General features: G+C 38.5%; 3 protein-coding genes across 4 annotated transcripts; all 3 read left to right on the top strand.

Moving 5' to 3' along the window:
- Positions 1-15,955: 15,955 nt before the first annotated feature.
- gsx2 (GS homeobox 2) lies at positions 15,956-17,520 on the top strand. Its single transcript, XM_051645159.1, has 2 exons — positions 15,956-16,407; positions 16,695-17,520. Exons 1-2 carry the CDS (start codon positions 16,020-16,022, stop codon positions 17,033-17,035), a joined length of 729 nt encoding a protein of 242 aa, XP_051501119.1. The 5' UTR covers positions 15,956-16,019; the 3' UTR covers positions 17,036-17,520.
- A 5,370-nt stretch (positions 17,521-22,890) lies between these two features.
- LOC127409946 (pancreas/duodenum homeobox protein 1-like) lies at positions 22,891-23,694 on the top strand. The gene is made up of 2 exons (XM_051644938.1): positions 22,891-23,242; positions 23,417-23,694. Exons 1-2 carry the CDS (start codon positions 22,891-22,893, stop codon positions 23,692-23,694), a joined length of 630 nt encoding a protein of 209 aa, XP_051500898.1.
- Positions 23,695-30,973: 7,279 nt separating this feature from the next.
- pdgfra (platelet-derived growth factor receptor, alpha polypeptide) lies at positions 30,974-65,071 on the top strand. 2 transcript variants are annotated; one of them, XM_051645333.1, is made up of 27 exons: positions 30,974-31,161; positions 33,972-34,050; positions 35,134-35,273; positions 37,080-37,242; positions 37,429-37,615; positions 37,780-37,895; positions 38,031-38,321; positions 39,927-40,193; positions 40,366-40,496; positions 40,764-40,932; positions 42,621-42,810; positions 43,228-43,343; positions 43,629-43,755; positions 43,920-44,113; positions 44,969-45,063; positions 46,500-46,632; positions 46,995-47,099; positions 47,658-47,768; positions 48,009-48,162; positions 49,525-49,685; positions 55,287-55,402; positions 56,138-56,260; positions 56,529-56,640; positions 58,502-58,601; positions 58,708-58,813; positions 60,007-60,245; positions 63,537-65,071. In XM_051645333.1, exons 2-27 carry the CDS (start codon positions 33,993-33,995, stop codon positions 63,679-63,681), a joined length of 3,849 nt encoding a protein of 1,282 aa, XP_051501293.1. In that variant the 5' UTR covers positions 30,974-31,161; positions 33,972-33,992; the 3' UTR covers positions 63,682-65,071. The 2 variants fall into 2 exon arrangements, with proteins under 2 accessions (XP_051501293.1, XP_051501292.1); XM_051645332.1 differs by having other exon boundaries at positions 35,104-35,273.
- Positions 65,072-72,089: the final 7,018 nt, after the last annotated feature.

Genomic DNA, 72,089 nt, shown 5'->3' with positions numbered 1-72,089 from the left:
ATTATTTTTCTGTGTGTACTGTAAATACCCTCTAGTTTTGTTCAGTCATTTTGTCAGTCCTTGAAGTGTTACGTTGAGTTATTGAAGTGATACGTTGTGTTGATGAAGTGTTTCCTTGTTTTGCTATTTTGTGATGTTAGCTCTATCGTTTGTTCCACTCCAGCGTTTGTTCCACTCCAGCGTTTATAATGAAAGGATTGAAAGAATCTACTCCTGTGTCTCTTCCTCTCCCACTCCTAGACACCAACGTTACAGAAAGACTGACCAACAAAGGATACGGATATACTTACCTGCTCTTCCAAAAGTCTTCCTCTACTCCAACGATCCCACTAATCCTCCTCTCCTACAAAGCCTGACCTCGAGGAGCACATAACTTAGCATGGAGCCATCAGAGTTATTCTTGGAGCTGTTCAGGCAGGATCTTCCCTTCTTGGAATAAACAACCAAGTTCCTTCACCTTGCTGCTTCGACATCAATACCGGATATATACCTCAAGCCCATTTATGGAATGGGATTAAACTTCCACAGACCCACAGCACTTCCGGAGGCGGAAGATCTTCCCTTGGCGAATTACATCCTAACCACCCTGAATATCCATTACCCTTCATTCTCTTCACGTTTGATACAGGAGTTGACTTCTTCCACGGCCCCTGTCTCCGTGCCTTCCACGCCCTTTATCTCCAAGGTAACTCCTCTCCATACAATTCCCCTAAAGAATTGTTTTGGAGGGACTCATCCTCTCCAGGTTCCGGTGGTCGATTCCCTGCCACAGTCAGCGGTAGCGACCACGGAAGTTGCATTTATACCATATGCTGTGAATTATGGCGGGTACCCTGGGCCACAACTTGTGCCCATGCCTGCCATGGTTAACGAGCCAGTGCCCATACCTGCCACACTTAACGAGCCAGAGCCAGTACCTGTAGCCTCGACCGTCCCAGAGCCAGGGCCTGTAGCCTCGACCGTCCCTGTAACCATGCTCCCTGCTGGCCGAAAGAGGAAGAGAAGGGAAAAGGACACCACGGAGGTCGTTCCCCAGTCTCTGCCTATGCTCACGACCATGGAGGTCGTTCCCCAGTCTCTGCCTATGCTCACAACCATGGAGGTCGTTCCCCTGTCTCTGCCCGTGCTCTCGACCGCAGAGGTCGATCCCTAATCTCAGCCTGTACTCTTCCATGGCTCTCAGCCCCGAGCCTTCCACTGATTCTTCCCTCGATCCTCTCATAACTCCGCATTCCATGGCTCTGTCCCTCAAGCCTCCCATGGCTCCGCCTTCCATGTCTCCTTTTCCTTGCAAAAAAGAGATCTTAGAACAACTACGATCAAGAACTGTTGCTTTGCATATATCTGGAAAGGGAACCTAGGTATTCATCTGTCCACAGTTGGACAAATTGTCTGTAAATGGAGACGATTTAGTACCGTGTTTACTCTCCCTAGAAGTGGCCGACAGAGCCAAGATGACTCAAAGGGCACACCGCAGAATGCTCAATGAGGTACAAAAAGAACCCTAGAGTGACAGCTAAAGACTTGAAGGAATCATTGGAACTCAACATTGGAAGGAATCATTGGTTCTCTGTTAATAAGTCTACTATACAGAAAACATTAAACAGTCATGGTGTCTGTGGCAGGACATCACGAATGAAGCCACTGCTTTCCATCAAAAACATTGCTGCATGTCTGAAGTTTGCATGTCATAAGGAGATGGCAGCTTGAGAACGAACTGCTCCTGATAGTGTGGCAAAAAGGCCCTTAACAATTATCGCTACACGATTGAAACTTCTCAAAATAATTAGAAAAAGAATTGGGCCATGATAAAAGACAGGCAAAATAAATCTAAAAACAAGAAAAGCATACAAATCATAGAAAATGTGCCCGAGGCTAATAACGCTGACGCCCCGCTAGCTAATCACAGCGAAGATGAGGAAGAAATGGAGGTTGATTTGAAAACTATATTTAGAGAAATAAAAGAGTTTTGCCAAGACAACAAGAAACAATTTCAAGAACTCAAGGAGGACATAAACAGGACTAATAAGAGACACGGTGAAGCCGAAGAGCAGATAACAACTATGGAGGAACGACTACAATCAATGGAAGAAGCAATTATGGAGGTAAAAAAACATCAAGTTCAACTCAAAGCTAAACAAATCGACCAGGTAGGATGTAACAGGCGAAATAATCTCCAAATCTACTCTGTACCTAAGGGATCAGAGAAAGATTTTCCATCCATGATAGCTTTTTTTGAGCACCTGCTAACAGGAAATCTACAACTCCCTGCCGATATGAGCCTACATATTGAGAGAGCCACAGGGATCTCACTCCTTAACCACCTGCAAGATCTTCCCTGTGATCCATAATTGTGAGATTTCTGAAGAGGAGAGTATCAAAACCGCATGGCAAAAGAGGGGATTTGTCTGGAAGGGAAAACAAATTAACTTTGATCATGATTATGCGTCAGGTGTTTTAAAAAAGCGACAAGAATATGCAGAAACAAAATAGATCCTGAAAGGGGGATACATTTCCAGACTCCTTTCCCGGCTAAATTGCGGGTCTTCTACAAGGATGGAACTCAGATTTATATACACAGTGGCAAATGCAACAAGAGATATGGCTGAGAGAGGATTACCTGTGAGCATCATTAAACTGCTGGAAATGCTGTTGAAGAGGATCCGGGGGATGTCATGGATGTCCAGTGACCAGAGTGGGCGAGGCTGAGGTGGGGAACAGGGACACGAGCCGGATCGACCGTTGTAAATAAACTCCAATAATTCAGACGGGAGCCCATGCAAGAGGATTAATCAGTCAAAATTTTGAAACAAACTCTGAGAAATATAGCGGGGCTAATTTTGTGATGATGAAAAGCCTAAACTTAAACTCTGATAAATATATCGGGAGCGCGATATGATACTCCTGCCACAAGGTATGCATGATTTTGCATGAATTATTTTTACTGTAATGCAGTATTGGAGGGCCCTCCTATGGGAAAGACAGGTCTACTCTCCTTAAAGTGGTCTTTTTAGACATAATTAGTTTTATTTTGAGAACTCCACTTTTGGAAGTCTTTAAGATTTTGGTTAAGATTAATGTTATGTATCGTGTTGCAGTCCTTTTATTATTTTAGTTCAGATGTATATTATTATATGGCTGCTGTTCAATGCAGTCAGGAGTATGTTGCGCAGACAACTAGCACTGGAAAGAAACAAGATGATATTAATTTACATAGGCCTATGTGATGGAGACTAAAAGCAGAGTGTAAAAGCCATCTCTTTCAATGTTAATGGGGTGCTTAACCCTCAAAAAAGAACTAAAATAATCAACAAATTAAAGAAAGAAAAGACACATATAGCCCTCCTACAAAAGACACATTTAAGGAAACAGAACAATTAAAATTTAAACAAGGGGATTCAAATATTTATTTTTCTCCTACAAAAGCTGGATATAGAAGAGGGGTAACGATTCTTATATCAAAGCATACTAGCTATGAACATTTGTTGGAGAAGAAGGATAAAGAATGTAGATTTGTTTTTATCAAAGGGAGGATAAATGGGTCCTTGGTTACTATATTTAATATACAGTAAATGCCCCCCCCCCCCCAGGCAGCAAGTGGTCCTTTTAAAAACAAGACACAAGACAACATTCGATGCACATTACATATTCTATGGCATATACAACAGCATAAGACAGAAGCTATAGGGTTCATAGGGTTGGATGCAGAAAAGGCATTTGATTCAGTTAGGTGGTCATATCTTTATAAAGTACTACTAAAATTTGGTTTCCACAAAGCAATCATCACTGCCTTCCAAGCATTATACAATAAACCAACAGCAAGTATTAAAGTTAATGGCAATCTCTCACACTCATTTATCCAAGAAAGATCATGCAGACAGGGTTGCCCCTGCTCCCCTCTCAGTTTCTCCTTATTTATAGAGCCTCTAATCAGTATATAAGACAAAATAATGGTATCAAGGGAACAGAAATTATCTTTATTTGCAGAATTTTTTTTTTTTTCAGCCAACCATCCAAGTCACTACCGGCTCTGATGGACACGTTAGAGCATTTTGGTCAGTTATAAGGTTATAAATTAAATATACAAAAAAAAAAAAAAAAAAAAAAAGGTTTTAACTTTCAATTTTGAACCACCTGAGGATTTTAAAGATACATTTTAATTTAGCTGGGGAGAGGACTTATTGAAATACCTGGGGGTTTATATACCTAAAAACATCATATAATTATATGATGTTAACTATAAACCACTGCAATTTAAAAAAAAAAGTTTAATAAAGAAATAAAGTACAAAATAACATGGAAAACACTAGAACTAGGCAGAACTAAAACAAACATTACATCCATGCTGGGAACTGATACAGGAACAGGAGGAAAAACACAACAACTCACAAAGACTGGGTAGAAATCAGGGCATTATATACACAGGGGTAAATGAGGAAATGAAACACAGGTGAGAACAATAGGGAACAGCTGGCAGTGATGAGGGCAGGGAATTAGGGAAGTGTAGTCCGGGGTAAACAGATGACGGGCAAAACACAAATAACAGTGAATCATGACACCCACCCTCTCCAATGGGCGACTGCTGATGCCCAACGAAGGCTGGTAAGGGAGGCAGGGCCAAGATGGAGCCGGAGACTAAAGAGGCCAGAGAAGATCAAGCGGAGGGCCGGAAAGGGAAGGGAATTTGGTGATCTCTGAGGAAGATTGGGAGACCATTTACAAATCACAGTGGAAATCAAAATATTCCTTGACTTGGAGAGAATTTGGATGTAAAAATATTGTTAGATTTTTTTTTTATCACTCAAAAAATACCAAAGCAAGAGAGCAAGTTGTTGGAGATTGTGTGGCTCGGAAGAAGCCAACCACTACCATGTATTTTGGGAGTGTCCAAAAATTTTATCATAATATTGGCAAGAAATCCACAAGTGTTTGGAGAGTGTATTCAAAGTTCCTGTGCCCTTCAATATTTTACATTTATATCTAGGCATTTCAGTACCTAACCTAGAAAATCATTCAGATAAACATTTAATGAGAATTTTGCTGATAGCTTGTAAAAAATCTATCACTAGAAAATGGTTACAATCAGAATCACCAGAAATCAATATGACTGGTTAAGAATTGTATATGAGATTTGTATGATGAGAGGCTGACAATGTCCCTTAGATTGCAATCAGAAAAATTATCTTATTTATGGGAAAAATGGATAGAGTAAATCCTTCCACTGAGGCCTGACTTAATATGGAAGGGGTGAAGTTGTGGCGAAATAGGCAGACAATTCAGCCTAACAAGATGAACACCAAGAATGAAATGGGATTTAAACAGAGGTCTAGTGTGACATCCTCATGTTCATGTGTGCATAGTTGTAAATATAAGTGAAGGTAAAGAGCAGTTTTAAAATAAGATTGGGATTAAAAAAAAAAGATAGAGGTACAATTGTCAGATATTTTATTAACATTATGATTCTATATTATTATTCTTATCACTGCCATTATGGTTATCTTTACTAATATTACTATTATTATTAGGGGTCAAGCCCTGAAAGGGCAAAGACCCCTATTGTAACACTGTGTAACAATTTTTTTTTTTTTTTTTTTGTTCTGGGTAGTAAGTGTTATTTCCTAATTGCTTATGCCTCAAAAGTATAGAAAGTGGCTATTATTCTCCACAAACTTTGCTTTTGTGACCAGGACAGTGATATTTTGAAATGTACCTTTTTCCAATGAGAGAACGAGTGAATTTGTGTCTTTTCGTTCACATAAAGTCAGAAAAAAACAACATTTGAATCCAAATTAACATGTATTTATATTAAAGTAATATTCAAAGCCGTGATGGTCCATAATAATAACAAGTACCTGTCTCTTCCCCTGGTTCACTCGGTGCACCTCCAAGAGGATTACAACAGCATCAAGACCTTGCTGAACGCCTTGAAGTATGATGAGTGCGGCTGGGAGAGACTTCAAAATGGTGGCATTCCTGATGGGTCTCCAAGGTGGTTGTACCAAGTTTACCTGCTATCTTTGCCTTTGGACAGCAGGGACACCAAGGCGCACTACCACAGGCGGGACTGGCCACAACGGACCGAGTTCTCTGTGGGGAAGAACAACGTCAAGTGGGAGCCACTGGTGAACCCCCGGAAGGTGCTGATGCCACCACTGCACATCAAATTGGGCCTTATGAAACAATTTGTCAGAGCTCTAGATAAGGAGTCGGCAGCCTTCAAGTACCTTCAAGACTTCTTCCCTAAGCTGTCTGAGGCAAAGTTCAAAGCCAGTGTCTTCGTTGGACCACAGATAAAGAAGGATTTTGGATTCATATGTTGTTTTTTCTGACTTTATGTGAACGAAAAGACACAAATTCGCCTGTTTTCTCATTGGAAAAAATATCACTGTCCTGGTCACAAAAGCAAAGTTTGTGGGGAATAATAACCATTTTCTATACTTTTGAGGCATAAGCAATTAGGAAATAACACTTACTACCCAGGAACAAAAATTTTGTTACATAGTGAATCGTTAGTGTTCTTATTATTCTTTTTTTTTTTCTGCCATGGGAGTCTATGGCAGCCCATAGAACCGTTCGCAGGAAAGTTATGACATTTTGCACACAAATTTGAAATCTGTAACTCAAACCCTTTAGCGCCACCAACAGGTAAAATTTGACTCATGTTTATGCTAATAACTTTTGAACTGTAAGTCCTAGAGACCAAATTCTTTTTTCCCCGATTCCTGGGCTCACACCCAGTCGATTTCGATTTCCTAACTAGATTTTCCGCCATTTTGAATTTTAAGGAAACACGTTTTGCGCTACTCCTCCTACAATTTTTGTCTGATTTCCACCAAAATTGTTTTAAAGCGATCGTGAGACTGAGATTTTTGAAATTGTTCCTGAGAAATGGCTTCATGAAGTTGATGGCAAGCATGCCAAAATGGACTTCATGCTGTGTCTCCGCAACACTTTGACAGATTGTGACAAAACTTGGTATGTGTCATCGCCATCATGCCTTGAGGTCACCTGCAGCGTTTCACCACACTACCCCCCACTGGTCAGGAGATAGCAAAAATGGCTATTTTGGCTTATAACTCTTGAACGCTTTGGCCAAAAATGATAAAAACTGGTCTCTTTAGATTCAGTGAAACATACTGAGTCAAATGATTCCCAATTTTCCCATGTCGGCCATTTTGGCCGTCGGCCATTTTGAATTTTGTCGCAAAATGCTGTATTTTATGAATGCATTGGTGTATCGTTACGAAACTTTGTATGTGTCATCAGGACCATGCCCTGAAGGTGCCTGAGAAATTTGGGTCCGGCACCACCTAGTGGTGGAAAAATGAATTTTTTTTTTACTTTGTGAGCTTATAACTGTTAGTGCTCTTTATGTTCGGGAGGACTTGCCGAGCACAACAATACCATATTTGCTATGGTTTGCCTTATGGCCTGTTGCCACTTTGAAAATAGTTCCGAAACTACTTTAGCGAATTGCTTCAAAGCCGTTCATCTGATCAGAACAAAACCACCAAACTAAGAAGCGTCATTAGTTAATTTTTTAAGATTTAAGAGAACATGGCAAAATTTTGCTCGTTAATGCAAAAAACAGGCCGATTAATTTTAAAAGTGGTCTCTCCTTTTATGTAAATTGATATAACTCTTATGTGAAATGAGATATTTTCACCAAACTTGAAACATTTATATAAGGGCTCAACCTGAGAACACACAGGAAAAGTTGTGGGGTTTGGCCATTTGGTGGCGCAGTAACAGGGAACTCTGAAAGTGGCTCTAAATATAGAAACATTGGTCTGATTAATTTCAAAATTTGCATGCAGTGTCTTTGCATTCAGTGTCTTTGTGGGAGTTGCCATCATTGATCATGAGGACAGTTGCATATATTGAGAAACATGGCAGCCATTGTTTGACATTGAGCAAACCAAAATGGACTTGTGTCTGAATGTTTGCTTTTTGTGAGACTGGTCTTGTTAGATTGTGTGGGTCATGCAGAGAACAATGATACCATGGTTGGCCATGATTTGATTTTATGTCAACCTTTTGTTGTTGCTATTACTCCTATAACATTTGTCCAATCAACATGAAACTGAAATCTGCTGATTATTTGCAGACCATGCCTGAAAATATTAGCAAATAGATTTTTGTTGTTTAGGATTGTTTCACAAACAATTTGAAAGTACCATATTTATAAAAAAATTTAAAAAAAATACCAAAGAGGAATTAAGGCTGTTGCATTTGCTTAGTAAAATGAAAATATTTTAGGACCTTGCCCTGGGGGGTCATTGTGAATTCTGGATGCCCTGCAGTAAACAATGGCTAAATGTGCTAGCTTGAAATATTTCAATCAATTAGACAAATTATTTTTATCAATGTACTAATAGCCAATGTGCAACTAGTACATGCAAATAGAACAGTAGTGTATCCTGAGAAACATGACCATAGATGTTTTTGTTTTTTGTTTTTTTTTTAGTCTTTAACTCCTACAGCATTCATCAGAATTCTAACTTAAAATGTGTCACGATGCTTCTTTCGCTGCTCATACTGCCGATAATTGGCTTGACCCCGGTATTGCTGCTTGCAGCTATATTTATTATTATAACTGTTATTATTGCTTACATTATATTCATTGCATACCTGTATATTTGTTTTTTTATTATTTTGGTTTCATACGATTATACTATATATATATATTTACCTTTTACTGTATTTGCTTATTGGCCGCAATCAAAACAAAAATGTAACCATGGCAACAGCGGACATTTTTTTTCTTATTGTAAGCTGTACTTGATTATATACCGATAAAAATGCAATATATATATATATAAAATAAGAAAACATCATCCCAATGTTGAAGTACAGTGGAGGGAGCATCATGATTTGGGGCTGCTTTTCTGCTTTGGGGCCTGGACCACTTACCATCATTGAGGGAGAAATTAATTGAAAAGTTTATTAAGATTTTCTATAGGATAATGTCAGGATGGCTGTGCGCAGTTGAAGCTCAGTAGAAGTTGGTTGAAGTAGCAGGACAATGACCCTAAACATCGAAGTAAATCCACTACAGAATGGCTTCAGAAAAAGAAAATTCACCTTTTGGAGTGGCCCAGGCCTTAAACCAATAGAGATTCTGTGGAATGACCTCAAGAGAGCCATTCACACCAGACATCCTAAGAATATGGCTGAGCTGAAGTCGTTCTTTAAGGAAGAATGATCCAAAATTCCTTCTGAACGATGTGCAGGTCTAATCCACAGCTACAGAAATGCTTGGCTGAAGATTGAAGAGACTGAATCTACTGTATTTGACAACATACTAATATCTCTGTCCTGAAACATGATCATTTACTATGAAGTATTTGTATTTTTCATGCATGTTCATAGAATGTCTGTGGTTAGGATAGAAATGTGCTTTCCCAAGCACAAGTACAGGGGATTTGAGGGGGTTTTGGTGGTCCCAGTAATACACAGAGTGCAGAACATTATAACAGCCCAAAAAAATTTACATAAACAACAAGAAAATAATAACAGTTATTGAGAAAGATTGAAAAGTTAATCTTAATCGCCCGAAATGGTAGTATAATGTTGATTACCATAAAAATTTATTTCAACTTGTCCCTCATTTTCTTTAAAAAAAAAAAAAAAAAAAAAGCAAAAATGTTGGTAACAGTGAGGCACTTACTGGAAGTGAAGGGGACTAATCCGTAAAATCCGTAATACTTACTGTTTCAAAAGTATAGCCACAAGACGTTAAAAAAAAAAATATGAATGTTAACATGATTTTGGTGTGATAAAAATGCTTACGTTTTCTGTGTAAAGTTATGTCCAATCATAAACCTTACATTTCTGCTTGAAACCCTCCAAAATTGGCCCCATTTACTTCCATTGTAAGTGCCTCATGAGTTGAAATTGTTTTTTGTGGTAATCAACATTATGCCACAATTGTTGTCAGTTGAGCTTAACTTGAATTGAACCCTAAAGATTCATTTACAATGTGTCCCTAAGATTGACCAAATGGACTCTGAATGGCCGGATCCCAATTTAGAGCACAACCCTGACACATACACTCTCTGCCCATCTTCTCTCTCAAAAAATATCTAAAAAACATTTTCAGCCCCTGCTTTTAGAATAGATTTAACTATGATAGTAGGAGAACATAGCAGATGATATCCTAAAATGCCAACAAAACCACAATTATAACATGCTCATCCTGAAAGAAATCGATGGAGGGAAAAAAAAGAGTGCAGTATGGGAGGGAATAGTTAACACAGTCATTAAAGTCAAACAATGCTTAGTAAGAGGGCGATCTGGAGAAAGTGGTGTGTGTTTGTGTGTAAAAGTGTATAACAATGATGTGCAGTAATGAGCCATGATAAACATTTCTGTAATTGACAGAATAACAACACACTCACATAACATCATGATAGAGCCAGTCAATAAATTGTGCATCTGCTCACAAGAGTGAAGAGAGGAAACTCTCATCAGAATAATGCAACACAAATGAACATCAGTGTCTTCTAAATCTGTGTTCTGTAAACTTTCACAATTCTAGTAGTTAGGGTAATCCCTGACAATTGGAACATTGTGAGGTTCTTTCTGATGTGGACTCTGAAACAATTCAACCAACTTTCCAGTGACATTTTGAGTGCTGCTTACATTGTTCGCTTACTTTGTTCTGTTTTACACATTTTCATTTTGGTTTAAAAAAAAAAAAAAAAAAAAAAAAAAATGTTAGAACATTTTACTAAAGGAAATTATACTGTGCATTGTATAGCTATATTACAAATGAATAAATTATTTCCCCATTATAGCTGGGATGAAGATTTCCATAACCCAGTGAGAAAACATTATTGTTATTCTGTAGATTATCTCTTTTGGACTAACTGTGATATTAATGTGAATTGATTAGTGGATCACTCTACTTAGGAAAAACTTCATGTCACATGACCACATGCATTAGACCAAGGTGAATAAAATTATGAATGCCTCATCATTTTCTAATGACTAATTTACCTATTGCTTTTATTGAACTGATGTATTTTTATAACTCATGAGAACTTCACTATAAATAAATGGTAACCTGCCATTGTTACTTAAGGAGGTTTTTTTTTTTTTTACTTGATTTAACCATTTAAACACTTTGGTTGGTGTAATGCATTCGGGTCAGTTTAGACATGTTAATTATTTATTTATTTATTTATTTATCTTTTTTTCTTTTCTTTTTTTTTGTTTTTTTTTTTTTTACTTGTATCAAACCAGTTAATTTAGATGTAACCACATAAAGCACCATTTTAGGTTAAAAAAAAAAATGTCACTGTATATTTAACGTAATAACTCCAGTCTCTCAGTAGTGTAACATTTTCTTTTAACTATACAAGATATTTTGAATTAAACACATTTTGTTAATGTAGGCATACGTATGATGTAAAAATGTGTGTAATATTTGTAATATTATGAAATTTATTTTCTGTTTTGATGATTTCAGATAACTCTTCAGATAATCTCTTGTACACTTTAGTGACAAATGGAAACAAACAATTAAATGTCAATTTAATGATAAGCTAATTATCACATGAGGACAATATATATGTATATATATGCAAATAAAAAAAAATAAAAAAAACTTGCTTGTAGCCTACAATGTAAAATTGAATAAAATGACAAAGTTATATTAACAAATTAATCCTAGTTGTGTCATTTAACACAATAAATGTTAACAAACAGTTATCTGATTATTTTAATATGGCCATGACTTTATCTCGAACCAGTAAACCTCTGTTGTGCCTAATTTACAGCACCAGACCTCCCAAATACATACATTTTATAAGGCAACATCTGAAATAACTCTGCAGCTTTCTATGGCCCTTTGATTAAGAGCCTTACATATTTACTTGATTTTATTTCAGCATGTCAAGCGCAACACAATCGGTATAAGGGCTATTTGGTCCTGCCTCTCGCCTGTTGTGGTTTAGTCATGAATGTTTGTCTAGTCATTTGGAAAGAACTGTTGGCTATTAGGAAGAGTTGGGCGCTCTAATAAGGTGATGAAAGTGAGGATTTTTTAATGAGGTTAGTGGAGGTTCTGGAGAACGAAAGGCAGAAACATTAAATGTAATCACTGAGTTCAGCATCACTGAATCTGTCTGCATTTGTCTCGTTTTCTGGCCTCTCCTAATTGCGCTGTGTTTATGCGGCTTCTCTTTCACTCATACTCATTGTGCATTGAGAAATACACTCTCTTATTCACTTCTTCATTTATAGACACACTCTTGCAAAAGTGAAGAATGAGCAACAGTTATTTTGCTGTAGAAATTCCTATGTGTGTGGCTCGGTCTCCTTTTCATAAAAATCGAACCCGTCATTAAGACATAAATTAGATTTTGACACACACGGGCAATTGAATTTAAGCCCCCCCACTCAGCCCCCCCAAAACGATGAAATGAAGAGCAGACCCTGCAGCTGCTATTCAGATGAAGGAGATAATTGGCAATGAAAAGTCACTGCGCTGCATTATGTTGTCTGCGGGATCATTGTTCATTTTCCCCTTGCTATTGAAGACTATATTGAAAACCCGAGTGTTTCTTTTCAGTTTTCAGTATTCACCGTGTGTTGCTTAGTTACTGGAACTGGGGGGAATCGCCCACTGTATCAGGGATGGGCCGCAGGCTGGCCCCTTGTGCCACAATGCAACTTTTGTCAGGAGGAGTTGACACAAATTAATGACACTTATTCCAATAAGGCAGTTATGGACCTCTTATAGTGCAACATTGCACTGAAGGTGACTACTGTTCAACTAGGTTACTTTACATCAGGGTTACCCTATGTTACACATATCAAACATAATTGTATATATAATGTAGACCTATATGCAATTAATAATTGTCTACTTGTAGCAACAATGTTAACTGTGTATTAATAAGCAGTATCTATTTATAGTTAGGCTACAAATTAAAGGAATATTCAGAATTCAATACAAGCTTAATCGACAGCATTTGAGGCATAATATTGATTACCACAAAAAATTATTTTGGCTGGTCCCTCCTTTTTATTTAAAAAAAAAAAAAAAGAAAGAAAATATTGAGGTTACAGTGAGGCACTTACAGTGGAAGTAAATGGACCAATTTGTGGAGGGTTTAAAGGCAGAAATGTGAAGCTTGTAATTTTATAAAAGCTCTTACATTAATTCTTCTGATAAAACTCATGTGCTATTTGAGCAGTAAAGTTGTTTAAATCCTCATTTTACAGTTATTTTGGGGTTTGTTTAAATTACATCATCATGGCGACGAAGTTGTAAAATTGGCTATAACTTTACACAGAAAAGGTAAGATATTTTATCACACTAATATCATGTTAGTATGCATATTGGCTATACTTTTGAAACGGTGTGTATTATAACATTTACGGATTGGCCCTATTCACTTCCATTGTAAGTGCTTGCCTCCATGTAACCCAGATTTTTGCTTTTTTTTTTTTTTTTAAGAAAACGAGGGGCAAGTCAAAAAAAAAATGTTGTTGTATTTAATAATATGCCACAAATGCTGTCGATTGAGCTTAACTTTTATTAAACCCGGAATATTCCTTTAAGCAGTTGTCCATCTCTATTACTCAGCTCTTGTAGGCTAATTGTAATTAGAGCTTGAATTTAAAAGTCAGAACCCCAGACTTAATTTAGGCCCAACTATACAAAAGTATAACAAAGAATAGAAAAAGAATGCAGGTTAAAAATACAAATAGGCCTACTGGCATTATAGGTGCAAAATTGGCATTACATCATTACTACTACAGTTTATCTTAGAAACAGGCACTTTGAAACACAGTTGTTAGGAGATGTATTCCTGTCACCTAGAGCAGAAGGAAATTAATCAAAGGATTTTTTTTTTTTTTCTCTCTCTCTCTCTCTTCTTAAATGGGCTAATTTTCCCGTTGAATTATGAAAGTAATAGGTAGGTAACACTCTGTGCAAGTACCCGACGGCTTAAATCCTAAATCCTTCCACGTGGCCCGGCTAGTCGTGGCAATTAGAGCTAATTACAGACTCATAAAGACTCTCATTTGTGGCATTACTTAATAGACAATGAAATTTTTATAGTGAAGAATTATGGGGAAAAAATAGGCCTAATATTGAAGACTGGACGGTATGATGCGGGCGCGCGCCTCGAATCACTCTGCATGGTCGGTCTCTCTCTCTCTCTCTCTCTCTCTCTCTCTCTCTCTCTCTCTCTCTCTCTTTATCATGCCTCATTCGCCGCGTTTCCTCCATTACAACAATTACAGCCAGGATGACAGATGTGTTTGTTTTTTTCGCCTCTCTATTCAGCCCAATTTAAAGTCATATTTTACCTCGTTTAGAAATAAGACATGCCGCTGATTTTAGCAATTAAATGATATTGAAAGCAAAGCACACAGTGGCATTAGCACTAACTGCTGATATGAAATCGTCATTACGGCGCTTGACCTTTGCCCTCAATCATCATTAGTACTTTCAGTTCTATCATACATCCATAAAAGCCGCACCGAATGAGGGCTCGTTTTACTGTTGCATGTTATTCATAAGCTCAGGTGTCGGGTCTGTAAATGAATGTGAGCAGAGATAATTGCAGCCTACATGCACAGGCCGTATGGTTCTTTCAGACTGACAGCATTACTTTCACTGAGGTCTGTAGACAAGCTTTGACGAGGTTAAGTCTGGGTAGAGGGTAAAATAGGGTCCGATGCCATACCTACCGTTCTGGGGAGACTTGACCTCGCCCGCGCCACTGGCCTCCACGCGCTGTGTCTTGAGGTCTGAAGGTATTCGCGCACAGATGAAAGCGGAAGCTCAACCCGCTGCTGACCCGCCGAGAGATCAAACCCGCTTATTATTGTCACAAGATGAGGGATTAACGCATTTCTGAAATAGCTGGCTGTTTATTCACTCCAAGACCTCCACAATAAACACTTTCTAATTGAATCCTAATCGCTATCAAATTGCAAGCGCCCTGGCTCCACTGAGATTCATAAATCTTTAATTCCCGGCCGTTAGATGTTGTCCACATAGACCCAAGTGAACCAAGATGAGTTTATTCGATTTTACACAAAGTTTCAGTTTCACTTTTTGTCTAAATGAAAAAGTTTTTATTATTATTATTATTATTATTATTATTATTATTATTATTTTTTTTTTTTTTTTTTTTTTTTTTTTTTACAAACAATCGGCCTACTTGGCAAAAAAAAATAAAATAAAAAAAATAAAAAAAATAAGTAAGTTAACTGCAGTCACATCGTACAAGCATAGCCCGTTAATTGTTATATTCTCCACTGGTAAACACTGATTTCCATTGCGGATATTTGAAAGTTCTTAAATGCATTCAAATAACCGTTTAAGTTATTTGCAGCTTTATTTTGGAATCCTTTTGGAATATAGATGGATACACATCTTTTAAGATGTTTAGGATACATAGTTGCTATTAAGTTTAAAGTTATAGGTTTATATAATGAAAGATTTTCTTGATAAATACACAAGGGCATCAGTCAATGATATATACAATAATCATTGTGATTTCAAGTAAGATTGACCGTTTACCACGCCGTGAAGTACGTGCGTAAGCAATTTGAGAAATATACCTTTCTTCAATATCATAAGAATATGAATCTTTATCAGACTTGCGGTATATAATAGCAGGAAGGTGTTTGGCGTAACTGTTGATATCTCAGTTGCCAGTAGCTCTCCAGTACTTAATAGAGCTGTTTGCCTGCCTATGTTGAGGAGCGGATCTGGGAGCAAACCGGACTAGATGGGCAAAGATTTGATTGGAGGCACGCATGGGCATCACGTGTCTCGGGACACTAGAGGTACTAAAGCCCCTAGGCCGTGAGCGCACGTGGGTGACGTTAAGGCCGGCCCTCTCCGGGGTCTCTTTTGTTGAACTATCAAACATAAGCCAGCTCCCGTGGGCTTTAGAACAGTGTTAAGACCACTGTGTACTGCGCAACCCCATCAGTGTGGTATCTCTGCTGGTCAGCATCAGCATCTTGTGTAGCCAGGAGCAATCATGTCGAGGTCTTTCTACGTAGACTCTTTGATTATCAAGGATCCTGTGCGCCCTGCTCTGAGCGAGCATACGAGTCAAGATTTTCTCATCCCTATCAGCATGCACTCTCCCGGCGTGATGAGCGTGACTGCACCTGTTTGCCCGTCCCGGAAGACCGGCACTTTCTGTGTCTGCCCGCTCTGCGTCACCTCGCATATCCACTCTCACCGGGGCGGAATCCCACTACTGAAGGGACAGGGCTTCTCCGCCGGTGACGTGACTTTCTGTCAGAGGGTAGCACACCAACAGAGCACCGCGTTAGCTCACCCGGGACATGGACACGCGCCTGTCTGCACGCCCACAAGCTACAGCGTCACTGACCCTCGGAGGTATCACTGTCTCTCTCTAGGTGAGTGAGTGCGCACGCATACACCTTTTCCTCCTTATCACGAGGCGCGTGAACTTTGACTATTTGACGCTGAAAACCAATTATGAACAGTGCAAAAAAAAAAAAAAAAAAAAAAAAAAAAAATCATAAACATATTGACCAGCAGTTTACAGCACACTGACATCTCCATATTAGAAATATTTTAATCACTACAAAAGTGAACTGGTGTATTAACAGCATTAATGAAATCCTTCAGCAAAATGTATACACTTTTTGTTTAAACAGTTTTTGTCTCTCTTTGTCTTTAGGTGCGTCTGATAACAGTCACATACAGAACGGCAAACGGATGCGCACCGCCTTCACCAGCACTCAGCTTCTTGAGTTGGAGCGCGAATTCTCATCTAACATGTACCTGTCGCGCTTACGCAGGATCGAAATCGCAACGTATTTAAACTTGTCAGAGAAACAGGTAAAAATATGGTTCCAAAACCGCCGCGTTAAACACAAGAAAGAAGGCAAAGGTACGCAGCGAAGTGCGCATGCAGGATGCAAATGCTCAGGAAATCACACACACTATCCGCGCTCAGAAGACGAAGAATCCCTGTCACCTGTCTCAGTCACAGAGGAGAAGGAGACTTCGCCCGTTTAGGGCCGACAGGAACATCACTTACTTAAATTTGATACCACACATTGCACATTTCAACGACTGAATTTAAGGGACGATGTCTTTCCATCTTTCCATTACCCAGAAAGTATGGATGTTTACTGTCAATTCATCCATGTTTGCTCTCAAAAAATCGTTTTACTGCGACCCTTACCTGTCAATTGTTTAAATATTCTTATCTTGCTGCATTATGTGACAGATTGTAAAATGATAATTAAGTGAAATAACGATTTACAGTCTATTTGAAGTAAAAATGCTGTTGAAATTGTTCAAAATGACCACTGGCAAGCTGTCACCCCTGTTCTTTTAAGGGTAGGCCTTTGTTGGACATATTCAGTGTTGGAGATGAGAAAATATTTCCTGTGTGATATATTGTAAATATGCAGACTGTTAATCTGTTCTAGACTACTGAGTTTGTTTTCACCTGAATTTGATGTGCATATTAAATAAAATGTGTATATTTGTATTTATTTAAAAATAAATAAAATGTCATGTGTAACCTACATGCGTTCTGGATCTTATTGATTACCATACACACTGGAACTAAAATAAACCTGTTCAAATTGGCAGAAAATAAAACCATTCCAATACACAATTCTTCATGTAAGCTACATATCAAATACAAGTTGTTACGTGCATTTTACGTAAGTAGATATTTAAATATAGTAAAGTGTGGATCACATGAAATGAATATTTAATTGACAGCTTTCCCCTGATTAAGACTGAGTTGGGCGTTGCATTATAAAGTTTGTCAATACGGAGGTGACAAGTGGAGAAAAAGTGTGTGCCATGTTTAAGGCGACTTTCTGAATAGGCCTTATCACATGTCTGTAACACACACTGGAATTCAAGATCATCAATTTATTGGCGCAATTAATATTCGATATGCATAGAGAACTTTTTGTGAGACAGAATACAACATTTTAAGTTTTTTATTTTTTGTGTTAACAAGTGAGCAATTTTAAAGGTGTATTAACAAGACGCCAAACAGAATTTTACCAACAAGAACATTTCTTTTCATATAAAACACCACAAAGCCTTCTGGCACATCGAACAGTTTTCAAAGACGACACAAGAGCACTCCGTTAAAAGGTTCCTTAAACGTTCCGCATATAACTAGTCATTTACAGCCTAAATTTCAGTTCACGTTGGCATTTCTGTTGTTTTATTATTGTGAAAACCTTGAGAATTTTGTTCAAAGTCATAAGGGCAAATAACAAGTCATTACCAAAGTCTGTATTTTAGGCCTGCTTTTTAAGTTTTGCAGCAAAGTGTGAAAACTGAATTAAAGTCGAACTGACGACAGGTTCAAACTTCAAAGTGAAAACCCCAATGCGTTCATTGCACTCATTTGATTGAGTAAGCCAAACAAGTTCCCCCAATTCCATTGAGAACTGTTTAATTCAATCTCAACCTTGTACGTACAGTAGGCTATCACTAATGCATTAGAAGATATATCTTCAATTATTTTCCACACTCAAAAATTATTTTAGCCTATTTTTATAACAGTATATCATTTTTCATATCAAAATTCCATCAAATTGTATTGTGTAATGTTTGATTAAATTACTACACTTAAAATATCCTATTTATTTTATTTTATTTTATTTTATTAAAGATTACTCAGTTAAATTTGTCGGAATTTTGTTATGAAATTGAAATGTGTAAATCTTTTTTTTGTTTTTTTTTTGAGTGCAGTGTTCTTCTCATATATTCGCTACAAAAGGCTTAAAGAGGAGAATTTGTATCTCACAGGCCAGGTGATAGGCTACTCAGTTATGCGTCGCCTGATCTCCAGGCCCCTATTCTGTGTCTTTTCAAGAAACCGTTGTCCCCCTGTTAAGTAAATCCGAAAAGAAGTTTAATTGCACTTTTTTGTCCCACGTTGGTTGCTTATGTAGCAATTCCTTCAATGCGACAGAGGAAAGAAAGCTACGCAGAGCTGGCCAAAGGCTTTGACAGGTTAGATTGTCCTGCCAGGAACCCGCATTTAGCCGGCGGACCCCCGACGGCGTCGAGCTCAAGGCCTTTCACGAGACGTCTACAGGGTTCCTCCGCGCGCGAGAAAACGATTTAGTCACTGTTTCATTAGGCACTATTTGAACGTTTCAACTTGGGGCAAATTGAAGGGGCATGCTGAATATTGAGGGATTACGTAGGAGGGGTGATAGGAAATTAGCGAACGCTTAATTTAACTCGTGTTCCGTCAGAGTTTGGGATAGATTCCTAATTGAGAGGGAAAGCAGGTGAAAATTTGGTCCCACGCAGGTCCTTTCAGAGGGGGAATAAATGGCCTCCTTTCACGTCTCGCTTCACGATCATATATTATCGAGGGAAGGCACCTAATGAATATATATTGAATTTCTTATTAATCGAATTAGACTTTACCCCTCGCAGGTGTGTGAGAGAAAGACCGCCCGACAAAAGAGTTTGCAGCCGGTTCGGGACTGACTCCCGTTTTTCACACATGGCACGGCTGACCCCGGACACTTGTCACTTTACTAATATCAGACTAATATCAAGTCTGGAGTTTGCTCATGATGATAACCACAAAATCTTCATTTTACTACTAACAATCTTAAACTAAAGGCCATTCTACAACTGTAAATGAAAATATTTATCTAAAAAAATAAAATAAATAGTAGACACAACTTAAGCTTTAGTTTTTTACTAGTCTTACTAGTTTTAATTAAGTTACCATTACTCTCTAAACCCCAAAGTTGTAATTAATAAAAAAACAAACAAGTGGCCTTAATTAAACAGTACCTGAAATGTCACATTTTGGAATCATAACTCAAATATTCTTTAAACTTTCAAGCTCCGAGTACTGCTAACTCAAAATTATCAAGTACAATATTGTGGCCATGTGGGTACCCATAAGTCCTTGTGCTTGAATTAATTATGTATTTTTGGTCAAGACAAGGGAACTTATGTAGAAATATACTAACAACTGTTATTAAAAATTGTTATATAGTTTTAATTCTAATGACTATTGTTGTTGTTTTGTTTTAGCTGGTTGATAGTTGTGATTTTTGTGAAGTCACCATGAGGGTGATTAGTGTTACCTCTGGTGAACTTGGAGTCTGTTTAATGTAAGACATTCTTCTTAACTCAAGTGTACTTTACAAAAGAGCAGATTTATGTGCACCTTAGAAGTCCTGAGGAGAATCCAATGTGCCATATGGCTAACAGAGATTCCAGTCATAATTTCCCATATACTGTATAAGACGTGCTGTAAATCAATTTAAATAAAAACAACAACATTTTAATCACAGATGAGTTGTTTACTTGTAACTAGTAAACTGTACTTAAATAATTAAGTTAAATGTACTTGAGTCAATTAAGTATGTTTACTTAGAAAAAAGTATGCAAACAGATTGCTTAAAAAATCTAAGTAAGGTCACCTAATTCAATTTTACAGCTGGCCTGGCATAACTTGCAAAATGCTTCTATTTATTATTTAGTTAGTTAGCTCTGTAGGCTAAGGAAAAGTGCATTATCTTATAATGTAGCCTATTTGTGATGTGAGGCAAGGTAAAACAATAAAGCAAGCTTTTAGTTTGTGTAATGGTATTTAATTGGTCTATCACTTGTACAGGTGGTGCAATTGAGTACTAGATGTATTAGAGAATCCGATGCCGAAAACCAAATATTAAATAGAAACTAAGTACAAATCAGCTCTCCACAGATTACGCATTGTCGCAAAATGTGCAATTACGCATGACAAAGAGCAATTAATAGTAGCCCCTTTAAAGCGCTTGCAGCTGCTTTCGCCTTGAGAGAAGTGGGGCACTCGGGCAATGAATGCCTCCCAAATCTGTTTTGTCTTCATTAGCGGAAAGCGCTTCTTTAATAGTTTAACTGCAATTTACAATGTTGAAAAACGTGGTTGATGTGACACCCTCACAGGGCTTTTCAGCATGGTTTGGGCTCGAGGACAGGCAGGGGTTCTCTGAGTGCCCGTCCAAAACCGATTGTTTCAAAGATGATGAAACTGGGAATTCTAGACACGTGTCCCATCAGTGCTGTCCATGGTGACTTAATTTAGTGGGAACTTGGTCAGCACACAATATGTCCCAAAAGCTTTTGTAAGGCTCTCTAGAATGGGCCCTTTCTGAGACGTGTCAGCTCCTCTTTAATGCGTCCCATTGTTGTACTCCTGAGCGTGCCCACTATATTATCAAGTGTGCTTAGTGGCTTTCTAAAAAGAGGTCAGCTTTGAATGAGATAATATATGATTATATTATGTCCGTCAGACAATGTTAGAGGAGAGAAGAGAATATTATTCATTACTTCGGCAAACTTATTCAGGTGGAAATCAGGGGAATCAGGGCCTCGTATAAGTGGTCCAATCGCAGTTTGATGTGGACCCCATGACAAAGTCATAAGGGCAAATAACAAGCCATTACCAAAGTCTGTATTTTAGGCCTGCTTTTTAAGTTTTGCAGCAAAAAAATTTGAAAACTGACCTAAAATAAATTAAAGTCAAACTGACGACAGGTTCAAGCTTCAAACTGAAAACCCCAATAAGTTCATTGCACTCATTTGATTGAGTAAACACGTTCCCTCATTTCCAATGAGAAATGGGATCTCCCAAAACTTGAGTATTTCAGTTCGATTAACTTGGTGTTCAAGTAGAGTGAATTTAACAGTTTAAGTTGAGTTAACTTGATGAAAGGACACTTAACTCAGATTTGCTATTTAAATTGTGTTGTTTCTACTGTCGTTAATACTTTTTATTAAATTGATTCCATTTTAGATCAAACAATAGCACAGCTGAAATAAAGATCACAACTGATTCTAGGTCAGTCATGAAATACATTTAATTATCCACAGAAATGCATATACTTACCTGCACTTCATTTGTCCATGCGCAAGCAGAACTGAAATAGGATTAATAGGGTCCAACTTGACCACAGATCACCCTAATAGTGACATCACACGAAACAACTATTTGCAACAAAACAACATATATAATACTATAAAAGAGTAAAAACATCTATGAATTCTTAATAGCAACTATTTAAATGCCCCCATATGTTCCCATATGTTTTTTAAGTCTATGGATTTAAAAAAAAAAAAAAAAAAAAAAAAAAAAAAAAAAAGATAAATAAGTTCAATGAACTTAAATATTTGAGTTATGAGCCCAAAACATGTCATTTCAAGTAATACTTAATTAAGACAACTTGATATTTCCAGTAGGCTCATGACAACTTTAGGATTTACAGTCGTTTAGCTTGAAACAACTGAATTATAGGCTGACGAAAACATTAACCTCTGTCACATGCGGGGGAGGAGAAGGAGACTGATATCTGTAATCATTAATAAGTGGCCCATAAACCACAGTGTAGCGTATATCTTGAAAACGAGCAGTTGATATTTTAACTTCACGTAGTTGTATACTCTCTCCACCAACGTCATTTTGATTGACAGCTTTATATATTAACACCCTCAATCAATCTGTCCCTGTCAGCCATAGTACTGATTAGAATATGCGGGTGAGGTGTTCCTGTACCCGTGTCATCTTGCATTGAACAAAGTGTGACACTGAACCAAACATTCGAGATATAAACGAGCTGCTGTCTTCACTGCAAAACTTCTAGATGAACAGAGTTTACAATGGGCAGACAGACGAGGCCATCACCTTGCTCTGTTGAGTCAATAAGAAAGTTGGCATTATGAATAATGGACTTTTTATCCATACTGTAACATCCACGTGACTGGCACCAGGAAAACACCTGAGGTTGCGGCCCTTAAAGGCATGTTTACGTGCACGCACACTTTAGAAGACTGTGTGAAGATCGCTTGGGTATTCGGACAGGTGTAGAGTCAAGTCCAAGATGGATTCTCTTGATATGTTATACAACGAAAACGTCGAATCTCAGACACAAGACATCTATGATCCGAACCCACCTGCGTATTGGTATTTACGAAGCACAGAGCAGGGGACGTATTATGGACCGCCAAACGCTTCACTAGACAACCGTGAGAGAGGAGTCGACGTACCCTATGAGCTGTCGACGTGTCAACACACGTTCACTGGACATTGGCATTCAACAAGCTATATCCCGGGTAAAGACCTACGCATCGACGACTGCCGTTTGACCAATGAGCCGGGCCGTGGTGTTGAGGAACCTTGGGAACAGGCCTTTCCATGGATGAGAGTTTCAAGATCTCAACCACTGTCTAAAGGTGTGTGATTTCCTAAACTGAATTCTATGTAATTATTTGGAGTGTAAATAAATAAAATCTCCCTTTGTTTCCTCTGCTGATTGTTTTAAATTAATTAGTGGGGCTGGGGCCTGTGAGAAATAATCGGAACGAATGCAGAAACACTTCACTATTCTTCCAACACATACATTTTAGGAAACTACTTCTGCAAGGACTCAGAAGGTCACAAGAGGAACCGGACCGCGTACAGCAGGGCTCAGCTTCTGGAACTGGAGAAGGAGTTTCTGTTAAACAAGTACATTTCCAGGATCCGAAGGTATGAACTGGCCACGATACTTAACCTGACGGAACGGCATATTAAAATCTGGTTCCAGAACCGGCGAATGAAGTGGAAAAAGGATGTGTCAAAGAAACACAGAGTGTTGGAAAATCAAGAAAAAGACCACAACGCCGGTTCAACGTCAAAAACATGACTTACCTAAATGTATATAACTACAAACTGTGATAAGAATGGAACCACGAACCAGAATTTGAAATCTTTTATAAATCTTTTTTTACACACAGTATAGTAATAATTGTTGAGTTGGCATTAGAATGACCGTTGATGATATATGCAGCTGGCTATTTATCTTATCTAAATTTCATATGAAATGCCCTGTAGACCTGACAATGTTCTGAATCAAAAGGTCAGTGCATTCCATTATGATTTTTATCTTATGTCTACTTCAAAATTATTATGTTGATATCTGTGTCATGAAGATTATTTTGTTTATATATCAATACACAGCCGTTTAATTTTATGTCTAAATCTATTACACATACAGCAGAAACCAAGAATATTTAAAACAGCTAATATGTGAAGTAACATTTGTAGTTTAGGGAATTCATGGTGTTTGTGTTTCTATGTATTATATCTTGTAATGTAATTTTTGATCAAATATGTTTATGATCATTTTGCATGCACATGGGATTTTAGGGTAAGATCCAACATAGTGTTATGAGAATTCGTCACAATACTAGGTGGTGGCGAATTCATACCGATTCGTACGACTCCTGCAAAAACGTACGACTTCATTCATTCAAAAACAAACGATTTATGCATAAAAAGGAACTTTTGACTTTATTCTCTACCAAAAAATTAAATAGCAACAAAACCTACCACAGTAGTTCCCTAAACACCTGTTTATCACTATGCACTGCAAAATATTCCTGATCCATGAGATCATTGGATGCAATGTCCAAAGTTTGATTTGATCTAATATTTAATCATTGTTATAAATCTTGCCACTTTATGTAGGCTAGCCAATGAAAATCCCTGACATTATCACATTTATTTTGAGGCAAAATATTTATCTGTTATTTTCAGTATTGTTCGAGGTGATTAAATCAAAAGTTTTTTTTAATAACTGTCTGAAGTGAAAGGATAGTATTTGGGCCCCTCAGTTTACGAACCGTGTCCCCAGTGTGTGTGTGTGTGTGTGTGTGTGTGTGTGTGTGTGTGTGTGTGTGTGTGTGTGTGTGTGTGTTGTGTGTGTTTGTGTTTTAAGACGCCCCGGTCTGAGCGCATTTGCTGACGCAGTTCTAGTTTGGATCCAAGGGCAGCCTTTATTTAGTATTTTGTTTTTCCTATGCGCACAGAGCAGACCCGCCTCCACCCTCTCCCATAAATATATTGCTTATATGAAAACTTTGAAACCTTCAGTATGGGATGACAGCGGGTTCCACTGTCCACACAGTCCTTGCGACCACGAGCTTCAGCACGCTGGACAGCGCGTGTTGTGAAAAGAGCGCGTCAATGTCCTCAGTAGTCTCGAAAACTGACCATTATTAGAGTATGCCTGATTACTTAACACTACTAGCTACTGCTCACCGTATCTGTTTTTAACCAATTCACATAAACAAATAGTGAGGGGTTTTTACTGTAGCTTCTGAAATGTTCTAATGTTATTTAGAAGTATTCGAGCAGTAGGGCTATATAGGCTTTACTGTATATGTGATGGTATTTGTACGGAGCCTCTACTGAAATCTATAATTTGCTAAAATGTTTACAGCAGAGCCCATTTTCTTTCACATTTTTCACAGTAGGTCATTTCTGATGTTTTATATGTTTTGTTATTGGACCCCTAGTTTAAATTTACTTCAGATGTTTCACTTGTTTACCTTTGGGATGAGTCAATCAACCACACTAACACCTATGTAGCAATTTTCCAATTACCCTGCGACTGTAAAGGCTACCAATAGGGTTGGCAAGTTATTTAAGTTCAGGCCTACTGTAAAAGAATAATGGAAATGAAATTAAAATAATTATTTTAGTGTTTGAATTTAGTGTTATTTTGTATTTCACTTTGCTATTGATTAATTGTTTCACTTGACTGTAGGTGGTGATATTGATTTATGAACGGCATTTGTTGCTTGATGTTTTTCAGATCGCCATTTATTTGTGTCAGATATGTGTTGATGATGTGTTCATGATTATATTATGGTTCATATACTGTGATAAAATGGACTGTATGTTTACATCTCATATTATTGTATTAATGTGTACTCAGTCCTATCTGGTGAACTCTTTATGTATGTGATTCTAGTTGGTGATATGGACCTATGAAAGGCACTAGTTGCTTGACATATTGGACCACTTCACACATGCACTAAGATGTCCTGTCAAATTAATGAGCTTGTTAAGTAATTCATGAGAGAATCATGTTTGTTGAGTGTTCCAATTAACTGTGATTAAAAGTTAATGTCCACACCAGGAAACCATCAGACTTTTAAATGGCAAGTAGGCCAGCATCACATATGCTGTGCCAAAGGAATAGCCACAAACTTCCACCAAATGTAATCTCTCTCTCTCTCTCTCTCTCTCTCTCTCTCTCTCTCTCTCTCTCTCTCTCTCTCTCTCTCTCTCTCTCTCTAACTCTGTCACTTACATTTCTGTTAACCTAACAAAAATGTGCTTCATGTGGTAACATCTAAATTAACTGGTCTCATTTATGTCAAAAAATATTATCTAAAATCACTGAATCAAACTTAATGCATTAGGTTACACCAACAAAACTCATTTTAAGGGTTAGATCCAACATAGACACGAGAATTCGTCACAATACTACAATGTGGCATTACACTATGTAACACAATTTTTGTTCCTGGGTAGTAAGTGTTATTTCCTAATTGCTTATGCTTCAAAAGTATAGAAAATGGCTATTATTCCCCACAAACTTTGCTTTTGTGACCAGGACAGTGATATTTTGAAATGAGAAAACGGGTGAATTTGTGTCTTTTTGTTCACAAAATTTCAGAAAAAAACAACATATGAATCCAAATTAACATAAATAAAGTAATACAAAAATGACTACAAAAGATTTAGAAGTGAGTAGTTTTTCGAGATTTACGATTATACTGTAAATCACTTTCACGAATCAGCCCCCAAATGTACTCATTATACTTCAAGGCAACCAGCAAAGTCTTGATGCTGTTGTAATCCTCTTTAAGGTGCACAGAGTGAGCCAGGGGAAGAGATGGGTACTTGTTACTATTATGGAGCAGCATGGCTTTGAGGCTCCTGGATGAGCTGTCAATGAAGAGGCGCCACTCATTCTGGTTACAGGCGATTCCGATTGCCTCGAACAGACTGGTTACACTGTGGCAGAAGCAGAGCCCATCTTGACGGGTGAAGAAGCTGGAGAAAGGTTGGTGACGCTTCCACTGATCTGCGACTTGCACACTTTCATCCAACAAGTTCCACTGCTTGAGCTCAGACGTCAAAAGCTCGGCACTGGACTTGGTGAGACCAAGATCTCTAATCTAATCAAGTTGTTGAGGTCTTTTTGGTTGGAGTAGTATGGGTTTCTCTCCTCAGCTCCACATCTGAAATTGTCATCTGGATCTACAACGTCTTCCTTGCTCTCTGACTTGCTGCTCTCTTCTAAAGACGGCTGCTCTCTCTCCGGAGGAGTGGGTACAGGGAGCTTATGGCAGTGTGGCACCGGGCGATAGATGAAGGAAGGTCCGGATACGTGATAGCAGGTGCATTCTTGCCAGTCCGACATCTGAAAGGGTTCGCCATGCAGAAGTAGCAGTTGCTGAGTGGTCAGTGGGTTCTTGCAAAACCTTGGGATAGCGAACTTCATGGCTCTTTTTTCCTCTCTGTACCATCCTACAAAAATACATTTATTTCACCCATGACTAATGTGTAAGAGATTCTCACAACATTTTTCATATATGATATAATTTTTCAATAACATTGAAAATTGTAAAATATTTTAAAATTAAAAACTTTTACTATTGTAAAATTAACACATTTTATAACATAAAATTCCAAGCAACAATTGTCCGTGAGTTTTTTTGCAGTGCTCGCAGGTGAAATGAGGTGCCCAGGGTTTGTCTTGATCCCCGACAGGCATGCCGAAATATGCCTTGTAGGCCTCACACATCTTAGCAGATGCTTCCACGGAGTACTTTTTCCCTCTTATCTTGATAAATTGGCCGCAGACATAGCAAAATGCATCTGCCGGATGCTTGCAGCCTCTTGATGCCATCTCAGAAAAATGCAGATATGTATCCACTTAGGCAGCTAGAACTAAACTGAACTGGTGGGCTTAAGGCCCCTGTATTTATACACTATTTATATTACTGGAAAATTCTAGAAAGTTCTAGAAGTTACTCCAATTTTACTCAGCACTGAATCTATTTGGAATGTTCTGGAAAATAGGTAAATTTCAAAATTTCAATTTCCTGGTCACAAAAGCAAAGTTTGTGGGGAATAATAGCCATTTTCTATACTTCTGAGGCATAAGCAATTAGGAAATAACACTTACTAACCAGCAACCAAAAAAAAAAACATTTGTTACACAGTGTTATCACATTTATTTTGAGACAAAATACTTATTTGTTATTTTCAGTTTTGTTTGAGGTGATTAAATCAGTTCTTTTTTAATAACTGTCCAATAAGTAAAATGACAGTATTTGGGGTAAAAAGCCCCCGTATTTATTCTTAAGTGTGGGAGAGATTTGTTATAAAAAATATTCAAATTGGGCTCGCATTGACTGATCCAATCACAATGGAGATTATTTTGTTTATAGAGTACTTGTGATGTTATGAAATGCCAAATGTGATTAAAATTATCAGGAAATGGTGCACCCTTTTCTAGTTATTCTGAATAAGCATTATCTTAATTGGTTACCAAAAAAAGCATCTTGCTCTCTCAAAACTATTTGCCTAAGTTGACAAATTTGCACTATAACAATTGTCCCTATATCTACACAATATCGCCAATACCTTCCTTTTACCCCAAGTGTGGGGGCCTTTTAAAAAAATTATTAGAATAATTTTAATCAATACAACCTTATTATTTTTCTTTTCAAACAATTTATGTTGCTCCATCCTTATTCCATAAAGTTACATTTATTTGTTCAATCTTGATACACTTAGTGACCAGAAAAAATAAAATTTTCCTTAAGGTGTGCCTTTAGCCCTGTTGTACCCTTCAATAACACACGTTTGGAACCCAGAAGTGTCGCAAAATTCAGTATTACTACTCAGGCCTTTTAACATTAATATCATGGTTATGTTTATGCTCAGGGTAGGGTAAGGTGTTAAACTCAGATCAGGTAGAAATAGCTCCTTAGGGTAACAATGCAAGGTTACTTTTACAGTGTACACACACATACACCATACACACACACACACACAACGCCCAATGTCAAAATGTCAAACCTCAAATCATTGTTGTTATTACACACTTTATAAGCAGCAATTCATGTTAATAAAGTTAAATTAATTTGTTCTAATGTGGTTTATACTTTGAGTCCATTTTTATCACTCCTAGGGGAGCCTAAATTATCTTTCTCTCGCATACTGAATAAACTAGAGTTGAAAGGAAAGACTGATGTATATCTACTGCACCGATGGACAAATACGCCACCATGTGGTTGTATCTTTGAATGCTTCCTCTTGGCGTCAAACACTGAGAGAGGGGGTAGTCTGAAGTGCTGATGTCCCATCACTGACACAAAGATTATTGCTCATGCTCACGCACTCGTCCCATATCGGACATTCTCCTCAATTTAAATGAGAAATTCTGAACAATCGTCTTTAAGTGAAATAATATGGAATAAAAACAGTCACCTTCACCAACTCGTCTTCTGAATTATTATTGAGAACGAACAAAAGTTTGTCGATCGATTTGTTAATGATGGATTATTAATACAATTCACCATTTTAAAAAAGCACCCTACAGTTATACATTAAACTTTGAGGCAGTCATATGCAGTTATTCTGAATAATTAACAAACTGTGGATATGTCTATATGCCTGTGAAATACCTTAAAAGTCACATAGCGTAGAAATCTTAAGAAAAAAGAACTTCCAGTCGAATTAGAGCTGCATAATTGCGCGTATTGAGACATTTGTTTGCTCACTTAAATGCTTTTAAATTGTTCCAAGCTAAAGCACCGATCAAGGCATGCTATTTCTGAAGGCTTCGACCAATTTTAGTCTCAGAGATTAGAGTCCTTTGTTTCAAGAACAAGGGACTCTGTTCTTTTGAGCGCCCTGGCGGCACAAACATGTGGAAATAATTGTACCGAGCGACTGGAGATGTGTGTTTCCCTGCGAGTGTGACGTTCCTCTGAACCGGCTGCAGAAAATACGGAGAGGGCTAGAGGGGGGCCAAGCCTGCCCCGGGGCTTCACTCACCACATACCGGGTCAGTCATCTGCGCAAAGAGCTGCGAAACGCCGTGTGCAGGGACACGTTGTGTAATTCATAATGAGCCATTATCTGCAGGCTGGGATTTCTTTGAGAAAGGCTGATGGGCAAACATTTTCATTCAGTGAAAATGTAGCTACACATCTTTCAGAAATCAACTGCAGACAGTGCAAATGATCGCACAACTCCATATGATGCTCATATTAAATGAGTCCTTATGTCTTAAATGTTATTTATATGTTAAAAAAAAAAAAAAAAAAAAAAAAAAAACAGTTGAGAGACGCGCACTGAAATGAATTTGTTCCTTATGTTAGAGCGCCCCCTGCAAACGTCACTACATGCGTTGGACGGGCCCCTATTTTGCCATTCTCTCTGCTAAATGGACCGCTTCACAGTCAGACTGCAGCTTACTTATCTGAAAGACTCAGGCATTAATCATTTTATATTTAGAGCCCTATACTTGATCTAACATCAGAAATTGCAGGACAAACACCGACAATTTAAATGTTGCAGAAATTCTTGTAATTCCAGAAATGAGCATAAATGAATAGGTCAAATAGCTGAAACAATAAGGCCGACATTTAAAGTTAAATCCCGAAGTGCTATCATGTAAAAGCTGGACATGATGAGAGCGCAATGGCAATGTTAATCGAGTTACTGAATGTAATCTGTCCATTCCCAATTTATTTATTTATTTATTTATTTTTTATTTCATGCTTGGACTACATAAAGCCTCTATCAAAACACTTTAAATGGGTCACTTGACTTCACTGTCCCAGCAAAAATATCCCTTTATTCAAAAAGCGGCCCTTTTACACTTACAAAAACATATGGTCCTTTTCTTCCCAACTAAACCTCTTTTCATGCACCTCCTTCCGAACTGCAGAGCACGGAGAAATCTGACTCCTTTTTGAAATTGCAGTTTGACTCTTATTTTGAAAGGACGCCTGGGGCAGAGGGAGAGGAGGGGCCGTTTCCTGAGAGTTATTTACTTTGAGCCAGATGATTAGTTCTCTGGGAAGGATGGACTGTAACATTGAATCAATTACAGGTCAGTGTTGCAGAGGCGCATTTGTGTGAGCGGCCGTAGTGCGGGACGGAGGAGCACAGCACAAGGGAGAGGATTACTACTGCTTTGAGGACCCTTGGGCTGATTAGAGTATTTTACAAGAGCTTTGCCACTGATTTAACCTATTCTTTCATTAAGGAGAACAACCAAAAGGATTAAGAAAAGGTATTGTATGTTTAAATTGGTTTAGTTAGGATAATTAGTTTCCTTTGTATTTCTTTCGTGCAAAGTTTCCTACAGACGTTCTGAAACATTTAAACCTTTAAGTATAGGCAATTACTGCACTTTTTCAGGAATGGACTAATTTAAGATGGTCTTTTATTTAATTTTGAGCAGATGCGTTATTAAATTAATTAGGCTAGTTGTAGCAGGCAGCCTTATTATTTCTGAAACGATCAGTAAAAAGAAAAAACAAAAACACGCACACACAAAAAAACTGGATTTTAACATTCAAAGCCATTCCTTTTTCAACAAGCAAAATAATTTGACTTTCAGAAGATACGTGGATTTTAATTACGCTTACAGTGGACACATAAATCATTCGTTTCATAGGGAAAAAAGTGCTTTTTCGAAGCTTGATTTTTCGGCACTTTTATTTCGAACGGGATTACAGACCTTTTTTCCCCCAAGGATCCGCAATGTCACCGTTAACTCAAAACCTGAATCTCAGTTTGAGCCCATGCAGGCGCGCAGCTGGGGGTGTCTCATCCCGTGGAGTGGCGCAGCTCTGGAATCTAATGGCAAACACATTTCAGATGGGATTTCGACTTTGGGAAGTCGTTTGCCTCCTAATATTGGAATTGGATGCTCATGATGACCATACTGGAATACCGTACATCTTGGATTAATTTGTGGGACTCAAATGTGTTTATTTTGTTTATTGTGGGATGTTGGAGTCAAATCACAGATTATAGAAAAACTTCTTTGGCGCCTTCCGCCACCAAGAATGATTTGATGATGCGAATTTAATTCGCATTAAATGTTGGCACGCTGAACCAACATTTTGAATGGGCCAAACATCTCTCACATCTGGATTAATTTGCTACTATTTAGGTACCCGGGAGACCTTGTTGCTTTACGCGGACTCATAAATCAAAGTCTGGACTGGTGCACAAACTTTGAACTGATGTTTTTTTTTTGTTTTTGTTTTTTTTTTTGTTTGTTTTTCAAAGTCAAATACACATTTTTCCCCTTTTCTTGGAATTTTCTTTTTCTCTGCAATAATCACAGATGCACCCAGAAACTTCACATTGCCAGACTATCCTTAAACCAGTTTCTACTATTCCCGTGGAAATTGCTTTTTCACTTATGGGCTTGCGTGAAGTTACAGGGTGTTGGAGGACACCCCTTGCTCAGCTGTTGTCCGAAAGTGTCAGCCGATCGCTTGTGTTTGGCAGCCAGTTGCGCATCTGTGTGTGTGTGTGTGTGTGGGCGCCTGGCGATGGGGGTGCGCGGTGAAAAGTGGCGCAAAACTCGCGCTCCAATGGGTTGAAAACACCGCTGGACAGACCGATGAGTGTTATCAAGAAGCGCACCTTTTCAAAGACGGGATTGTCTTTACAGAAAGTGTCTCAGGCATGGATCCCCACGGCAATGCAATGGATTCTCAAACTGCGGGACAGAAAGGGGTCGACTAATTACAGTCTTACTCCACACCCCCAGATTCACCGAGGATAATTAACTTGAGAGGGCTGAGATGAGCAAACGGCAGATCTTCAGTCTTCTTTGGGCTGTAAAAACAGATTAGGGTTTTATTTTATTTTATTTATTTATTTTTTTCTAGGGTCTGACAACACTTTGAAGTGGACCTTGCGGCACAGACTATTCAGAACAAATCAGACATAACCCTTAATCAATTAAAAAATAATAATAATACTTTTTTTTCATTTTATCAGAGGAAAAAACAAAATAAATGCTGCATGACTTCAGAATAATTACAATTTACAATAAACTGACCACTTCAGATTGAGTGGCACTGACTGTCTGCTGAAGCGCTGATGGAATCCAGGGGTCCGAGGATCAGACAGACAGAGATAAAACACAGACGTGCGGAATGTCTGATTAGAAACACTGCAATGAGTTCCGTGACAAGCGTTTAAACTAGAGAATACAACAACAAACTTGTCGGATTACAACAACGACTGTGTTGTAGGATTGCGATTTAATTAAAAAAAAAAAAAAAAAAAAAAAAAAAAAATTGTTTAAAATAAATTAAACCATTAAAGTTTGGTAAACTGTTCAAAATGCCTTCTTAAATTCAGTAGGCATAAAAATGATTCTGTCCAAATGAGCTCTTACATCTTATTTATTTATTTTTATTTTTATTTATTTATTTATTTATGTTTATTTATTTTTTTGCTTTAGGCTTCTATTTTTGGATTAGGCCTATACTTTTATTTATTTAGTTATTTATTTATTTATTTATTTACTGATGTTGTGAGAAAACACCATCTTTTCTACATTTAGAGCATTTCTACAACTCGTTTCTCTTGACTACACTCACTGCAGTGATCAGTGTGCTTCGCGATAATATGTACTATGTCTCCCCCTGGCGGTGTAAGAAAGCTGAACCAAACTAACCAAGCGTTCCGTTGGCAGTGGCTGGCGTCAATTTACTCATTGAAAAGCGTCCAACGTCTTTAAAGACCTATCTTGGCATTGAACCTTTCCAAAACTTTCTGCTGCCGATGATTCAATGGTCTCTTCAGACTGTCTGACCTATTACTCGATAGAGGTTCGTTTTGTACAATGGATTAACCACAAGAGAAAAATTCAAGTAGTAATTAACCCAGAAATGACATATTACAATAAACAATTAAACTGTAACTGTGCATTTTCATGTTTTAAAGAATTATGCAGTATTTTCCCAATAACATTTTTTCTTTCCACTCATGTTATTCATCTAAAGTGTTATACATCTAATGTTTTACTCCTAACTATTTTTTTTTTTTTTTTTTTTTTTTTTGTCCCCTCAGCTGAGCACAATCTAAGTGACCATGGGAGTTCTGGAGACACATCTCATTCTTGGGATTGTCTTACTAGGAGTGTTTTCAGGTACATGGAAGGGACAACAGACAGAAAGAATGAAAAGCATGGAGGAAAAATAGGAACATGTTCAAATTTAGCTAAAGAAAGATTATATAATGCTAGTCACAAAAGCTTTTTGTTTGTTTGTTTGGTAACACTTTGCAATTAGCTTGTATTTGTTAACATTTGTCAATGCATTAGGTATTATGAACTAACAATGAACAATATATTTTGTACAGCATTATGAATTAAATTGTTCATGGTTACAATGAAAAAAATATTTTGCCTTCTGGTTATCATAACTAAAATGTAGAGTTAGAATAACTGCCCTGGATTGATCTTGTTGTGATAACTAAATTATCCAAATTTTTGTTGGCTGAACTTGTAAGTTTTTAAACTTTCAAACCCACATTCTCAAGTTATTTTCAGAAACCTGCAGAATGGGGTTGAGGTTTCTGTTTTATACAACCACAAAACTGGTTTTACCGGTAGATTATCAGAAGGTCACTATGTTTGTGAGACAACAGTGAACGGCAAAGCAGTGCAGAGCATCGTTTATAATGTGACGAATGAAATGTGTAAATAGAGTGTTTTATTGTAATTTGCATGTGTAGACTGTTCAAATAGTAGAGTGGTTTGGTTGAATTCAAAATATAAGTTTTCTGATTTTTATTTAAAAGACATTAGGAAAGCAAACCATTAGCTCATAGCTTTAACTCTACATAATGTGTTAAGGGAGATGACATCACACTTTTGTTGCTGAAAGAATTATGTCATTATCACTGATTTTGAGACACTAATTAACAAAACAACTAATTAACAAAAACTTTGTTTATTTTTGGAAATTAATACTGTGTATGATACTCTTGATATGAAGAGCCTGTCCCATGGCACAATTTAATTATGGCGCTGGACTAAAGTTAACTTACTAGAACTAGTTTTATAGAATTTAATTTAATCTGTACCAAGTCAACTGCTCTTTATTCCACACATGCACACATAATGATTTTAACAGAGAATGAGTGCGTGAGAGGTAAACATCATTTGTTCATATTTTGAATGATTTTATTTTAACTGAAGATAAGATTACAGATCAGAACTTACACACAGATGCGGATGAACTAAAGGACTTCAGCATTGAGCTAAGAGCCACTATGGAGGATTTGAAAGAGGGGGATGCTTTCAATCTCACCTGTGAAACTCCACCTGGACATGCTTTCCGCCAACAATGGCTGCATCCCCAAAAACAGGCAAGGCCCTTATTTGTGAGAAATCTCGTTTCTTTATGTTTGTCTATCTCTCACTCTTTCCCTCTCATTTTTGTTCTTCATGTAAATAAAGTAGACTTGTCTAAAACTGAAGCCTTACTGTACATACTTTTGAAAATACTGCAAGTTTAAACCCTCTGGTGTGGTGCAGAGATGCATTCTGGTCAAATGCAAAAAAGTGAAGGTAGAAAGCTCAAACGAAAGAAGTGACACTAATTTACTGTGCACTCTGACCTATGGCCTGCATATCCATTGAGTGTTTGAGACAGATGTGTGTTTCTTACCTCTATGAGCCCTCTGTGATCTTGTTAATGCACATGTGCATGGGAACATAGGAAAAAGTATGTAGGAAATCACTTTAAACCAAATGTATGTGAGCATGTTTGAGGTATGCTTCAATTGTAAGAGGCTGCACTTTTCGTTCTGTGAAATGTGTGTGTGCCGTAGTTAATTAGTTAATGAGTGAGTTTGTTAGTAAGTTAGCTAGTTTTTTAGTTATTATGTTAGTTAGTTACATTATGCGCACTTGCAATGTCTATAAATATCACTCAATGTTTAACGAAAGCATTTTATTAAACTAGAACACTGTAAAAAGTGGTTACATGCAGTTGTCACCTTAAGGTGACAGGGAGAGTTCACCCAATATAAAAAGTCTCTCATCATTTACTCATCCTCATACCATCCCAGTTTTTTATGACTTTCTTTCTTCTGCTGAACACAAACAAAGATTTTTAGGAGAATATTTCAGCTCTGTAGATCAATACAATTCAAGTGAATGGTGACCAGAACTTTGAAGCTCCAAAAAGCATATAAAGGCAGCATAAAAGTAATCCCATATGACTCTAGCGGTTTAATATATGTCTTTTGAAGTGATGCAATCACTTTGGGTGAGAAACAGATCAATAATCCAATCCTATTTAAAAATAAGTCTCTACTTTCACTTTCAGTATGTGAATTCAGTATATCTGTTTCTCACCCACACCTATCATATCACTTCTTAAGACATGGATTTAACCACTGGAGGCATGTGGATTACATTTATGCTGCCTTTATCTGATTTTTGGAGCTTCAAAGTTCTGGTCACCATTCACTTGCATTATATGTACCTACAGGGCTGAAATATTGTTCTAAAAAATCTTTGTTTGTGTTCAGCAGAAGAAATTAAATCATACACATCTGGGATGGCATGAGGGTGAGTAAATGATAAGAGAATTTTTATTTTTGGGCAGTTTGTCTTTGTTTTGTGGAAACATGCACCTATATTTCAGTAAGATGGAATTTATAATGTAATTTCAAATTAGTCTTTTTAATTATCTTAAAAATAAGAGACCAGTTTTATGGAATTGTGTAGAGTACTTTTCTGGACTAGTGCCAGGCTGGGCTCTGCTGAGCTTGTTGATGGGTTTGCAGTGTTTGTCTGTGATCACAGCCCTTTAAAATACTCTTGTAGGGCTGATTTATCTCCAACAGGCTCCACTAAAATGGAAAGAAGGGGAAGAGGAAGAAAAATATCTGCAAATCATAATTTCATATAGACTAAATTTTAATTATCTGGTTTGATTCAAGTAAAAAATATTTTTTTTTAACATCACTGAATGAACCTGAAAATATTAGGTTACACCAATAAAACTAATTTTAAGGATTATATCAGGTAGAAATAGCTCCTTAAGGTAAACGTTGCAGGTTAACACTTTTTGCAGTGTATGTATTCATAAAATACACAATGTACGTATTTCTGTGTATGAACTGCTCATCATTTCTGTCTCAATGTTCTCTCTATCAATTCAGGCCAGAGAGGCTATTCCAATGAAGTTAACTTTCCCAGACAAGGTTCAGTACATCCTCAGCATCCCAAAAGCCTCTTTGGCAGACTCTGGACACTATGAGTGTGCTGTAACTGACCAATTCAGTGGACATACCAAGTCTGTCAACCTGGGTATCACAGTCCATGGTATGTCCTTTTCTTTTTGTCTAAACCTTCTCACTTAGATTCACACACCTCTGTTTTCACCATTAAAACCAGTAAAAGGAAATGGGCTGAACAGATGTGGTGTAGTAGACAATCAATCAATGTGCTTATCTTTCTTTCTTTCTTCTTTCTTTCTTTATTCTTTCTTTCTTTCTGTCTGACCTTCAGAGAGCGCTTTTGTGGAAGTTATATCTAATGGTATTGAGCCAGTGGAGATTGTCTCTCTTCTGGAAGACAAAGAGTTCACCATTTACATCGACTCTGACCCTGAACCAAAGGTCAGGTGGTTCAAAAATGGCCTTCCACTGGATGAAAGCTTTATCTCCACCAAGACCACTCATCTGCAAGGCCTCAGGTAAAACTTCACAATATAGTTCCTCTTACATAGAGACATAGCATTACATAGGTTTCTATAACATCTGGCACATACTTTTGCTAAAATTCATCACTATGAATTGGATAATATATGTTTCCTAATAGAACTCAACAGGTCTCAAGATCTGTCTTTTTCTGACATAGGTATGAGAATATCTTTGTTCTCCGACACCCCATTGAGGAGGACAGTGGCATCTATGAGATTGTTGCATCTGCTGGCTCCAGGAGTTCAAGATTTTCATTTAAACTCTTGGTTGAAGGTATGGTTATTTAAAACAAAGCCAAACTATGTATGAAGTGCCAGATTTTAAAATCGACATCTAAAGCAACAGTGTGTATCAACAGAGATGTGAATGAGAAATTATCTGTGTTGATCAAAGTGTTTCTTTGTACAGCCGTTTACCAAGTGTCGCCACTAATGGTGCTGGCTCCAGTGATGTGGCCCCAGAGGGAGAGCATGGAAGTGTCTCTTCACTCCATTTTCCGACTCACATGTCGGGGTCAGGCAGAGATCTCCTGGCACAGCCCCATCTATCTTCATGATCAGACCTACACTCAAAAGAAAGGACTATTCATATCCACTGTGACTGTTGATAATGCAACAGCTGCCCACACTGGAGAGTACACCTGCTTCTATGAGGCCAGCAATAACACTGATGAGAGCACCATCTACATATATGTTCCAGGTTGGCCTTCTTGTGACTCATATGCTGCATTCACGTCATGTCGGAATTACTGTAATTACAAAACAACTCTATGAACGTACACCGAGGCCACGTCCACACTAATATGTTTTCTGTTGAAAATTCAGTTTTCCTAACGTTATCATTGTTCAAAATTTGCGATACTACAGAGCGTTTATTTTTATTTTTTGTCTAAATTTTTTGGGGAGAAAAACGGCAGTAAATTTCTCTTCCAAAATTCACTAACAACACCAAAACATTTCATAATTGCCTCAAAATCAGCACATTTTACCATAACATAGCAAACATTCACAGTCAACAACTGGTAACATATGGTGTGAATTTATTTATTTATTTATTTATTTATTATTTTTTTTGCCAAATATTCAGCTGTGGAAGGTTTTACCTGGAGTATTCTTCAGTGTGAAATTATAGTAGAAATAGCCTAAAGCATATTGATGTATAATTGAAGATATTTTACTGTTTTTAACATAAATTTTATATTTCTGGAAAATGTGTGCAAAATTGGCTGCAAATACACATAGTTTATCCAATGCTTGTTTTTGAGTGAGAAGAGATTATATGAATTTTGATAGATGTGGTCATTGAGTGCCTTTTGTATTAAAGCATTGGCAAAATGATCCACATTTCAGTCCACAGACACTGGTGTTGATAGTATAAAGAGTTTTAAAAATGTGTACTAGGTATTGAGAAAAACACATAATCAGTTGTAAAAAACTGTAAATCATTACGTAACTCCTCTATATGCTCTTGCAAAATGTTAGAAAAGCACAACAGGTAACTCCTGCTATAATAAAATGGCATATCAAACAGAAATATGTCTAAACTACATTTAAAGGTGCAGTCAGTAACTTTTGTCTTATCTTGGACTTACACTGACACCTAGCGGCTTGGATGCAGCATCATTTAAAATCAATAGTTTTCAGATTCAGATGCCATTGTAGAAATGTAGTATCGACTGTCAGCCAAGATTACTTTAATCCATGAATGAAAGTGTCAAGCAAGCAGCGAGTAGTATTCAGCTGGTCATGTAATTCTAACATGGCAGCCCCCATGTGCGGACCCTCTCCATGTAGAATAAAACAGCTTTTATAAGGTTACTGATATGACTGGAGTCTTCATTTTAATGTGAGTGTTCATGATTTCCTACATATACTGCAAAATTACAATTCATGTATATAGGAGTTAAAAATTTTTAATGAGGAAATAATTATTGAGTGCACCTTTAACTGTGGACGTGGATGCAATTTTGTTTTTGTTTTTTACATGACGTCACAACAAAGTTGGAGCTTTTATCAAATTCCGAGTTTCTAACTTGCAATTACGAGTTTGACAAAGATGTACAGTAAATGGTTTTTACATGTCAGAATCCCGTAATTATGATACTTCTTACATGATGTGAACGCACAGTTATTGATATAGATAGTTAAGAGATGACAGAAAATTATGGATAGAAGAGAAATTAAGTTGATGTGAAGTTGTTTGTGCTGTAACCTTTTCATGTGAATTAAGCCATTTAAAACTATACATGGCGAACTGACCTTGTTTTTCTTTCCCACAATCACTTTTACCCAACAATACATTCAGATCCAAAAACACCGTTTGCACCTTCCATGACTGCCTTTGACAACCATGTGCTGTCAAGTCATGAGGAAATGGAAATTCCATGCCGTGTGACAGACCCCAGCACCAGTGTCTCTCTGGTTCACATCGAGACGGATCAGGTTTTGCCCAGCATCTATGACAGCAAGAGAGGTTTCGTTGGCCTCTTTGGTGCTGGGACATATGTCTGCAAAGCCCTCATTCGTGGACAGGAGCACAATAGTATAGAGTACATTGTTCATGGCTGGACAGGTAAGATATGCAGATTCATATCAAGATTAGCAGTCAGAATGAAAGAGAGATAGAAATGCTATATTTATTGCATGTATCTAGTCTTGGTCTTGTAAAGACCTGTTAGATGCGGCTCAGGAGGCACTGTATTCTGTAAGACAGAAATGACTTTCTTGATTATATTGTTTTTCAGGAGGCTCTGAGCTGAGAGTTGAGCTACGGGCAGAGAATAGGGCTCTGTTGGTGGGTGAGACCATCACTGTGGACTGTGTGGCTAGAGGCAGTGAGATGCTGGAGGACCACTGGAAGTACCCTGGAAAACTGGTGAGATAAACAGCTACAAAGCAGTGCCTAAAAGTGATATTTATCCAAGTGCACATATGTAAGAACATTAATTATCTTTAATTGCTAACCCGCCCATTGTACTTCTATAACAGAAGCCTTGAATTTGGATATTGGCCCTTTTTTTTGCAGAACTCAGGCTTTCAGTGTATATGTCTCAGGTTGTCAACTGTTTTTTTTTTTTTTTATTCATTTTGGATGAATAAGATATAATTAACTTTATCTCTCTCTCCCTCTCTCCTCTCTCAGGCGAATCGAGGAATAAAGACAGTAAAGGAGAATAAGAAAGATCTGGAGATCTATTATACTCTCAAAGTGTCTAATGCCTCACCAAAAGACAGTGGTATCTACGCCTGCTCCATCACTGACATTATGAGCAATGAGAGCCAAACCAAACAGCTCAATATTACAGTCTATGGTACAGAGACCATATATACACTCACACAAACATACACAATAACGCATGATTTTCACTGTATATGGCAAATTGACCTCTTGTTAAGTACATGACTAAACTGTTATTATCTAATATTTAGAATATTTAGACTAAACTATGATTAGTACACTGTAAAAAGTGGGAACCTGCAGTTGTAACCTTATCCTCCTGAGACCCGAGCATGATCGCTGTGTGCATTTTCCATTTCCCTTTTTGATTTGTAACCAGTAGCACCTAATAAACATGCAAAAAAAAAAAATATTAATTAAAAATAAAATTCTAGAGCAAATAGTTTTCCTAAAAATTTATGGCAACATATGTGGACAGCTGGACTAACTTAAATAATACCAAGCCATAGAAAGAACGATTTTTTTTTATTTATTTTTTTTTATCAAATGTTTATTATGTTTCCAGAGTGTTTGGTATTCTTAAGAACTTAACATAAGTTATTCTGATTCAAAGTAATGGCCAGCATCATCTAATCACTGCCAACCATGTTAAAATAAAATTATACATTATAAATTCTGAATCTATGTACTGATTACCACTGTCCCATGTCTGCAAAACATGTTGAGTGGAACATCATCTGCAGCCTGAAACTGAACTTTTGATAGGAAGTTTGGATTTAATGCACTTGGCTTCATAGGAAAGCTATAGTATCCTCTCTTACTCCCTTGCTCTCTATATAGTGAATGACTTAACCTCCAGTGTGCTGTCTGCACTAGTCTCAGAACAGTTCGAAATGCACCTTATTTTTATCCTAACTCCATATAAAGCCTCTGAAAGCTTGTGGATGAACCCATTGATTCTCAATGTGATAATGCACAGTAAATATAGGATTTCTAAGAACAAAATGCAGTAGAGTACACATTAGTGTACATTGTGTGTACATTGTGTGTACGAGGTGTTTCGCTATAAATCGCTCAAATATTAAAAATGCCATTTTGGATGAAACTAGAGACACTAATCTTTTGACTCAAGCAGGTTTCAGTGTAAAAACTTAATTCTGTTTTTTTTACCAGATGTAATTTTGTTGGCGTTTCTCCCAAAGACAAACTCCACTGTGGTTAGTGCCATGTTGTTTTGTCACATGACTCCATGTATTGAAAGCTAAACACTTTACTGGCAGCACAGAGTCTCCTTAACTGAGATCAGTCAGTTTAAATTAATTTAAATTATGCGTTGCATATAGCAAAGCCAAAATACAACATCCTCGCATGTGTAGGAGGGGTCACATGAGGTAAATGAGCTATTTCTACCTCTCTCGGTTAAGGTAAATAATATTTTTACTTGAATCAAACTAGTTAATTTAGATGTTAAAACATGATGAACATTTTAGGTAAGCATTTTTTTAATTGTACAAACAATGTCTTGTCTGGTAACCTAAAATGATTTTTCTATGTTGTAACTTGTTTAAATTAACTGGTTTCAAGTAAAAAATATCCTTTAATTTTACTAAATGAACCTAACTAAATCAGGGTTACAGAGTAAAATTAATTTGTAAGGGTTAGATAAAGGAGAAGTATATCCCTGTGGTAACAACTGCACGTTATATCTTTATACAGTGTTTGTCATTACCAAACTAGACACTCATATGCATTGATTTCAATGACAGTGACTCATTTCCAGTGTTTGAAACCCTAATGTTCCCTTATGGGTTTCGCCTGCAGATCGTGAGTTTGTGCACCTGAATCCAGTGTTTGGTCCAATGGAGACTGCTTTGCTGGATGAGGTGCGAGAGTTCAGGGTGGACATAGAGTCTTTCCCCGCCCCAAAAGTTACATGGTTAAAGGACGGTTCCGTCCTTGGAGATGTCGCTGCAGAAATAAACACCAATCTTCGGAAAATCAGTGAGACCAGGTGACCACTGTGGCCTATTTAACGGTTCTGTAATTTACAGGTGACTTAAATTGCTCTACCTTAAAGAGATCATTCACCCAGAAAAGGAACTTCATGTTGTAACACAAAAGGAAATGTTATGCTCAGTCACCATTCACTCTCGTTGCATCTTTTGTCCATATTAGGAAAGGTAATGGTGACTGAGGCTAACATTCTGCCTAACATCTCCTTTTGTGTTCCATTGAAGAAAGAAAGCCCAGAGAGGTTTGCAACAACATGATGTTGAGTATATGATAAGAGAATTTAGATTTTTGGGTAAACTATCCCTTTAACATTTTTGCTAATTAAAAGTTAATATCACAATTGGAACTTAGAATTCCAATTTTTCTACACAAGTAACATAACTTTCCTGTTGAAGCTGTTGTGTTGTATGTTCAGTTACCAGGGTGTGTTGACCTTGATCAGGGCTAAAGCAGAGGACAGTGGGAATTATACCATCAGAGCAGAAATAGATGACCTGACTACCAGCAACAGTTTCTACCTTCAGGTTAAAGGTGGGACCATTTCCATTTTTTTATCTACAGGTTGTCTCTGTCACTGCTTTGTTTAACACAGTTTGCATGTGTTTGCTTTTGTCTCTGCTTGCTGTTTATCTTGGTGCACCTCTACATCTTCCATGGCCACTATTTACATACATTTGTTTATGTTTCTCTTGTTGTCAACTGGAGAATCTTTGTTAAACAATTTGTGGCTAAGGAACATGTGTTATGCTATAAATGGGGACTGTTTTTTATGTATCTCTTGCGTGTTAGCAAGTATTTGTCTGTGACCTCTCACAGTTCCGCCTGTGATTGTGGAGCTGATGGATCTCCACCATGGTTCTGCTGCTGGCCAGGCAGTGGTGTGTACTGCTGGGGGTTTCCCCATCCCTGTTGTGGAGTGGTATATTTGCAAAAACATTAAACAGTAAGCAGGATTCCTCGTACTATTTTTGTTTTATCCTTATTTCTCACTCTTTTCTTCTGTACAAACAGAAAGTAGGTGACATGTGGTTACATCCCTAGAATTTAAAGTCATCATGAAATCATGATGACCGCACACTGTTCTAAATTCTGTAATCACCCCACCAGCTGTGCCAATGATTCCTCCCAGTGGTTGCCTCTTCAGACCAACTCTACAGATATTTCGGTGGAATTACACATCGAGGACAACCACATTGAGAGTCAGGTCGTCTTCGGCCATCTTGAGAGCACGATTGCTGTGCGCTGTCTGGCCAGGAATGACATGGGCATTGTTTCACGGGAAGTTAAACTAGTGTCAAGTGGTAAGAGGCCTGTTCTAGTCTCTCATTTGACTCCTCTTTTAAATTTAGAACAACTGAGTTGATATCAGTCCATTCATCTGAATTGCTTTTAATACATTTACCATCTCCTAGTATCACCATTTGCCATGGATTCACAGGGTACACAAAGTCTCAAGCTGATTTGGTCACACACTAGGAAAAAATGCTTTATAAACATACTAAAAAATGTCTTCAAGAAAATCTAAAAATGCAAAAAGGCTGAGGCGAGGATAACGTTTAGGGTTAGGGAATAGAAAATATCATCACTTAGTGGTGCTTTGTACTCATCAATTGCTGCTTTTCTGAAGCCCTACATCTGTTAGCTTCATTTTGTAAACTGTGCTTTTCTTGTCAGGCTCCCCATGTAGTTTTTTCTGTGATAGATTTCTCAGATGTACTGTCTTTAGACAAATCCATGTGTGTTTACTCTAGTTTTTGTTGTCAGGGTTTCACATTACTGAGTTTCAACTTGAATTGCTCACACTGGGTTTCTTGATTAATACTGCAAATAGGAGTGGTGGAGGGCACACTTGCAATCTTGCACAGGGTTGTACACATCCAAATTTACAGCTGTTGTGATTTCTGTGAAACACTACAAGCAAAGTAATCTGTTTGTAAAGTAATTGACCATTAATTTTATTAATAGTTTTATTATGACAAAATTTGATGCACATTTTTAGTAAGTTAGATAAGCCATGTGCTATACTGTAAGTTGGAAAGAAACCTGTTTTTGTTTTTGTAGTATTGCTTTATGTCAGTTTTGTCACACATCATTCTTGTATCATATCCTTCATTTTACAACCTCCTCCTCCTCACTGCTGCTGCTGGTGTGTTCAGGTCCACATTCGGAGCTCACTGTGGCTGCTGCTGTTCTGGTGCTGCTGGTCATTGTCATCATCTCACTCATTGTGCTGGTCATTATCTGGAAACAGGTACTCACTTACCCATTCACCCATTTACTTACTCTCTCACTCACCCATTCACTCACCCACTCGTTCACTCATTCACTTACTCACTCATTCACCCATTTATTCAGTCACTCATTAACCAATGAATTCACTCACAATTTCACTTATGCACCAATTTACTCATTCACTCATTTATTCACTCACTCAATCACTCACATTTGCTTATTCACTCACTCATTCACTCACCCACTAATTTAATTTATGTGTTCACTCACTCACTCACTCACCCATTCACTTGCTTACTCAATCACTCACATTTCCTTATTCACTCACCCATTCACTCTTTTACTTACTAACTCACATTTACTTATTCACTCAGTCATTCACTCACTCACTCACTCACTCACTCACTCACTCACACACTCACTCATTCACCCATTCTCTCACAGACTTACTAACCATTTTATGCATTAACTCACTCATTTACCCACTCACTCACTTATTCACCCATTCACTCTTTAGCTCACTCACTCACTCACTCACTCATTCACCCATTTACCCATTTACTCACTCATTCTCCACTCACTCATCCATTCAGTCATTAACTTGCTTACTCACTCAGTCATACACATTTCCTTATTTACACACCCATTCACTCTTTTACTAACTCACATTTACTTTTTCACTCAGTCTTTCACTCACTCACTCATTCACCCATTCTCTCACAGACTCATTCACCCACCAATTTATGCATTCACTCACTTATTTACCCACACACACACTTACTTACTCATTCACCCATTCACTCTTTAGCCCACTCACTCACATTTACTTATTCACTCACCCACTAATTAACTCATTCACTCACTCACTCACTCACTCACTCACATTTACTTATTCACTCACTTATTCACACACTCACTTACTCATTCACCCATTCTCTTACACACTCACCCACTAATTAGCACATTCACTCACACTTTCACAAACTCACTCGCATTTACTTATTCACTCAGTCATTTACCGACTTACCCACTCTCTCACCCATTTACACATTCACTAACTAACTAACTCACTCACTCACTCACTCACTCACTAATGCACTCATTCTTTGTTAGGTTTGCTTATTCAGGTCTGCTTTCATTCACCTTCATATACTTCTCAAATTCCTAGCAAATTATCTATCATTCATTCACTAATTTATTCATGCAGCCAAATTTGAGGCATGTAAAGAATTTGCTTCGTAATTTTTGCTTTCGTGAGGGCTGAAATAAGATTGTACGTTAAAAAACATCAATCACTTTTTATTGTGTGTGAATTAAATGTCTCTTCCCCTATAAGCTGCAGTATATATCTGTGTGTCTTCCTGTCTGTGGAACAGCCTGACTGTCCTCCAGCATCTGTATCAGCTCTTTTAATGGACCACCTGAGCAACACTTTTTCTTCTCTTTGTGATACAGAAACCACGTTATGAGATCAGATGGCGTGTTATTGAGTCGGTAAGTCCTGACGGTCATGAGTACATCTATGTGGATCCCATGCAGCTTCCATATGACTCCCGATGGGAGTTCCCCCGGGATGGCCTTGTTCTCGGTGAGTCATGGTAAACCAGCCACTCTTAATCCTGTCCTGTGAATTCAGTGTGGTTCAACCATGTATAAGTGACACTTAATGTGGTCGCGTACTTGATTGGATTGTGGTCTTGTTGTTGGCCTATCCTAATCAGACATCATCACAATCAACTGTGCAGATTTTATTTAGGTGCTTTGTGTGGTGACTGTATAGAGAGATTGAGGTTCTTGATTCAAACATCAAAACCAGTCTTGCACTTACAGGAAACCACTGTGGTAATGCTGAAAGTTACAGAATGCTCTTCGTGTTTGCATACACTCTAACACCTTGGTTACATTCAAATAAGTTCAAGTTTGTGTTTATGTGTTTGGTGTGTATGGTAGGTCGTGTCCTGGGCTCTGGCGCTTTCGGGAAGGTGGTGGAGGGCACAGCTTATGGACTGAGTCGTTCTCAGCCTGTTATGAAAGTGGCCGTGAAAATGCTTAAACGTGAGTTGACTGTTATTTTTAACATGTTTGACTAGCAGTTATGGTTTTTGTATATATAGTATATATATATATAATGTTTGGAATTAAATAACCTTGTGACATAAGATTCCTTTATATTCCTTTATAACACTGTAAAAACTTTCTACCCACTAAAACTGAAAACTTAATTTTAGTTTTCTGTCTTAAATTTTTAAGTGAAAAATGAAAGTTTAGACCACTTTGAAAAAAGTATTGATAAGGAAAATTGGGAGAAAAAAGTTTAAGCTCATAAAACTCACAAATTCAAGTAGAAATTACAGGCATGATTGTGTTTGTGTGTCATTACTGTGTTTATTGTGTTAAGTTAAATGGATAACAGCATATATGTTGTTATCACATAATGATTGAAATGAAAAAAAAGAAAAGAAAAATATTGTGTAGCTGACTGTTTATTACAACACCATTGTATCTATGATGAAAGAAAGCACTTTTCTGCACATTTTGTGCTTGTTAATGCTCAAGCATTTTGATTGACTTGTTTGATCATTAGTTCATTGGTTATCATGATTGGTTCCTCAGCGACAGCACGCTCCAGTGAGAAACAAGCTTTGATGTCGGAACTGAAAATTATGACTCACCTGGGCCCTCACCTGAACATTGTCAACCTGCTAGGAGCATGCACCAAATCAGGTGAAAATGTACACATAAACACCCACAGATAACAAACACAAACAGCAGACAATCTTTAGGGTGGTGTCCTCTTGGTTTTGGTTTTTTTATTGTGTGGTGTTTTAACAGGCGGAGAAGTGCAGCGTAGAACTTTAACCTTCTGCTTTTAGACATTTTACAAGTGTCTGATAAGATTAGACCTGCTTTATTAATGCTCTCTTTCTCTCTCTTTTTCTTGTTCTCTTTTTCCCCATCTCTCAGGACCAATCTACATTATCACAGAGTATTGTTTCTATGGAGACCTGGTGAACTACTTGCATAAGAACAGAGATGGGTTTCTCAGCCGGCACACAGAAAAGGGCAAAAAAGATTTAGACATCTTTGGCATCAACCCAGCCGACGAGAGCAGCAGGAGGTCAGCAAACACACACACACACACACACACACACACACAAACATGGTGGAAACTTTCCATTGACATCTATTATTTTTATACTGAACTAATTATATTTTACATCCCCTAACCCTAACATTACCCCTGCCCCTTAAAAACCTTACCCTCTCATTTAGACATTATTTATTATGTTTATAAGCAGTCGTCCTCATAGGGACTGTTGGCTGGTCCCCACAAAGCAAGTAATTTCAGGTTTACTATGGGGACATTTGGTCCCCACATTCTAGGCAAAATATTACCCAGAACAACTGAAGTGGTGTATCATAAAAACCTTCAAAATCTCATATTGTTAGTCGCTAATTCTTATTGAGGAATAAGGGTCTCAGGATTTCTGTCCAGTTGGGTAAGTGCAGTCACTTATGGAGGAGAGAGATAACAGATAAGTAGAGAAATAGTCGGATGCGAGCCTGTCAAAGTATCCTCCATTTGACTGTGCGCGCATACACAGGGGGTTAGCGTATGCGCTCTATGACTGCTATGAGATACTGGCGTATTTCTCCTCAGGAGATTAGACCCATAAAAATGACTTTATATTCCTTCAGACTCAAGTTACACAAATGCATGTATCTTCCGACCTCCTCACCCACGTGCTCTTGATGTGCACATCCACTGTTGTAGTTTCCACCTTCGTCTCCTGTTGTAATATACCTCAGTAATCAAGGGGGCAACAGAGTTATCTTTAAAAGTCTGTGCCAGGTAAGTTGCTATAAATATATTGACTTTAACTTACTTAATCAGCAACATTATCTTCAAACTGTTACTCCGCCATCACAGTAGTTTACTTGAAAGAGAACATCATGGAAGCGGACAGTTCACACTAATGTCTGCTATAGCACCCCTTTTGGCACTGTTGAAATGCAACGTGTACTTACGTTGTGTTAAGAAATGCAATCTGACACATTTTGGAATGCAACTCTACACGAAATTTAGCTTGCATAGCTAGAAGAATCTGCATTCACGTACTTGCGTAGAGTATGTTTCGGCCTTAAAAAAAGTAGTCTGTCTCTGTTCTGGGAATAGTCACTGGCCGAAAACAACAGTGAGAACATGGGTGATGTAATCTCTGCACGTTCACTAACACGCCAACACACCAGACCTTTTTGATGATCTACTACAAAATTATCTAATCATTCAATAGCATAGCCGATAGTCCAGATAGTGTGGGGATGTTTCCTTTGAGAATACTGTCAGCTAGATGTGATCTCACACACATATTTTCATTATATCACTAGGTTTTACTCATAATGATGATCTCAACTGGCTGACCATGACTCTTAATTTCAATGCATCATTTTCATTCTGTATTTATGTTTATTTGTGCAGCTATGTCATCCTGTCATTTGAGGGGAAAGGCGAATATATGGACATGAAGCAGGTGGACACCATGCAATATGTCCCCATGCTGGAAATGAGCGAAGCTTCAAAATACTCTCCCATCCAGAGATCAGACTACGACCACCCTCCCTCTCATAGACAGTTTAACGGTGAGAAAACTCTCTCAAACACGGATAAAACACAACCATATCTACAACATCCATTTTTTTTCTTTTGGTCTGGTCATTCTTAATCCAAATTTCCTGATTTTGTCCTCTCTAGACTTTATTTTTCACTGTCTCTCCCTCGTTTTCTGCACGTACTGTGGTCGGTTTGGCACACCATAGTCTGGTTTGGCTTGACTAGTTGCTGTCAAACACACACACAGCAACATGCACAATGTTTAGTTAGTGATAGCAGAGAGGTCCACCCATGCCTCTGCATAAGTGGAACACTGCAGTCTGTACACCCTACAATTACAGAGGGTAATTTAGCACAGACGTCTTAATGCATACATCTGTCTGCCATTCCTTCGATGTTACATACACACACACACACACACACACACACACACACACACACACGTTGGTACTGATATCTTTACAATAACTTTCCACTGAAAGTTCCATTCTATTATTTTTATATTGAGCTAATGATATTTTCTGTCTCATAACCCTACCCCTGCCCCTAAACCGAATTTTTTTTTAGTATTTTATTACAGGGACAGTTAGGGTGCCCTAATTTTGTAGTTTATGCCGCTTTTCCTACAATGTGAGAACATTTTTGCCCCTATAATGTAGGTAAACCTAAAAAAAAGATTGGCTTACCATTTATCAAGCACTGAAGCTTTTCTCTGTGAAAAACAATCTGGAATCATTTAACACTCACATGCATCCTGACACTCTTTACTACCTGAACTTCTTCAGAACATGCACTAAACATGCTCTTTGGAACCTGTGCTGAAAAGAAAGCTAGATGCAGCGCAACTAATGAAACAGAAAGCAGATGTCTCAAGATGCGTTTTTAAAAATTGAAATTCTTGACATGGTGTCTAAAAAATGCGTCGGTCCTGCATGAGACGTTGAAAAAACAGCAAGACGCAATGGCCAAAGATGTTACAGAGCGTAGTAAAACAATTAGTAAAACATTGAAAAGCAATGCAAACACATGCAAAAATATGTTCGTTGTGTATAGCCCCTAACTCATCTGCGAGCGCATCGTTTTTCATGAATTACAAACTTGAATCCGATCTGAACCTGAAGTTATACTTGTCAGGTCCTGTCGGGGACACACACACACACACACACACACACACAAACAAACAAATTTTCGACCCACTAAAATTGAAAACTTTAATTGCGACCTTACATTTTTTAACAAAATCAAAGTACTTTTTTGACCTCTTTGAATTGTATTATGATGAAGAAAATCACACAATCGTGTTACAATCATTTATACTCACAATCAGATAGAAATTACAGAAAATATGGTCACAAGTTTAATGATGGAAACAAAGAAATTTTTATAACATAAACATACACAGAAATGTCCTGGTTACTTTCGTAACCTCCGTTCCCTGATGGAGGGAACGAGACATTGTGTCGATGTAGTGACACTAGGGGTCACTCTTGGGAGCCCCAAACACCTCTGCTTTTTTTAAAAAAGGCCAATGAGAATTGGCGAGTGGAATTTGCATGCCACTCCCCCGGACATACGGGTATAAAAGGAGCTGGTATGCAACCACTCATTCAGGTTTTGTGCTGAGGAGCCGAGACCAGGTCCCGGCCATTTCAGCGGGTAGTTCAGTGTTGTGGCAAGAGGGACACAACGTCTCATTCCCTCCATCAGGGAACGGAGGTTACGAAAGTAACCAGGACATTCCCTATCTGTCACTCACTTGACGTTGTGTCGATGTAGTGACACTAGGGGTCACTATACAAAATGCCACAACTCTCTGAACTGTGTTACGTGAACTGGTGGTGTGTGACGGGCAGACCGCTGTGTGCCTCGTAGCCAGCACACCAGGCCTTCACGTAACCTCCCCCAATGCTCTTATGAGCATCGAACGGTCCATCAGGAACAAGTCGACTGCCCAATGATAGGGACAGGCTAGCCCAGCCGAGGTCACTTTCCCTCTATTTTCTCCCCAAAAAGAGTGGAATTTGTTAACCGACAGGGAGCCATAAGTATCTGCGTCGGGGGGTGTCCCTCCCAAGGGGAAGACACAGCGGAGACCACACCCTGCACAAAAAGGGGGGGGGGTATTTTGAGTGGAATATGTCACATGGTTTTACAGAGTCTTGTTGGAAGTATGTCATGTGGAGAGGTCCCATGGTAGGTCCTACCCGAAGGGGGAGGAGTTTCTACAGAGCATTGCAACCGGGGGCAGAGGGGCCTCTGCCCAAGGAAGACACAGTTTGCCGAGAGGGAAACGATTTTGTGGAAGATATCACATGGGGTCGCCTTCGGGGAACCAGCACATGTGGAGCACCTACCTCAGTACAGGGGCTCATTAGCCCACGTAATGGGCAAGTCAGCGAGTTTCTCCGCAAACTCAACTGCCAGAGGGCTAAGGAGGAAAGTCATCCAGGGATTACAGTCTGTGAACACGACTGGGAGTCAAGAGCGCACGTCTTCGCCTCAAGGGAGGGGAAAGGCGCTATGTGCAAGCGGTACACCCGGCCAGCTGTCCCAGAACTTACTTGCTCATGCCTGCCAATACACGGGACGAGACCGGCTCAACCCAGAGATTGTAGAACCTCGCAAAGGTGTTGGGTGTTGCCCAGCCCGCTGCTCTGCAGATGTCTGCCAAAGAGGCACCACTGGCCAGGGCCCAGGAGGCCGCCACATTCCTGGTAGAGTGGGCTCATAACCCTGCAGGGGGTTGAACGTCCTGAGCCTGATATGCCATCGCGATGGCGTCAATGACCCAGTGGGCGATCCTCTGTTTGGAGACAGCGCTTCCTTTCCATTGTCCACCAAAGCAGACAAAGAGCTGCTCGGAGCTTCTAAGGCTCAGCGTGCATTCAAAATAGATGCATAAAGCTCGCACCGGACACAGCAACGCCAAAGCTGGGTCTGCCTCCTCCTGAGACAGCGCTTGCTGGTTCACCACCTGATCCCTAAAAGGGGTCGTGGGAACCTTGGGCACATAGCCCGGTCGGGGTCTCAGGATCACATGAGAGTAACCCAAACCGAAATCCAGGCATGATTCATTGACAGAGAACGCCTGCAGGTCCCCTACCCTTTTGATGGAAGTGAGTGCAGTCAGGAGGGCAGTCTTTCAAAGAGAGTGCCTTAAGCTCAGCTGACTCCAAGGGCTAAAAGGGAGCTCCCTGTTGACCCCGAAGGACTACAGAAAGGTCCCACGAGGGGACGAGGCGCGGTCTGGAGGGATTCAACCTCCTAGCGCCTCTCAGGAACCTGATTATCAAGTCGTGCTTCCCCAAGTACTTACCATCTACTGCATCGTGATGAGCCAAAATAGCGGCTACATACACCTTCAAGGTGGAGGGGAACAGCCGCCCCTCCAGCCTCTCCTGCAGGAAGGAAAGCACCAATCCGACTGCACATCTCTGGGGGTCTTCATGTTGGCGAAGAACACCACTTAGCGAACAGACACCACTTCACGGCATACAGGTGCCTAGTAGAGGGCGCCCTAGCCTGAGTGACCGTGTCTACCACCGCGGGGCAGTTGATGTGCCAACGCAGCCGTGTGCCAGTCCAGGAGCCGGCGGCTGTGTGCCCGTTGCATATGGTGCCCCAGCCCATCTTGGAGGCACCTTTTGTAACCACGACACACCTGGAGACCTGCTCTAGGGGAACCCCTGCCCGTAAAATGCAAGGTCGGTCCAAGGACTGAAGAGGTGGTGACAGATCGGCGTGATGGCCACGCGATGTGTCCCGAGGAGCCTTGCCCATCTCGGGACTCGAGTCTGAAGCCAGTGTTGAAGTGGTCTCATATGCATCAACCCAAGTGGTGTGGCCGCCGCTGAGGATGCCATATGCCCCAGGAGCCTCTGAAAAGTTTTCAGTGGAAACACTGTCCTCCATCTGAACACCTTCAGACAGTTCAGCACTGACTGCGCATGCTCGTTCATGAGGCGCGCTGTCATTGAGACTGAGTCCAACTCCAAACCGAGAAAAGAGATTCTCTGAACCGGGGAGAGCTTGCTCTTTTCGCAGTTGTCCCGAAGCCCCAGTCGGCTGAGGTGCCGGAGTACGAGGTCCCTGTGTGCGCACAGCAACTCTCGAGAGTGAGCTAGGATTGACCAGTCATCGAGATAGTTTAGGATGCGGATGCCCACTTCCCTTAACGGGGCAAAGGCTGCCTCTGCGACCTTTGTGACGGCATGAGGGGACAAGGACAGGCCGAAGGGGAGGACCTTGTACTGGTACGCCTGGCCTTCAAAGGCAAACCGCAGGAAGGGTCTGTGTCGAGGTAAGACCAAGACGTGGAAGTACGTGTCCTTCAGGTCTACCGCCGTGAACCAATCTTGATGCCGGATGCTTGTTAGAATGCATTTTTGCGTCAGCATCTTGGTTCAGTACTCGCAGGTCCAGGATTGGTCGCAACCTACCGCCTTTTTTCGGTACGATGAAGTAAGGGCTGTAGAACCCTTTCTTCATCTCGGCTGGAGGGACAGGCTCTATCACACCCTTGCACAGCGCCTGGCGAACTAAATCGCCTAGCCGAGTCAGACGGTTGGAAAGCGCGAGCCATGCGCCCAAACTCCGGGCGAGGGGGACCAAGGAAATGATCACGTTGGACGTACCGGCAGGTGGGGCCTCGCGGCAGGGTGGAGCTCGAGGTGATACATCGAGGGGACTTGAGAGTCCAGGGACATCGAAGCACTTACCTGGCTCCTGCCGCCCACCATAAGATTGGCCAAGGAGGGTGGAGGAGGAATCTCGTCCCCATAGTCCACCGGAATAAATCCCGTGTGGGCGTGTTTGTGCCACAGCTGGGTGCACAGGGGCGGGGGGTCCGCCGCTGGAGCGCCATACCTGCAAAAATGGGACGGTGGATGGTGGTCATGACGACGGACGTGCGCACTGGACATGTGACCCAGGAGATGAGGAAACCATTCTTTTGTCAGACTTTTGGGTGCCGCAGCCTCCTGGGCATGCGGCGACAACAGATTCTCCTCCCGGCCCTCCACCAGGGGATGGAGTTGTCTGTTGACCAGCTCCAGAGAAGTGGGTCTCCTCGCCCCTGGGTCGAATTTTGTGGCCGACAGAAGTGGAGAGATAACGACCGCAACCAGGAATAACACACAAACGGAAAGGCATCTTTGAAAAGACGTTCCGTGTGTGCTGCTCTTTTTGTGAATTAAAATATACTCTTTTAGAATATTCTCTCTTATTTTCGCTCTGCCAAGCGTTCAGGGGCGTTCTCTGCACTCCACGGGTGCAGAGGGGGAGAAGCTGATGAAATGCGCCGTAAATCCAGCAGTTTTGAGGTGCGTCTTTGGAGGGAATTGAATTCAGTGCACTGAATACAAACGCTTGGCTCCGAAAAGAAAATCTGAATGAGTGGTTGCATACCAGCTCTTTTTATACCCGTATGTCCGGGGGAGTGGCATGCAAATTCCACTCGCCAATACTCATTGGCCTTTTTTTTTAAAAAAGCAGAGGTGTTTGGGGCTCCCAAGAGTGACCCCTAGTGTCACTACATCGACACAACGTTGAGTGAGTGACAGATAGGGAACATAATTTATAATCATGCAGTGCTAATTCAGAATGTCTTTGTGTTTGTATGTGAATAACAGAGAGCGAAGTTGAGAGTCTTCTCTCAGATGACACCAATGAAGGTCTGACGACAATGGACCTCCTCAGTTTCACCTATCAGGTAGCTCGAGGGATGGAGTTCTTGGCTTCTAAGAATGTAAGTTAAAGCCTGTCTGTCTCTCTAATTGCAGGATAACTGCCTCTGCCAATCTAGTTTGTAAACATTTGCTTTACAAAACTTTGATCTCGCCCATACATTGGTTCAGCATCATCTGTTCAGACATAACATTAAAGATTTTGATTCTGGGTGTCCTTGTAGAGGAGGTGATCTGATGTCAGGTTTTATATTTAGTGTGTTTGAGAAAATGGTTGCCTTTGTCTTGTGGTTGTACAGTTTAAATAGATAGGATTGAGAGTTTGAATTTTCCTGGTTTTGTGTAGACTGAAGCCAATAATATTTTAATAATGTAATTACAATGTTATTATACAATCTTATAACGTGAGCAAAGAGTAAGTAATAATTATAATTTTTGCGTTTACAAATCTATTAACAGAGAGTTTACCAAAGATTATCTCACAGAGGTAGACTTTCTAGGCCACCCTTGAAGAAAGAGAGAGACTGGGTGAAAGAGATTTAGCTCAGGAAAAGTATTAGAGCATGTAACGGTTAGAGTACATGAGATGGAGAGAAACGGGAACAGAGAAATAAATACGCTTGACTGCTTCAAATTGCCAGAACTACAATTATCTCAAAGAAAATTATTATTTCTATATTTCTATATATATATACAGTATATATAGCCTTCTGAAACTGAACTAAATCTCTCTCTAACACAAACTCGCTCGCTTACTTCTCTCTCCTTTTCTTTTTCCATTTCTCTGTTTCTCACAGTGTGTACATAGAGACTTGGCTGCACGCAATGTCCTGCTGTCTCAAGGCAAGATAGTGAAGATATGCGACTTTGGGTTGGCCAGAGACATCATGCATGATAATAATTATGTCTCCAAAGGAAGCGTGAGTGCCTGTCTCTTAGACCTAATGTGTCTCTGTTTGGTTTTTGTGTGCTACGCAGCTGGAGTTTACAGAAAGTGCACTGAGTGCAGAAAGTGCATGTTTGTAATGGGTAGTCTGTAATAGATTATTTAATATTATAATTTGTATATATATATATATATATATATATATATATGTTTTAAAAATGTTTAACATGCCCTTTTTTTTTTTTTTAAATATGAGAATATTTGCCAGTGAATAATAATCTCTCTCACATACACACACACAGACCTTCCTTCCAGTGAAGTGGATGGCTCCTGAGAGTATTTTTGATAATCTGTACACTACACTAAGTGACGTCTGGTCTTATGGGATCTTGTTGTGGGAAATCTTCTCTCTTGGTATGTATCTAGATTTGCTTATTACAGTAACATTTCTTACTAATCTTTACCAAACAACTATTTTGCTCTTCCATTGAACTTATTTTAGGATATAAAATGTAACGACTTGTAAAGAAATGAAATGTAAATTGAATGTAAAGAAAGTATAATGTGTTTATTCTGGTTTTATGGAATCATGTTACAAAATTTTTGCAAAAAGATTTTTACGTGGCTAGTTGTACGTATTGCAGTAGGTGTGAACCTAGAGGCATTAAAACAATGACTTTTTATTAACTTTCTCACAAATCACGATTAAAAGAGCAGATTATGATATCAATATCTTATGACATTAAAAAGTTTAACTATATCACTTGACTTGTAGGGTTATACAGTTTTACGTTTTCACTACAAACCAACTAATCAAATTGCGTGCTAGCTCAACTGATAGAGCATTGCACTTACGCAACAAAGGACTATGGTACGAGTCCTGAAGATCAAGCGAGTCGACACGTGAGCTGAAAGTATCATAGAAGCACCACAAAATCACATGGTTTCTTTCAGCAATTTCATATTTCATCTAACAATTGCTTTTTATGGCTAGATTTTATGGTTAGATTTTGGTTTAAGGTTTAGAGTCAGAAGGAAGGTTTGGTTGATTTAAAACTCGATAGTGCATTTACTTTCAAAACCTCATCTCTTTTTCATCTCGCTTTTTATGACACTGGGGCAAATTCACTTCGCAGTTCAGCACAGAAAACATCATTATAGAGAATTTCACAGACATAACTAAGAAAACAAATCAGAAAATGCAGCTCTGCTCGTGGATATCCACTTTACTTTCTGCTATGGAAACTTGTAATCACAACTCGGCTTCCAGGCTTACTGATAAAATGTCCTATGTCCATCTATTCAATTATAATTATAATTTTATTTATTTATCACACATTATACATTTGCACATATACAGTGAAATACTTTTTTTTCACATATCCCAGCTAAGCTGGGGTCAGAGTGCAGGGTCAGCCATGATACAGTGCCCCTGGAGCAGATAGGGTCAAGGGCCTTGCTCAAGGGCCCAACAGTGGCATCTTGGCAGTGCTGGGGTTTGAACCCCCAACCTTCTGATCAGTAACCCAGAGCCTTAACTGCTGAGCCACCACTGCCCCTATTCATGGAAGTTCCATCTAACCAGCCTATCAGATTTGCGCTGATTGATCAAGAAAGCATTTTCCAGGGGGGCCTGGTTAGCTCAGCAAGTATTGACGCTGACTACCACCCCTGGAGTCGCAAGTTCGAATCCAGGGCATGCTGAGTGACTCCAGCCAGGTCTCCTAAGCAACCAAATTGGTCCGGTTGCTAGGGAGGGTAGAGTTACATGGGGTAACCTCCTCGTGGTCACTGTAATATGTGGTTCTCGCTTTCGGTGGGGCATGTGTAGAGTTGTGCGTGGATGCCGTGGAGAATAGCGTGAAGCCTCCACATGCGCTACGTCTCCGCGGTAACGCGCTCAACAAGCCACGTGATAAAATGCACGGATTGACGGTCTCAGACACGGAGGCAGCTGAGATTCATTATCCACCACCCGGATTGAGGCAAGTCACTATGCCACCATGAGGACCTAGAGCGAATTGGGAATTGGGCATTCCATATTGGGTGAAAAGGGGAGAAAAAAAAGCATTTTCCAGTTTTGTGTGCTATAAGCATCAGACTGTTAGTGCACAGAATGTGGGCGGTCCGTGGGCGTGCCGTCTGAGGCTGAGGTTACCTCTGAACTGCTGTGATATGTGTAATGAACCACATAATATAATTTTGCAAAAATTCCACCACAGTCCCGTCATTTTCATGTGATTAGGCTAAATATGTTTGTTTTTGTTGTTTGTAGGTGGGACTCCTTATCCTGGTATGGTTGTGGATTCCAGCTTCTACAACAAGATTAAGAGTGGATACCGAATGACAAAACCCAAGCACGCTTCCAGTAATGTGTACGTTCAGCCTCAAACTTATTTGTATGACAAAATTTTTTTTTTTGTGCTTGGCTCCAGTTGGTGCTGATGTCTGGCTGTTGTGTTGTTGTTTGTGTATCTCTAGCTATGAACTTATGATGAAGTGCTGGAATAGTGAACCAGAGAAGAGACCGTCCTTCCATGGCCTGAGTGAGACAGTGGCCTCCTTGCTACCCTCAGGATATATGAGGGTAAGTCTGCAGTCTGTCAACAAGATTTCAGTTGCTTCTCTTTCCCTGTTCTTTATTTTTCTGTGTGTTACTTTCAATCTGTCTCATCACTGTAAGAAATGTTTTGTAATAATGTCATAAATATAACATGTTTACATGCATTTAACTGTTATTTCTACTTGATTTTTCAAGTTCCAACCCAGATTTTTCATCAATAACTAAATTCAAAGTGGTTGAAAAGTGTAATGAACTTAACACTGCAGGTTGTAACTTTAAAGCCATTCTGAAAATCACTTCTTGATACCACTTTGTACTTAAGATTTAAGGCAGCCATTAAACTTCTAGTGGGTTGGATTTTTTCGTCCTATCTGCTCTGATCTCATTTTTTGGATAAAAATATCTACTAAATTAATTATTAACTGTATTTTTCTTTAAGAAGCGTACTCTCATCCTCTTAAGTGGATTTCTCCATTCTCTTTCACTGTCTCTCTGTTTCTTTCTCTTTCTCTGTCTCTGAAGCCTATTCCACCATGACCTGAAAATTGGCCCCAATAAAAATATGGTGGAAATGACTTCCCACTTCCTTTAGCTTAAATGCAATGTGTCTCTCTGGGCTTTGAGGCCTGGGCTACATGTATGTCACCAATGCCAACACTGCCAGACCACTAACAGCGATTAGTGCACTAGCGCTCCAGCTGGCTAACACCCCAGCAAGGCAGAACCCAGCAGTGCTAATGACCGGGAGCATAAAGTTAGCGTCCGCCAGTTAGCCATAATTGCTCTATTAAACAGACACCACACATGGTACTTCAGAACTTCATTTCCTAGAGTCACATGTCTCAGGGAATAACTAGCTCCTGTTATAGCACATTGGGCAGGGGTGTGGTGGGAAATGCTGTCCTTAATGGGCCTCCAAACCCTGAAGTGACCACAGAACGCTTGCAGAAATGGTGCAGAACTTTGGGGTGAGCTGTGTTTATGGTGGCGTTGAAGTGCTATTTACAACTACCAGAAATGATTCACTTTCTCCCTCATTTCCTTCAAAACGATGCATTAAAAGAGACAAAAGCATGGCTAATTTATGATTAATTTTAAATTTGCAACTGGAATGTTTATCTTACATAATTTGCAGGCCTTCTGCATGCACAGAAACATACATGCACTAATAATCTTTCAGCTGATCATCTTCCAATAATATTTGTATTGGTGCGCAGAGCTATGAACGCGTGAATCATGACTTCCTGAAGAGCGACCACCCTGCTGTGACTCGAGTGCAGTGCATTGACAATGATGAAGTATACATGGGTGTGCTCTATAAGAACCAGGGCAAACTGAAGGATCGCGAGAGTGGGTTTGATGAACAGAGACTCAGCTCTGACAGCGGCTACATCATTCCTCTGCCAGACCTTGACCCAATGTCAAATGAAGACTACAGCAAGAGGAACCGGCACAGGTAGCAAACCAACCACATCACATTCTGACCCTTGCATATTAGGATAATGATTCATATATGTTTTGTGCATGTACGTATATTCCAGTTTAAAACAATTAAGCAAAACTTACACCATGTCCTAACCAGAAATTTGTCAACATATTTGATGTTTAATACTGTATAAAGTTATGTGGAGCAGGATTTTGGACCTAGAAGATTTCACTGGGCAATAGAAATAGAAACCGAGCAACCAACAAACATTGCTGTTGCTTATTGCTTTTCATGGTCATGGCTCCAGAACAAAAACTCACATACACAAGTAGTTTTTATTGCTTGTTGCTTTTTTGCATTGTGGCTGGTTTGGACAAGGTATTACAATGTTATGTTGCATAAAACTATTGAGAGCACTAATACTAATAGCCACTAAAGTTTGTTAATTAGCATAACCTAATGGAGTCAAAAGCGATATACTGTGTGCACCCTAATCTCATAAAAATGATATGACATTATGACATTTTTGCAAAAATACATTCCGTGGTTCATCACAGGTATCATGGCAGTTTCAACATGAAATGTCCACTGTGTGGTGCTAAAAGTGAGTTAAATGTTCTCCCAAACAGATGAGGTTCTTAAGCAGGGCTCAACATTAATGCTTGTCTGGGACAAATTGATTTTTGAAGGGGCAAGTGAAAGAGAATTTTACTTGCCCGACCGAACAAGTAGTCTGATTTAAATGTCAATAATGTAAAAATAACCAGCTACAGTTTTAGTATCAGCTGTGCGCTGTTTGCTCATGATAATATGGATACGTGCCTGAACGGTCAAAAACATTTCAAATTTCTGCCAAAATGTGAACACAGTGAGTTATGTCTAAAATGAATGTAAACCTTTGAGAGAAAGCGTATTTGTATCAAAGAATTATAAGTAAATGTATCGTAATAGACCTGATGTGTGTCGTTTTACTCAAATAACAAGAACAAGAAAACAAGAAAACCACTCAATGCTCTTGACTGGGTAACTTTAGTAGCTTTAAAAATAATAAATGTATTATAATCATACCGTGAAGACCAGTAGTTTCATTTCGCATTACATTCTGAATGTTTACTTTAATACTTAATACTGCAGTTTAAAACTTTTAAAGCTGTTAAAAACAGCACAGTTTTCTTAATTTGTATTTTTTGTTCAATTATTTTGAATTTATTTCTATTCATTGTTGTTTTTTTAATTATTTTATTACTGACTGTTTACTCTTGAATAATTACTTAAGAACTTAAAATAATTCTTACATTAGTAGTAAATTAGTTAGTGTTATTATTTTTTGTGGTATTGAAGCTGGTATCGAGAATTGTCAAATTTCACTATCGACTACTGAAATTCTTGCTGCAGTAACATGATGAAAAAGTAGATCTTATTCAATAGAACTGCGAGCACCCCTGCTGTAAATGATGGCGATGGAGGCTTTCCTTTATTTGACTACCATACGTAACATAAAATAATTATCATATGACAATGGCCTCCTCCCCTAGCAGTTTACATTTCTTTCACAGAGTATTGAGTTGATTGCATAGGTACACTGTTAGGTTAGGCATTGGTCGTAATTTTAGAAAAATATACAACATAAACTTTGACATGTTACTTGAGCATGTAAATTAAATGTCCCTTTTTCTCTCCGGACAAGCAACTATTTTACTCTGACAAGTGAATGACCACTTTACTTTTCCGCGGAACAAGCACATGACATTGCTTAATGTTGAGCCCTGTTTAAGGTTAATGCTCTATCGAGTTTTAAATGAACTAAACCTAACCGATAATGTCATATAAGCAAATGTGAACATTTCTGAAGCAACCGTGTTATTTTAAGGTGCCTCTAAGTCACTTTTGGCTGACATGTAAACTTGTGTGATCTTCTGGACTTGTACACAGTCCTTTGTGTTGCTAGTGCAACGCTCTATCAACTGAGCTACCACGCAACTTGATCGCACTGGAATAAGCTTGTAAATGTAGTTGATAATGTGATGCAAACATTAAAATGTATCACTTTATAAGTCGTGCTCTATTTTTAGTAAAACAGTTTAGATATCATAAGAGAACATTGTGTGAAGAACAAAGTAAACAGCAAGTGTTTATGAACTGACAATTTGCTGTTTTACACTTTCATTTGTCTGAAAGTGAATAAAAGTCGTTGTTGTTGTTGCACCTCTAGAGTTTATTTCAGCAGGAAACTGCTGTGATACATTAAACAAGCCACGTAAAATTCATTTTGCAAAAATGTAGGCATAGTATCGTGATTCTGAGACCGAGTTGCATCTACAGTATGCATTGACTTAATCTTTTATAACATAAATCTTTTTGTTTAGTATTTCATTTCAACAGGTCACTGTTCATTCAGTGGTGATGTACTTACGACCTGGGGTGCATTTCCCAAAAGCATCATAAGCCAACTATGGTTGCAAGTTCCAACGTTACAAACATAAATATCCAACGAACATTCGCAAACAGCATCACAAAGTTGTGTGGTTGGAACTACAGTTCTCTACTTGCGGTTAGAAACATAGTTCCTTGTTAGTTTTCTGTGTGGACATAATTTCTCTTCACCGAGACTTCCATATCTTTTATTCCATATATATCTTTTATTCTGTCAACACTTTGACCATGTTTACATGAATTTAAGAAAACAGCGTATTTTTTAGTTTTAGTTTTGCAGAAAAGCACTGTTCTGAAACATCACGTTAACACAAATGCAGCCGTGTAAGGGATTAAAGGCTGTTAAGAGAAAGCGCTTTATCACAGATGTTTTCTGTTGGAGAACGTGGCTTTTATATGTTTATGTTAACAAATAAGTGCCATTTTATGTTTTTGAAGAGTGCGCATGTGCGTATGTGCTCAAGTACATCAGGGGAACCCCAAAGTTTAATGTAGAGGGAAAGCCATCTATTACAGAGTATGTATCTACACAGTGCATGCAGCTTTCCTGTCTTCAGCAGCTTTCTCGCTGTAAACAGCTTTCTGAAGTACGTGTAAATCAGCTTTTAATATTTAATATCCGCAGAAGTTATTACTCCACCCCCTGCGTAACTTTATTAACGGCAGCTCTATATTTTTAAACCACCGTGGTTCAAATGATGGATGTGCAACATTGTTGCTTTGGTTTCGGGAAACAGTCTTGACTAGCTAGTTAATTTCACCAACGATGCACTGTACTATGGTGGTTAAGCAGTGAGTTATGTTGTTGTATGGGAAATGCACCCTGGTCTTCTATTCATTACTCAATACAATATAAATGACTGAATTCTCCCCTCTGTCTCTCTGTAGTTCTCAGACATCAGAGGAAAGCGCCATAGACACAGGCTCTAGCAGCTCCATGACCAAGCATGAGGGAGAGACCCTGGAAGACATCAACTTGCTGGACGAGATGTGCTTGGACTCAGGAGACCTAGTGGAGGACAGTTTCCTGTGAGAGAAAGATGCAAAGAGAGGGACACCTCACAGACAAAAGTTGGCTTTCTCCAGCAGCCTCCTATTCATCCAAGTTGACTGATCTCTCTCTCTCTCTCTGCATTCTTCACTCTATTCTTCCTCACCCCACTCTCTTGAATCCTTCAGAAGAAAAATACACTTTGATGCATGATTGTCATTGAGCATGACTAGGTTTTGTAGAATGGACATCGCCTTCTAAAGGTCTGGAGAAATAAGGAGTGTAGTACAGGACTTTGTGAGCACTCTTGATGGGGCTCAGTGACTCTTATGGAGGGGGATTGGGGAAGATGTTTGTTTCTGTGTATAAATTCTGTATGTTTTTAATATGTTTGTGTGTGCGTGAGTGGTTTGTTTGGAACTTAATTTTGACGGGCATTCCGATCAGCAATATAAGCAAGACCATATCAAAGACCCGAGTTCACAACTGCTACCTTCCAACGCAGTACATCTGAGCTTCAAAAACCACTATAGAGTTTTAAAAATAAGCCTTCACCAGGCCAAACAACCTGACCTCCCTTTTAGATCAGGCCTGTTTTTTCCTCACTCCCACAATTTTACAGGATTCATCCTATGTAACTTGAGGAGCAGTGCATCCTCTGAAAAGCACAAATCCCGGACTAGATTTTATGTAACTGATCAGATATCATTAATGTCTCAATAAGTGTTGCAGTTTGGATTTTTTTTTTTGTGTGTTTAGTGTTTAGATAGTATAAATAAGTGCATTTTTGTGAATATTGTGTTGGGTAGGGAGAAATTGTGTAGTCCTAAATAAAGAAAATGGCAACTGTGTTTTGACTTGTGAGTCACATTTTTTTTTTGTGTGTGACTTCAGCCATTATTAGATGCTGATACAAAGCTATTTATGAAATCATTATGTCTGGCCAAAGTTTTTACCTTACTGTCCATAGGGTATAAAGCGGAGGACTTATAATCAAAGCCATGCCAGTTACAATTTCACGTTAGTACACAGCAATATTTATCCTGTGAAAACCCTAGTGATTTTAGGAAGCAACAGGTCTTGAGGGGTAACCATCCTTAATCAAATTGGTTGAATAAGCTGGTAAAATGGTTTTGTAATATAATGCTGGTTAATATTCATTTGTTGAACTTTTTAAAATGAAATGGCTTATTGCATGGCTTAGATTATGAATTGTCATGTCAGCTTTTTGTGCTCTTACCTCAAAGCTTACTGCAGTAATGGTGATATAAAATTCCTATAAACACATAAAAGAGGAAAGACTTTTTGTGATTCAGTGAAATTGCCTGCAGACTAGAATGCTTTTGGCTTAAGTAATATTAAATCTTTAAGTAATGTTATACAGGCTCAGGCTCGTGTTTAAATGTCATTCCTTTTTTTTTTTTTTTTTTTTTGCTTTCACAGAGTCTGTTGCGTGGATCTTATATTAGTATTAAGCCGACTGCAAATCATGTCCTGGCAGAAGTTCCAACTCGCAGCTTTTTTAAGATTTATGTTTCCCCTAAAGCAAAGCAATTGAAAACCATAGTAGAAATTTACAGAGATATTTACAGCCTACACAAGCCTATATTTCAGCCAAATCCTGTAGTCTTGAAGTATCTAAGAGACACATCATTAAGATTTTTTTGTTGTTGTTGTTTGATGTTATACATCACTGTTCATTGTAAATGTGTATCGTTGTATATCAGGACTATCAGCATATCACTGCCTGCCCCCGTCTTCACCCTCTACTGTGGTCTGTTCCATGGGCACGACGAGAGGAATAAAAACTGTTGCACTTTTTAAAACTCTCCTTTTGAATATTGTATTCTTGCATTTCTTTGTTCTGCTTTTTTGTTGTGTGTAGTCTTTTCAAATTTAAGATGATAAAAAAGAAGGTAAATGATGTATTTCTAAAGAGACAGTAGAGTGAATGTTTTTGTTGTTGAGGAAGAAGGGAAAAACAGAGGTATGAAATATATTCCATGGTACAATATGTGTAATTCTTGGTAGTTATTCTCTTTTACAGATGTTATCCTTTTGCTATAATATGCATTATGACAATGTGCATTAAGAAGATCTATATTTCAATAAATGAGATTTAAAAATGTACTCTGTGGTCAAGACTTTTTATGTCTATGTTTACGGTATAATATATGTACAGTTTCTCTCAATCGCTTTGGCTCTATTCTTGAAAGAGAATTATTTATTTTTTTCAAAACATTAAGTTCAAATCTCTGAACAATTAGTTCCTGTACACACCAGATTTCAATTTCTTATTCAAATAAGCAAATTGCACATGTTTTGGCACAATTATGCAAAAGAGTAAGTACAATTGTCTACAATGTGCACAATAACTAAATGCACATGGCTTGCTGATCAAAACTGATGAGTTGATTCTCAGTGAAACTGTCATACTCTCCACAACTTCTAAACATTCTTTCATCGTGTGAGCCATCATATGCAAAATAGTCCATTCAATTATCATAATCTGTCAGACATACATGTATATACCATAAATATCCATGACATGGAATGTTTTTTCAGTGTTGCAGGGGTTTTTTTTGTGGCAATTTTCTGCTCACTACATATGACTTTACATGTAAAATGTGTAAAAATGGACATGCAAATGTGAATTTTCTGTTTACATGTAACACATTGCTACAAAAATACATTTACTGTATACATATAAATGTGCATATCCTTTTTCTGTGTACCACAGTATTGTACAGTGTGGCAGCGGGGGCGTGGTCAAGCGTCGGTCCGGAGAGAAAGCATTAAGGAGCTAGATTATGTCTTACACCTGACTCTAATTCCAGTGAGCGTGGGGAGAGCGGCATATAAGCAGCCACGCCACCAGCAGAGAGTGAGAGAGAGTTTGGCACGAGAGTCTCACGGTGAAGCTACTGAGTTGTGACATTTTGTGATAAAGACTGTGTGATGATTAACAGGCTGTGACTAGGAGCCTGTGATGCTATAGAGTTTGTGAAGCTGAAGAAGTTACGGTGCCAGTTGTGACTGTGTTAACCCAAAGTTTGTGATTAAAAGCTCACCTGAGACCTGAAGCTCCCTGTCCCAGTGTCCTCCTTCCCTCATTCTGAGTGTCTTCACTTACATACAGTATTGACTTTTCCCAGTAAACTTTTACCTACTGTTGAAATCGGTTTCTAAAAAGCTCAGTGTGATACACAATAGCATTCAGCTAGACAAAACTGACATTCTTGTATAGTACAGTAAGCAGTCAGTGTCAACAAAAAAGTAGAACAAAAATGAAATTTGTTTATAACAAACATTTCCAGGTTTGACTGCCATGGTGAAAAAACAGCTAAACATTTTGACCAGTACGGCTCACACAATGACAAAAAAAAAAAAAAAAAAAAAATTTTTTTTCATTTTGGTGGCATTGGCCAGTTTACTGACACAACAACTAGGTTTTGAAGCATGAATTAAATGTTTTTGGGTGAGTTACTACATTTTGCAGACATGCAATAGAGTTGTGATGTCCCATAAAACAGTTGTGACAATTGCACTTACAGTTTAGAGAATGTTAAGATGAAGTTACAGTAAGCGAATGAGAAAAACTGTAATATTGTTTGAGATCTCTCTATGATTGCAAATAACTGTCCAAAGAGTTTCAAGTGGCAACCAAACAGACCCAGAACTTACAGTAAATCAATTATTTGCACTAAAGATGTGGTATTTTTATAGTTAAAGTTTTGGGCAGTTAAATAGTCTAGTTAGTGATGTTCCTCTTCTATCCCATTTTCCCTTGAGATCAACTCTAAACATCAAGGTGAAGTTAAATGATAGATAGATAGATAGATAGATAGATAGATAGATAGATAGATAGATAGATAGATAGATAGATAGATAGATAGATAGATAGATAGATAGATTGTTCGGTTTCATAATTGTTGAACTATTTAAATTTGGCTGAAAAGCCTATAATATTAGATATAATGGGATACTCCAATAGTGACAAGTTACCCCATATAGTGAGACAACATACCCTGCTATTCACACATCAAAAATGTTCATTAAAAAAGTTAAATAGCTTATTATTATTATTATTATTATTATTATTATTATTATTATTATTATTATTATTATTATCATTGTTGCTGTTTTTGTTATTATCATTTAATTTTTATTTTAGTATTATATTTATTTTTTGGTAACCAAGACATTAAGGTATGTGCAAATACAGAATTTCTAATCAATATATGTACCTAATCTGAGAAATATTCAATGGAGTAAAAGTGTGACAACTATCAGACCTTAAAACCCATTTAGAATGTAAAATGTACAGAACATTGTTACATTAAAAATTAAAAGTATCTGGGAACTATTTGGACAGTTATGTGCAGTCAGAGTGAGATCTCAAAGAATGATATTGTAGTGTGACCATAAGGCCACTAGAGTGCGCAAAGACATCGTGTGTGTGTGTGTGTGTGTGTGTGTGTGTGTGTGTGTGTGTGTGTGTGTGTGTGTGTGTGTGTGTGTGTGTGTGGTTATGTCCTTTTTAGGCCTAGTTTGTTTGAATATAGTTAAAGCTGAAATTCCAGTGGTACCACCTTTGTGTTACATTGTGATGTGATCCCAAAGTTAAACATTGAGTGTTTCTAGTTTTACAACTACAGGATATGCAAATATATAGCTTACAGAAGAGAAAGAGAGGGTGTAAGAGTGTTTGTTCTTAAAGGTGCAGTAATGAGAACTATTCTACAGGTACCATGAAATGTTGTTCATTTACTGTAAAAGTACAATCCATTTCAAAACAGTCATCCCTATACCAGTTTGGGGTAGCCCCTTTAAATGGACAGCTCTGAAGGGACACAGGGAATAGAGTTGCAGAGGAAATTAGATGACATTTCACAATTTTGTTTCTTCGCCCTGAACAAAGGGAATTCTGAAATTTAGTATTTATAAATGTTATTAATATACTGTATATACAAACATCGCCTATGAAGAGAATTATGGAGATGTTTCAGGGTCTAGTGGAAAATGTCCAGTGGGTGTACCTTTGTGTAAAGGTCATTTATAAGGGCCCTTAAGAGTGAGCTGTTGGATATTTTAGACTGGAATGCAACAACAAATGATGCTTAATGATGTTGTTCTTAATAGGGCCTGTTTAGGGTGTCCAAAGGGAATTTCGATTTTAGTTTTAATTGCTTTCGTGTATCATGACTTGGTTCATCATTGAAGAGGACAATGTGACAGCTATGAGATCAAAATATTTGCCTTGGCATAGGTAAACTTGTGTGTTCATATTTACTTTTAGTATGTTATCATTGCTATACTTCATGCTACAAGACACATTTTGTACCGAATGGAGACCAGTGAAAAGTTCACCATTTGAGTCAAATGATTTGACATTTAAAACAATGTTGGCCATTTTGGTGCCATTGATTCAACATATCATAGCCTACACACCAAGTAATTTATACTCTAAAACTCATACTTCATACTCATTTACCATCATCTCAAAAGAGGGATCTGGGGAAACATTCTTGACATACAAATCTCACAAATGAGTCTTTAAGCTTCAATGAACTGCTTTGAAACTAATGGTTGGGAATTTGATTTACTGAAACAAGTTGGGAAGTTGATTCATTTTAGTTGATTTGTTTAGTTACCATTTTTGCAGATCTTTCCACCAGTATGTAGCAAAAAATTTGCATCTTTCATGTGTTATGAGGTTAAGAGTGAGTCAATGAATCATATTGATTTGAATCATTCATTATAAAATACTGAGGCATTTGCAAACAAAGCAATGGAAGTGAACAAGAACGATTCATTCACTTACAAACATGACACAAAAAAATAGCTACAGATTCATGTGCATTATGCTAAATAATGAACCATGTCCACCGTGTGTATGTTTTGAGGTGCTTGCAAATTCAAGTTCTTAGTTCAAAATATGTGAAACTAAAAAGACAAACTAAACAGCCCTAAACTGGTTGACATTCGCCACAGAGAGTCTGGACTGACAAACCAGAAACTTTGACAAGCCAAACCACAGAGCAAACCGAGCGACATTTTCAATACTCACTCGGTCAAAAACAAGTACTGTTCACAATATTGATAGTGGAAGATGAATTACGGCTAGTTGTGTCAGTTATTGAACAATGGATTGGCGCGATATGCTCTAATAGCTCAACTCACACTGAATACAGTAAGTTGAGGTCTATTATATGTATCAGTATGCATAAAGTGTGCATACTATAGTAAATGTGAGTTTAATTTGAGCTCACACAGTCATATCTGCATCAGTGCAATATCAAGAATATGTGTGAAAGTTATGAAGAAATGTTGCAGGGAAACATGACTTTGCATGGTTAATTTATTCATTCCAAATGTTCACATTTATTATCACTTCAAATTTAATTGCAATATATCCAGTGTTTTCTGTGTGCTAATAAAATCTTAGCTGCCAAAACATCAAGAGTATCATAGAGGTTGTGTTTTAACCTGATTATTCATGATTCTTCTGAGGGTCAGAACAGTACAGAGGTTTCACTATTGAGTCAAAGGCTTTGAAACTCTTTTTATCTGGTGTAATATGAAAAGAACTTTCTGGGTTCACCTTCCAGGGAATGGGAATGGGAGGTGCTTCCAGCAAACATATGCGTGTGTGTGTATGTACATATGCAAACTGCAAAGCTGCATAGAACCGATAGACAGTTCTATGCAAAAGAGGACCCAGTGAAAGATTGCAAATCTCATGTAAAGACAAGGGTGTGTGAGAGATGGAAAGAGGGAATAAACCATAAAGAGACACAGATGTGTGTGCAAGTACTTATTTGTATCACTGTTTAAAATAGTGTGTTTGTGTTTTTGCTTAAAGGAATAGTTCACTCAAAAATTATAATTCTCTCATCATTTACTCACCTTTATGTCGTTTCAATCTCACGTGACTTTCTTTCTTCTGCAGAACACAAACAAAGATATTTTAATGGAGATTTGATGTTGTTTAGTCCATGCAATGCAAGTGAATGCTGACCAAATTTTTAAACTCAAAAAAGCACATAAAGGCAGTTGATTTTAGGTGAGAACAGACCAAAATATAACACATTTTTCACTATAAATATTAACATCAGCAGTCCCTTGGCGATCATGATTTCAAGCTCAATTGCCCAGAGACTGCAAGGTCAAGGTTTACAGTGAAAAAGGAGTCACATTATGGTCTGTTCTCACCCAAACTTCTTCAGAAGACATGGATTAAACCACTGGAGTCTTATGGATTGCCTTTATGCTGCGTTAATGTGATTTTTGGAGTTTGAAATTTTGGTCACCATTCAATTGTATTGTATGTACAAACCAACATCATATCTCCATTAAAATATCTTCGTTGTGTTCCATGAAAGAAAGAAATTCATACAAGTTTGGGATGACATAAGCGTGAGTAAATGATGAGAGAATTTTATATGAACAATTCCTTTTAAGCATATCTCTTTTTAATGCTCCAGTGGTTTTAGTTTATTGTTTGTCAGTTTATTGTTGGAAGGCCAATCAACCTACTTATACTGCTAGATATGAAACAACACCAACAAAAAAATTAAGCTCCGCCTAGAAAGTAGTTGCTTTAGCCACACCTATACATTTTTCGTTAGTAGTTGGTAGAAAAAGTGTGCATATGGGTTAAAGCGAAATAGTTGTTATATCTTAAGCGTTTTCTCACAAATATCTGCTTAGTTTATCTATCAACCTGCCATCCCACTCCAGACCTGCCTAAGTATGACATCACCACAGAGAATAAAGCATGAGCTAGTTCACTTTGTGTTTCCATAATAAAAGCACTTTGTGGATGGCTGAACAGAAGGCACAAATGGGTGAAGAAGGGATTTTTGCAGGCCTTGTAAACATAACTGTTGTATATGTTTCACATGCCAGTGGTAATGCATCATGCCATAGGTAATGCAAAAGCCTCAGTCACCATTCACTTACACTGAATGAAAAAAAGAAGGAAAAAAAAGATGCAATGTAAGCAAATAGTGGCTGATTCTGTCAGTCAATAACATTCTGACTGACATCTCCTTTTGTGTTCAGAGTTTGGAACAACATGATGAACATGAGAAACTGATGACAGTAGCCTATTTCCATTTTTGGGTGAAATATCCCTTTAAGGACTGCCACTTTCTTGCAAGGGTAACATATCAAATATACACAATTTAACTCAATCCATGGAGAGCAATGAAGTGAAATAAGATATTGGTTTGTTGTGCTTTATGCGAAAAGCAGTGGGGTAGAATTGGATTTATGATGTATTTGGCTGTAGATGCATGTGGAGCATAATCATATTAGTAATCTTTTCGGCTTGTTTGATGCCCAACAGTCTCTCAGGTGTAACTTAATCCCTGGTTTAATAGTGCCGCTCTCACATCACCTCGCATCGCTTGGCTTGGTAGGGAGAATATCGCTCAGAGAGAGAT

Source organism: Myxocyprinus asiaticus, chromosome 19, assembly GCF_019703515.2.
Source record: "Myxocyprinus asiaticus isolate MX2 ecotype Aquarium Trade chromosome 19, UBuf_Myxa_2, whole genome shotgun sequence".
NCBI lineage: Eukaryota > Metazoa > Chordata > Actinopteri > Cypriniformes > Catostomidae > Myxocyprinus > Myxocyprinus asiaticus.
The sequence above is the reverse complement of the archived record's forward strand: the minus strand, read 5'-3'. Positions and strand labels throughout refer to the sequence as shown.

Excerpts from the sequence above, each read along its gene's own strand:
- gsx2 (XM_051645159.1), top strand. The coding sequence starts at position 16,020 with ATGTCGAGGTCTTTCTACGTAGACTCTTTGATTATCAAGGATCCTGTG. Across the intron at positions 16,408-16,694 it reads GTATCACTGTCTCTCTCTAG|GTGCGTCTGATAACAGTCAC; the intron begins GTGAGTGAGTGC and ends CTTTGTCTTTAG.
- LOC127409946 (XM_051644938.1), top strand. The coding sequence starts at position 22,891 with ATGGATTCTCTTGATATGTTATACAACGAAAACGTCGAATCTCAGACA. Across the intron at positions 23,243-23,416 it reads ATCTCAACCACTGTCTAAAG|GAAACTACTTCTGCAAGGAC; the intron begins GTGTGTGATTTC and ends CATACATTTTAG.
- pdgfra (XM_051645332.1), top strand. The coding sequence starts at position 33,993 with ATGGGAGTTCTGGAGACACATCTCATTCTTGGGATTGTCTTACTAGGA. Across the intron at positions 44,114-44,968 it reads AGTTAAACTAGTGTCAAGTG|GTCCACATTCGGAGCTCACT; the intron begins GTAAGAGGCCTG and ends TGGTGTGTTCAG. Across the intron at positions 55,403-56,137 it reads AGTTCTTGGCTTCTAAGAAT|TGTGTACATAGAGACTTGGC; the intron begins GTAAGTTAAAGC and ends TGTTTCTCACAG.